This window comes from Henckelia pumila, chromosome 3 (genome assembly GCF_033568475.1).
Source record: "Henckelia pumila isolate YLH828 chromosome 3, ASM3356847v2, whole genome shotgun sequence".
Lineage (NCBI taxonomy): Eukaryota > Viridiplantae > Streptophyta > Magnoliopsida > Lamiales > Gesneriaceae > Henckelia > Henckelia pumila.
Genome location: NC_133122.1, coordinates 149,181,719 through 149,238,073, shown reverse-complemented (window position 1 = coordinate 149,238,073; position 56,355 = coordinate 149,181,719). Strand labels below are relative to the sequence as shown.

The 56,355-nt window shown below is 32.6% G+C and overlaps 4 protein-coding genes across 4 annotated transcripts; 3 read left to right on the top strand and 1 right to left on the bottom strand.

The window, feature by feature from the left end:
* The first annotated feature begins 8,554 nt into the window (after positions 1–8,554).
* On the top strand, positions 8,555–12,111 carry LOC140892026 (glycosyltransferase-like At2g41451). The gene is made up of 11 exons (XM_073300752.1): positions 8,555–8,962; positions 9,502–9,651; positions 9,915–9,967; positions 10,053–10,161; positions 10,268–10,402; positions 10,486–10,530; positions 10,636–10,823; positions 10,915–11,056; positions 11,189–11,235; positions 11,365–11,452; positions 11,574–12,111. Exons 1-11 carry the CDS (start codon positions 8,630–8,632, stop codon positions 11,775–11,777), a joined length of 1,494 nt encoding a protein of 497 aa, XP_073156853.1. The 5' UTR covers positions 8,555–8,629; the 3' UTR covers positions 11,778–12,111.
* Positions 12,112–13,416: 1,305 nt separating this feature from the next.
* On the top strand, positions 13,417–19,790 carry LOC140887417 (DNA-(apurinic or apyrimidinic site) endonuclease, chloroplastic). The gene is made up of 12 exons (XM_073294660.1): positions 13,417–13,511; positions 13,598–13,754; positions 13,880–13,965; positions 14,195–14,271; positions 14,432–14,683; positions 14,886–15,115; positions 15,390–15,500; positions 16,419–16,556; positions 16,648–16,695; positions 17,074–17,154; positions 17,471–17,630; positions 19,422–19,790. The coding sequence occupies exons 1-12, from the start codon at positions 13,417–13,419 to the stop codon at positions 19,541–19,543; spliced, it is 1,557 nt and encodes a 518-aa protein (XP_073150761.1). The 3' UTR covers positions 19,544–19,790.
* Positions 19,791–35,059: 15,269 nt separating this feature from the next.
* On the top strand, positions 35,060–37,600 carry LOC140892934 (protein IQ-DOMAIN 12). The gene is made up of 6 exons (XM_073301997.1): positions 35,060–35,598; positions 35,920–36,008; positions 36,098–36,373; positions 36,527–36,760; positions 36,844–36,966; positions 37,087–37,600. Exons 2-6 carry the CDS (start codon positions 35,934–35,936, stop codon positions 37,552–37,554), a joined length of 1,176 nt encoding a protein of 391 aa, XP_073158098.1. The 5' UTR covers positions 35,060–35,598; positions 35,920–35,933; the 3' UTR covers positions 37,555–37,600.
* Positions 37,601–38,048: 448 nt separating this feature from the next.
* On the bottom strand, positions 38,049–39,542 carry LOC140890990 (glucan endo-1,3-beta-glucosidase, acidic-like). The gene is made up of 2 exons (XM_073299187.1): positions 39,216–39,542; positions 38,049–39,101 (listed from the first exon to the last, which is right to left on the bottom strand). Exons 1-2 carry the CDS (start codon positions 39,292–39,294, stop codon positions 38,149–38,151), a joined length of 1,032 nt encoding a protein of 343 aa, XP_073155288.1. The 5' UTR covers positions 39,295–39,542; the 3' UTR covers positions 38,049–38,148.
* Between the last annotated feature and the right edge of the window lie 16,813 nt (positions 39,543–56,355).

Genomic DNA, 56,355 nt, shown 5'->3' with positions numbered 1-56,355 from the left:
AGAGAGAAAAAAATAACTGCACACACAAAGAAAATAGATGTGAGAAGTTATTTTTTGAAATGTGAATTTTATCGATGAATATTTTCTACTTTCCCATTGTTTTTTTCTGTAAAATAGTAAAGAATTATTTGAAAATTAAAAAAGACCATACAAACTTACCAAGAAATCAGTATGAGACCCACATCTTTAATATAATAATAATAAGAGATAGTAAGATATTATAAATTTCAAAAAAAAAACTTGATACGGTTGAAAATATGATATTATTATTATTATTATTTAAAGTTGAATATTGAATGTTGAATATTGAGTTGTAAAATGTTGAAAATTAGTGTGATGATGTAGATGATGATGTTTTAATTTTTGCACTAATCTTCAAATGAGATCTATAAATAGGTCTTTTCATTTGTGTATAAAATCACAATTGAATTGAGAAAGAAAAATTTGTGAAGTGTAGAGTTTGATATATTTTGAGTTTCGGAGTTTTTACTTTTTACCATAAATTTTTACTTTTTCACAACATGTTATCAGTACGATCGCTCGAAAGTTCTCTATAATTTCTGACGCTCCAAAACACAAGAAGAAGGCAAAAATATTCAACAAGTAAGAATATTCATTTTTACTGTTTATATATTTTATTGTGTATATATTAATATATAATTTCATGTTATTATATAAAAGGATGTCTATGACACCGACCTTATAATAACGTGATATGATATATATTTTGTATTTATATACTAATTATATTTGTATAATTTCACAATATTATGTAAAATGATGTTTATGACACCGATCTTATAATAATGTGATATGATATACTATACCTGACTTTATACTAACTATATTTGTATAATTTCACAATATTATATAAAAGGATGTTTACGGCACCGATCTTATAATAATGTGATATAATATACTATATCTGACTTTATACTAACTATATTTGTATAATTTCACAATATTATATAAAAGGATGTCTACGGCACCGACCTTATAATAATGTGATATGATATACATAATTATTTAATTATGATTATCATTATATGCATCGCATGATTATCACAAATTTTTATTCAACACAATCGTTTTTCTTTGCTCTCAACAGTCACTAACGGTCATAAACGGCTAGTTTTTTGCCTATAAATATATTCATTCAAACTCATTTCAATCACATCAAATTCACTTTTTCTCTCAAAATATTTTCTCCTCGTTTTTTTTTTCGAAGAAGATGAAGATGACGTTTTTAAGGCTATTTTTCATAACGATTATGATCATCATTCATGCTCACGAGTCTTGTACTCACCGGCGGTTATCCATCGCACACTTTTTATCTATTTTTAAACATACTTGTACTCGTCGTTTATCCATTATTTTGTATTATCATATTAATGAAAATTAACTAATAAAATGCATTGTTATTTTTCTAAACCACTGTGTCAAATTTGGCAAAGATTGAATTCGTTGCGCTCGATATCATTGGAAAGAATTATATGTCATGGACTCTCGATGTAGAAATGCATCTTGAATCATTGTGTCTAAGTGATACCATCAAAGAAAATAATATATCATCCTCACAAGAAAAAGCAAAGTCTATGATTTTTCTTACGTAGACATCTTGATGAAGGATTGAAATGTGAGTATCTCACAGAAAAAGACCCAATGATTTTATGAAAATGGCTGAAAGAAAGATTTGAGCATATAATGGAAGTTATACTTCCGACCGCCCGTGATGAATGGAATACGTTGAGATTCCAAGACTTTAAAAAAGTTAGTGATTAAAATTCTGCGATGTATCGAATAGTCTCGCAATTGAAATTTTGTGGGCATGTTGTTACTGAAATGGAAATGCTTGAAATAACATTTTTCAATTTTCACGCATCGAATATAACTCTACAACAACAGTATAGAGTGCGTGAATTTTTGAGATATTTTGAACTCATCGCATGTCTTCTTGTGGTGGAAAAGAACAACGAATTGTTAGTAAGAAATCATCAATCCCGACCCACTGGATCAACGGCATTTCCAGAAGCAAATGTCGTGATTAAAAATGAAAACCAAAATCAAAGGCATAGACAAGACTTTGATCGTGGACGAGGTCGAGGGCGTGGGCGTGGACGTGGACGTAAAAATGATCGCGGTCGTGGATATGAAAATAATCGAGATAGTTACTTCAATAACTCATCTCAAAAGAACGTCATGAACCACCCACCAAAAAGGTAGCATGAAAACACGAGTGAAAATGAAAATCACTCAAAAAGATCCAAGAGTGTTTGTTATAGATGTGGCACTCCAAGACATTGGTCACATATTTGTCGAACCCCTGAGCATCTATGTAAGTTTTATAAAGAATCGAAAAAGGGGAAAGAAAAATAGATCAATTTTGTTGAAAACACTAACCATTCAAGTGGTTTAACTCATTTCGATGCTGCTGATTTTTCAAATGATTTCGAGGACATTGATTAATATATTGGTGGGACTAAAATATAGCATACTGTATTTTTCATGTATTTTTGTTTTATGAAACATGTTATATTTTTCATATAATGTCATTAATTTTTTTTATTGCATATTTTCTTTTGAAGTTCAAAATGGAAAACGGTATGAGCAAAGCTAAACAAGAAAATAATCCCATGGAAGGTTGTGGAAAAACACATTTTTTGTTACCTAATGGTACAAATTTTTTGATAAATGATACTTTATATTCACCACAATCAAAAAGAAATTTGTTGAGTTTTAATGACATATATTCTCATGGGTATGATACTGAGACGATAGCTGATGGAAATCATAAATATATGTGTCTTACCACATATAAATCCGGAAAGAAATATGTGGTTGAAAAATTATCAATGCTCCCTACTGGATTGCATTATACACATATAAGGCCAATCGAATAAAATATGGTGGTTAATAGTTCTTCAATATTAACCAATTAGCATGATCTATTGGGACATCTTGGTTCAATAATGTTGCAAAAAATTATTGAAAATACACATGGTCATCCATTGAAAGACCAAAAGATCTTTCAGAATAATAAGTTTTAATGTAAAACATTTTCTCTTGGAAAACTTATTATAAGACCATCGCCAGCTAAAATCCAAACAGAATCAGTCATATTTCTTGAACGTATTCAGGGTGATATTTGTGGGTCAATTCATTCACCATGTGGACCATTTCGATATTTTATGGTATTGATCGATGTCTTTAGCAGATGGTCACATGTATGCTTATTGTCAACTCGTAATGTGGCATTTGCAAGATTAATGACTCAAATAATAAAATTGCGGAATTAATTTTCCAATTATACAATCAAAAAAATAAGACTTGATAATGCTGAAGAATTTACTTCCCAAACTTTCAATGACTATTGTATGTCAATGAGAATTACTGTTGAACATCATGTTTCTCATGTTTATACACAGAATGGATTAGCTGAATCATTGATTAAACGTCTACAATTGATTGCTAGACCAATGATTATGAGAACAAAACTCCATATTTCTATATGGGGACATGCAAGTTTACATGTTGCGACATTAATTCGCATCAAAACAAATGCATATCATAAAATTTTCCCATTGCAGCTTGCATTTGGTAAAGAACCAAATATTTCTCATCTGAGAATTTTTGGATGTATGGTGTATGTGACTATTGCACCACCTCAACGATAAACAATGGGTCCTCAAAGAAAAATTTGTATTTATATCGGTTATGATAGCCCATCAATCATTCGATATCTTGAGCCTCAGACAGGCGATGTGTTTACAACACGTTTTGCTGATTGTCATTTTAATGAAGAAATCTTCCCAATGTTAGGGGGAGAAAAGAAATACATCGAAAAAAAATCACATGGTATGTACCATCATTATTACATTTGGATCCAAGGACCAAACAATATGAGAAAGATGTACAGAAAATTGTGCACTTGCAAGGAATTGCAAATCAAATTCCAGATGCATTTGCAGACACAAAAGGGGAAGCAAAATCATATATACATATTGTAAATGCCCTTGCTCGAATTGAAATGCCAAATAAACAAATTGAAGACATTTATGATGTCATAAAACACTTGAAGCATGGAAGGTCAGTCGGTTCCAAGGATAAAAATCCTCGGAAAATAAAATGCATAGAGAAACACGATGATCACAAAATATAAAATGATGTTCCAGAAGAAACACCTGATGATGAAAATGTTCTGTCAGAACCACAAACTGACAAGAATTGTGAAATCTCTATCAATTATATTAATACTGGAAAAATATGAAACCGAAAAGATATATAAGATATTGATGAGATATTTTCTTATAATGTGGCATGTGACATCATAAATAAGAATGAAGATCATGACCAAAATCTTTTGGTGAATGTAAAACTCGGCATGATTGGGTAAAATGGAAATATGTCATCCATGTTGAATTGGATTCGCTAAATAAACGTAATGTTTTTGGACCTATTGTTCTCACACCTGAAGGTGTAAAACCTGTTGGATACAAATGAGTTTTTATTCGAAAGCGAAATGAGAAAAATGAAATAGTAAGATATAAAGCTAGACTTGTTGCACAAGGTTTTTCTCATAGGCCTGGAATTGATTATGAAAAAAACGTATTCTCATGTTATGGATGCAATTACGTTTTGATATTTGATTAGTTTGACAGTGTCTGAAAATTTGGAAATATGTCTTATGGATGTTGTTACAGCTTACTTATACGGATCACTTGATAGTAATATATACATGAAAATCCCTGAAGGATTTAAGATGCCTGAAACACAAAGTTCAAAACCCAGAGAATTTTATTATGTGAAATTGCAAAGATCATTATATGGGTTGAAACAATCCGGTCGAATGTGGTATAATCGGCTAAGTGAGCACTTGATGAAAAAGAGACATGTAAATGATCCAATATGCCCTTGTGTTTTCATCAAGAAAACAACATCCGGATGTGTAATTATTGTTGTATATGTTGATGATTTAAACATCATTGGAACGAATAAGGAAATTCAAGAAGTTATAATGTACTTGAAGGAAGAATTCGAAATGAATGATCTTGGAAAAACCAAGTACTGTCTGGGTTTGCAAATCGAACAAAAAGAATGTGGAATTTTTGTTCACCAGGCAAATTATACAGAAAAAGTCTTTAAACGTTTTAATATGGATAAATCAAATCCATTAAGTACTCCAATGGTTGTAAGATCATTAAACATAGAAAAAGATTCATTTCGTCCATGTGAAGATGATGAAATTTTTCTTGGTCCAGAAGTACCATATCTAAGTGTCATTGATGCCCTTATATATCTTGTAAATTGTACTAGACCTGATATATCTTTTGCTGTAAATTTATTGGCAAGATTCAGCTCATATCCAACAAAGAGGCACTGAAAGGAAATTAAACATATATTCCGTTATCTACGAGGAATGACAGATTTGAGACTTTTGTACTCAAAAGACACCAATCAAAGTATCATTGGTTATGCTGATACTGGATATTTATCTGATTCACATAAGGCACGATCCCAAATCGGATATGTATTTACTCGTGGAGGCACTGCAATTTCTTGGCGTTCATAGAAACAAACACTCGTAACAACTTCATCAAATCACACCGACATTATTGCGCTACATAAAGCAAGTCGTGAATGTGTTTGACTAAAATCAATGACACAACATATCCAAACTTCTTGTGGATTATCAGTAGACAAGAATTCTGTGACGCTGTATGAAGATAATGCTGCATGTATTGCTCAAATGAAAGAAAGATACATCAAAAGTGACAGAACCAAATATATCCTCCCAAAGTTCTTTGCCTACACTCAAGAGCTTGACAAAAATAAAGATATTGATATCTGTTACATTCAATCAAGTGAGAACTCATCAGATCTCTTCACAAAGGCGCTTCCTACGATAATATTCAGAAAGCATATATATAACATTGGGATGCGCAATCCACGACATATGTGAAGAATCGTTTGTGTTAACATGAGGAGGAGTTTACGTGGCTGCACTCTTTTTTTCTTACTATGGTTTTTATCCCAATGGATTTTTTCTAGTAAGGTTTTTAACGAGGCAGTAAAAACACGTAATAAAGACAATCATCATATCACGATCATCATCACAAGGGGAAGTGTTTAAAATATGATATTATTATTATTATTATTATTATTATTATTATTATTTAAAGTTGAATATTGAATGCTGAATATTGAGTTATTTAAGGTTGAATATTGAATGTTGAATATTGAGTTGTAAAATGTTGAAAATTAGTCTGTGATGATGTAGCTGATGATGTTTTAATTTTTGGACTAATCTCCAAATGAGATCTATAAATAGGTCTCTCCATTTGTGTATAAAATCACAATTGAATTGAGAGAGAAAAATTTGTGAAGTGTAGAGTTTGATATATTTTGAGTTTTAAAATTTTTACTTTTTATCATAAATTTTTACTTTTTCACAACAAATACTATATTATTGATGTAAACAAAGATGAAAGTTACTATTATTAAAATTTTTATATTAAATATTATATTAACAATTTTAAAAATAGATGCGAAAGCAGCCTACAACACTTGTCGAGGCTATTCACAGGCGAGCAAACACACATGGATTGTATATGATTCTTTTAGTGTTAACATTGGTTTCATACTTTGATTTATATTCAATTTTACATGAGGTGAATTTTGAGCTCGAACTCAAAATTAATGAAATTAAATATAAATATGAAAGTATTAAATTAAGGGCAATTTGCTCAAAAATCCCCAAATGCAAACATGTTTTGCTTTGGGGTCCCTAGTCATAAAATGTGGTACAAAACAATACAAGATATGATACAAAACCATATAAGATGTGGTACAAATTAACAAAAAATGTGGTACAAAAAAGTGGCTAAAAAGTGCAGAGCAAAACATGTTTGCATTGGGGATTTTTGAGCAATTTACACTTAAATTAACAGTCCTAGTTATCGGAGGATATTCCAATATTCCAAACAGTTGTTGGAGACGATAACTTATCTTGAGAAAATCGTAAATAGTAGATTTGAATTATGATAAATGCTGATCCAAAAAAAAAATAAATAAATAAATCAATAGCGTCGTATACCAAAACTTGCGGTCGAAGGATAAAGAAGTATATAAAATGAAAAGATAATAAATATTATTTTTATATTTTTTTGAAGCAGATAATAAATTTTATTAGATAATGAACTTTATCATATAGTTAATTTTGAATTCGACTTATTCACTAACAATATAAATAAACAAGTGCTTTATATATTAGATTAGATTGTAATTCGATTTAGTGTCATATTAACGGATCAATCAATTAGTACAAAATTTCTCATGTAGGTGCTCACGGTGGTTGTTCACTATATCATATATATATATATATATATATATATATATATATATATATATTATATTATTATAGCTTCATACCTTAGAATAACTGTTTGGTATTTTATGTGTTAGAACTGAATTACCCCTAAATCACTTTCACTCATTTTCTCCCCCCAATCCCCCAACTACATGTTATATTTGCTTCTTAATTTTTAAACTTTTATGTCCCATTTATTTTATATATATATATATTTAAAAAAATCAAATATTTAAAAATAAAATTTAAAGATACGTGTGTTACACACGCCACGCGCCAAAATATATAAATCCTTATTACACCAAAAGGGTAAGCGTTTACTGAATTACTGCATATAAATTAACCCCTCCACGGTTACCAAAATATTAACCGATTATTAATTGATTTATCAAACCAGTATTTAACCATTTTGGTTTCTTGTAACTTGTAAGTATTTTTTTCAATCGATATTGATGATAAATTAATACGCTCGTTCAAATAACTACTTTCATATTTTGATACATTATGTTTTAAAAACTTTAATATAACTTTTTATTATTAATTTTTTAAAAAATTCTTTTAGTTTAAATATATTTTTTAAATTCTTAAAATTACTAACAAGTAACAACTAAAACATCTTACACACTATTGCATGAGTTTACCCGATGGCTTTCACATCAATCACATGTACAAATTTCATGCAAATTAAGGAAGTATTTTCGATCACTAAAAAAATGATTGTTAGCTTTTGGCTTAAAAAATCATTTTTGTGTGTTTTTTAATTAACCTAGATTATGTGTTAGCTTATGTTTAACTTAATTGAAATCCAAAAGCTAGTCATGCGGTGATTATTATTCTCCAAAAGTGATTCCAATAAGAAGATCATTCTTAAAATCGCTATAATCACTTATTTACCAAACACTACCAAACTTTGATTTTTAGATTTTCACATTTGTTTCTAAACACTACCAACTTTTGATTTTTTTTAACTTTTTTATAATCTATAAATTATTCGCTTCTACAAAAGCACAATTTATTGCAAACACTCGTGGTAGTTTTTATAAGATATATAACTGAAAATTCATAATCACAATCCAAAATATTTTCAACTTTTTCCAAGATTATCTTCTTAAATTTTTTATACATACATAAATAAAATAGATACATATCATAATAATAGAAAAAAATATGGCGATAAAAGTCCTAGCTATATCCTAGTACGTAACGTCTCTTCCCCGTCGTTTCACACACACACACAGGATTCTTTTGCATGTAAATATATCCATGTATCAGAATCTGCGTTGGAATCTAACTCCCAAATGGCGGCCGGCGGGTGTCTCCGCTGCTCGCAGACACACCGCCGCCGTCTCCTTTCGACGCCCCGTAGGATTCTTCACTCTCCTCCTTTTGATCTCTCTCGCGTTGCTGGCTTTTTTACTGCACTTCACCGACCCGACTATCCGAAACTACGAGCCTCTTGCATTCGCGGGTTCGTTACCCGTAAGATCCTCGCCGTCTTCGGTGGACTGCGCCGGAGTTCTTGGACAGAGTGATAAGGTGTCGTTTCCGTATTACAGGGAGTGGAAGTTTGGTCTCGGGTCGGATCTTGGACTCAAGGTGCATGGGATTTTTTATTTTTATTTTTATTTTAAAAAAAACTTATATTTTTTGAAATGTTTGTTCTGTACGTGGTGATTGATTTGAACAGGTTTTTAACATTGTTGGTGGTTTTTTTTTTTTTTTTTGGGTTTTTGTTGGAATTTTTGGGCAAAAACTATTTAGAAACAAGAAAAATTTTGGTAGTTTTTTCCCCCGAAATATTTTGCAGTCCCTTTCTTCACAAATTTTTTACATGTACAGTTATATTATTTGTATAAGTTTAAAATAGTTTTCTCATTTTATTAAAAAATTTAAATTTAATAAATTAATTAACATTTTTCCATGAAAATATCTTTAATGGGTGAGGTTTTTCTATAAAAATACATGTATGTATGTACCCTATTATGTTCCTTACAAATTAAATGCAATTTGGAAACAAGATAATTATTGTTGGTTAATTCCTATGTTTATCACACGCAATTAATTTGCAGTTTTGTTTTGTTTGGCCTCATTAGCTAGGGTAACTTGTATTTCATAATCGAGGATTTTTATGTCAGATATGTATCATTTCAACAACTTCTGCCGGCTTAGAGCAAATTCTACCTTGGATATTCTATCACAAGGTTATTGGAGTTGCCAAATTTTTTCTGTTTGTGGAGGGGAAAGCTGCATCACCAGCTGTCTATAATGTCCTCCATTCCATCCCGGTTAGATACCGATTCCCTTCTTTCTCTCGTCTAGCTTGTTTTTGTTTTCCCACCACATCATGCTATTGTTGAGGAGTAACAATGGACATTATTATTGTTGCTATTGTCGGAACGCGGTGTTTGAGCTTTATATGTGTAGAATCATTTTATGTTACACCGGAAGTAGCACTCCTGACGTAGCATAGACTTGACTCATATATGCAGATATGGGTACAAATGCCATTTTTCATGACTTACAATGTAATGCTTCTTTTTTCTTGCAGGGGGTGAGAGTCATACGCAGAACGCGAGAATTAGAAGAGCAACAAGCTAAAAGGTAGGTGTTTTCCTCTGTAAAATGCATGTTTGCTGGACAAATAATGTGGACTACTCAGCCTATATTTTTTCTGCTGTATCCTTAGCCGAATCTGGAACGAAACTTGGCTGTCACATTTCTTTTATAAACCATGCAACTATGAGTTATTCGTCAATCAGACGCTCAATATGGAAATGGGCATTGTAATGGCAACGGTATGTCCTCCTAAACACGACCCTGCGACGTTTTGAGTATCGATCGCTGCTTGATCAGCTAGCTAGCTAGCTAATGTTGATCATGTGTATTATAATAATGTGCAAGGAAGCTGGTATGGATTGGATAATCCACGTCGACACCGATGAACTGATTCATCCTGTTGGGAGCAGCCAGTATTCTGTCCAAAGCCTGTTGCTCGACGTTCCTAAGGACGTCGACTTAGTTGTTTTTCCAAATTATGTGAGTGAGTTCTCTTCAAATGATATCAATCAAGATGATCGAATATGGTTTATATATAAGGATGTTTTTTGTTGTGCGCGCAGGAGAGTATTGTGGAAAAAGATGATATCAAAGAACCTTTCAGCGAGGTTATAATATATATAATATAATGAATGAATGAATGATTTCCTGCAATCAATTAATCCCTTTGGAAGGTGAATTTATATAATTCACATCGATATTTAACGTCTCAGGTTTCCATGTTCAAGAAGAATCAAGACCATGTTCCCAGAGACGTCTACTCTGGAAATTACATAGAGGCGTCTCATGGGAATCCCAACTATTTTCTTACTTACGGGAATGGGAAATCTGCTGCTCGTATTCAGCAACATCTGCGTCCCAATGGAGCACACAGATGGCACAATTACAACAAGATTCCCAAGTATGTGTGTTGGTTTCGTTAAGAAAAAAATCCATACAAGTCGGATTTTCAAAATTTCTGTTTTGTTCTACTCTTTCTTTCTTTCCCAAAGGGAGATCAGTTTCAACGAGGCTGCGGTTTTGCACTACACATATGCCAAGTTTTCAGACCTGACTTCGAGGCGGGATCGATGCCGCTGTAAACTTACAAGGGAAGACATTGAAAGATGCTTCATGCTAGAGTTTGATAGAGCTGTGAGTTCCTAGCTCAAATTGTGTTATCTTGCAGTAATATTTTTACAAACGAAGTTTCCATACTTAAACTCGAGGGAAAAGGAGGGATATAGATCTGGTCTTGTTTTTAATTCCTAAACTCGACGCCCGCAGGCTTTCGTGATCGCGTCCATTGCAACAGAGGAAGAAATGCTTCGCTGGTGATTAATCACTATATATCTCCCCTGCTCATACATTTCCATTATTTCAGACTTGCAGAATCAAGAAGCCTAGCTAGCTAGCTCACCAAATCTCTAAAACTCGTCCCTTACCGTTGTTTTCTTCCGCAGGTACCATGATCATGTTGTTTGGGACGATAGGGAACTCAACTCAAAACTCTTGAAAGAAGGCGTGCTGACCCGAATACACACTCCAATGGTACTTCCATTAATTGTGAAGAAGCTACAAGATAACTAGTACTTATTAATTATGTCAAATATAATGTACTTTTTTTTTTTTTTTTTGCTTCTACCTTTTCAAATCATGTATATACTTTCAGGTGATCATACAAAGCTTAAGGAAATCACAAGTTTTCAGTTCTGTCATTAAAGCAAGTTTTTCGCACTATCCATCCGCTGATACCCAAAACAACACGTATTCCAGGGCGATAAACGATCAAACCAATGCTCGGAATGCTCTTGAGTTTCCAGCTGTTCCACCGCGGGCGCCGCCCTCTTATGACATTCATGATTCATCTACGTGATATTTGATTTTTTTATTTTTATTTTTTTTATGACCCCAGAAGCCGCAATTGCTGTTTTTGGGTACGCATTAGCCATTGAGTAAACCCCGTACTAACGCAATAGTTTTTAAAAATTAAGTAAATTGCACTAGACAAGCCCCGTGCGAAGCTGGTCCAAGAAGGTGTCAATATTTGATTTTTATGATACACATGGAGGAGATGGCCCAACGATCTTGTATAGGGTTATGTTGTGGGAGATACACGGCACGGGATTTCTTTGTTACTATCCATCCTAATTGTATATTCTTTTTGATCTATTCTTGAGATGAATGGGGATGATATTTTTTGCTTTAAATGAAAATTTTGAGAACTTTGCACGGGTTTATTTCGGGCATATGGGTTCCGTTTGAACATGGATTTTAAAATTGATTTTAGTCTTTTATAAGCGAAAAAAACTTAAAGTTTGTGTTTGCATAAAATTTTTGTAAAAAAACGCTTAAACGAGCTCAATTTTTTTAAATATTAAAAATCACAAATAGTTTTGACATTTGGATAAATGTTGTTTTTATTTAAAATTTTAAATAAAAGTAAAAGCAGAAGTCAAAAAGCCACACATTATAACTCTTAATTAAGTGTTTTTTTAAAACAAATTTTTTAACCAAACACTTCACTTTTAATAAAATCATTTTTTTATAAAGTGATTTTTGAATTGTTTTTTATAACCAAACGCACTTTTTGTTGTGTTTTATACACATCGCACAAATTTATTTTAATTTAAAAAGGAAAAATATTTTTTTGGATGAAAATTATGTATTATTCATAAAATTATTAATTATTGTCGCTAAGTTATGACAATATTAAAAGTCATTAAATTGGTGAAGACAATTATAAAACATAAATTATGGACAACTAAACAGTACACATTCCAAAACAAAATGGTGTATTTCCGGTTTCTGCATATATTGTCTATTAATTTGTTTTAAAAATGCAATTTTAGTCGCACAAACTAGATAAAAAATTTAATTAACAATGATTATATTTTAATTGCAGACAGCTGTTGGGCACATAAAATTTTAAATTTTCAGATTAGATAGAAACCTTTCAACTACTTTTTTGGAACTAAACCAAATTTAATTGACTTTAATTAATTTAACATGGTTGTTATTTTGCATGCATATATTGTTTGATAACTAGATACATTTTTTTATGAAAGTGATTAAATTCTAATTATAACCATGATTAAATTCTAATTACAGACAGCTATGGCCTACGAGACATCTATAAATTTAAATTTTCAGATGAAGTAGAAACATTTCAACTCTCTTTTCGAAATTAAACAAAATATAGTTGATTTTAGTAGCGCGCGCGTGTGCGACCAGTAAAACTTGATACCGGGTTTTAGTGATTTTTGTTTTTGTTTTTGCACCACGAAAACCCAGTAGGGTTTTCGTGGTCGCACACAGATTTCATGCACCCTAAGGTGCAGGTGATTAAACGAGTGAGATATTAGTTTAAATTATGCAAATTATTTTTTTTAATAATAAAATTGGGCCTTAAGGCCGAATATATTGGGCTAAAAGATCCATTTAACTCAAATACTCAAGCATAAAGATGGTCCAAGTCCAAGTTGGCGCCACATCAACGATTCCACCGTGTCCGTATGCACCATCTATCTCCCGCCATTCCATCTACGCTCTCTTCCCCCCGAATGATTCAATCTATCAAATTAGGGTTCGGAAATTCAAATTTCTGGGGGTACGCAGTGATTCTGGTGAAATCGTATATCATCTGCATTTGATTTTCGTTTTTCGTCAATTTAATTTTGCGTTTAATTTCTATAGTTCTCCTGCAGTCAAATGTAGGAGCTCGAAATTACTTTACCCGGTTTATGTGAACTTGAAAATGGGAACTAGAAGGTGTTTACAAGTATCAGCTACAGATAATTTGGGTGATAAACCCAACGTTGATGTGTCGAAACATGAAAAGACTACCTCCAAGGTCACCTTTTTGCGATCAGAGTGCATGATAAATCAATTTGCGCCATATGTTAATGCCTCATTTTTTTTCCCGTATGATTACATTTTATTGTTTTGAGTTCTTAAATGGTTTTGGTCAAAATGTAGGCGAGTATCAGGGAAAGCGGTGTTCTTGGGGATGACTCTGTGGATATAGAGAAAATGACTTTGCAACAGATTAAATCAAGATTGAGGTAGTAGTTATTAGCTGTGTACATATTTTTTTCTTTACATGTAAGATGCATGGTGGAAGACCACATGCTGAGATATTTTTTAGTATTATAAAAAAGTCAACATATTCAACTCCACAAATTTTATTGCATTCAGGCGCTTTTACTACTTCACGTTTTCTTTCCTAGTTTTTGGCCTTCTGCTGTAGTTGTTGAGATTTTAATTATTTTGCAATTGGTTTTTTATTTGTAGGAGTATCGGGATTCCTACCAAAGGAGCTAAGCCTGAACTTTTGTCTGCCCTGAAGGGTTTCCTGGACAGTCAAGATGGTAATTCTTAGAATTTAATTTCATGTGTTGGTTGCTAAGTAAGTCGAACCCTTTTTATTTATTTATTTATTTATTTTCTATTTTATACTTATCCTCATTTTAGTATCATAGTTAGTGTTCAAACGGTCATTCAGTGCTGCAGATTATCCTTCGAATGCAGGTGGAGGTTCTTCTGATCTACAAGATCCGGTAGTCTCTGATGATATGCCAGCTGTTACTATAACTAATTCAAAGAGAAAGGCTAAAGAAATTCTGGAAAAGAATGATGCTCAGGAAACCAACAAGGATTTAGACATGTCTGCTGGTAAAAGGACAAACAGAAGAATAAAACAGGCGTCTGAAAAGAGCAACTGCATAACTCTGGAACACACAACTGGAAAAGAGCTAGTTGTTACATCAACCGAGATGAAAGGTGCTCAATTTGTCTATTTCTTTATATTGTCTACCTGGAAATGTGTTGTTATCATTATGCTGTGCCCTTTTTGCACTTCAAAGCCCTGATAGTTCCACAACAATATCAGAAAAAAAAACTTCTGTCACAGCAAAGAAGAAAGTTTTGTCAAGGACCAGTATTGTACATACTATGAATCATGTCAATTCTGATCTTTCTATAGATGAACCTTGGACTGTTCTTACTCACAAGAAGCCACAAAAAGAATGGATGGCCTACAATCCGAAAACTATGAGGCCACCTCCTATTGCTGCTGATACGGCACATATGAAGCTAATGTCTTGGAATGTCAATGGTTTAAGAGCTTTATTGAAGTTGGAAAGCTTTTCTGCTCTGCAACTTGCACAAAGAGAAACTTTTGATGTGTTGTGCTTGCAAGAGACAAAACTACAGGCAAGGTCTCGCTATTTTCGTTGTTAGAATTGAGCTGGAAACTTGGAGAAAATTACTGGCGGAACAATCACAAAATTTTATCAGGTGTGGTGTCAAGCCACGCATTTTGAGATCTATGGGGCTTGCTTACTTTGTATTAATCTTTCTTATGTTTAGAACTACTCTGACATTCAAGCCTAGTTCTTGTTGGATATGCGGATTATCGTGGCTTATTCAAGCTGAATATGGATTATTAAGCATTTTGGTATTATTTTACTTTTTACTACCTGAACAGGAGAAAGATGTTGAAGCAATCAGACTAAGTCTACTAGAAGGTTATGACAATAGTTATTGGACATGTAGTGTGTCGAAACTGGGTTATTCAGGGACGGCTATCATCTCACGGGTAAATTCTTTTGTTTTTTTCCCTATATAACTGTTCTTCATAACTATTCATATGAATCTACCGATCATGTTGGAAATTTATCCATTTCCCTTGGTTTCTTCCACTAGTGGAGATATTGAAGCTTGGTTTTACAAATATTAAACCTCCTATCATATTAATATAGCTTCCTTGGTAAGTCTTAAATTAACATTTCTTGCTTCTATGATTCACGAAATGCCACCAAATCCTTTTGAAGAGTTTTTTTATGGCCTCTTTTGTCTCGTAGGTGAATACTCAACCATGATATTATTTTCCTTTTAACACAGGACCTGATAATTTCTTGTTGTGCTTTCTTTCAAATTGATTTTTCATGAACCCTTTTGCTGGCTTTTCTTTTTTAATGCAGAATCAGTAACAACTTGTATGCTTATAATATCCGCGTGCCAGATTAATCTGCCCAAAATAACAACTGTTAGCCCACAGGATTTTGCTTTTATGTTCTTTTGCCTGATGATACAAGAATGCTCGTAAAGTTACCCTACTGTTTTGATTTTCTAATCATTTAATGGAGAATTACTTTTTTCTTATGGTTTCTGTATGTATAAATAGGTCATGAATTTTGAATTTTTTGTGCCATAAAGTAGATCATCTGAAAAATTGAGCTTGAGTCCTTTTGTTGTTCTGATTATGCTATTTTTGCTGGGCTAAGTGAGGCAGTTGATGGCTGACTTGTAGAATATAATTTTTTATATTGAGCATATTGATGAGAACCCTACAATATAATGAAATAATAATGAATAGTTACTTAAAACATTCTCCAAGACGCCTTCAATCAGTACACAAACACCACGACATTAAACCGCAATCCAGAAAGCAAGATCTTGGTTTAATGTATTAACTTTGATCAAATTATTCACGTCACTTTTTTCTCTATGGAAGATAAAACCACATTCTGTTCGGTATGGTTTGGGCTTATCTGATCATGATGGTGAAGGGCGACTCGTGACAGTGGAGTTTGATAACTTCTATTTATTGTGTGGCTATGTTCCTAATTCTGGTGATGGTCTCAAACGACTGGTACATGACATCTGCTAACTTCTTATGCACCTTTTTTCTTTTTCTTTTTTTTTCTCTTGGAGTGAAACTGATTGATATTTCTGTTCTTAAGTCGTACAGGATAACACAATGGGATCCTTCTCTCAGTAACTATATGAAAGTAAGTGTTAGTTAATTATTGAGTTATTCTTAGAACCTGCTTCTTCCTTTTCTGTGATCCTGTTATTTCCGAACTCTGTTGATATGTGTATATATATGTGTGTATGTATATGCATGTATCCTCAACTCTGGTTTTGAAACTGAATTTTGTCTACAAAGTAAATTTGGTCATGTAATCATGTACCAAAAAATCAATTCTGCTTGTGTTTAATTTATTCTCGTAATTTGTATTTAGTATCATGTTACAGTTCCTCTTCGTTTGGAAGGCGAGGAAGAGACTTTTTATTGAATAATGTTAAAAAAAATTTCCGGTGGTCTCAATGTTCGATTCATCATAGGAATACAAGTTAAATCTCAAAGTTGAATATATACTTTGCAGGATCTGGAACGGTCAAAGCCTGTTATTCTTACCGGTGACTTGAATTGTGCCCATCAAGAAATTGATATATGGAATCCAGCTGTGAGTTGATTAGACTCTTGAGTTATTTTATTTTTGAAACTAGACTCTGATTGATTCGGTCTTTTTTCCATTTTCTACCCTTATTAATGTAATAATGTATCAAGGAGGAGTCGTGCATTCTCAAAATCTTCTGAGAGTAATTGGATGAATTGGTATAGGGGTGGAGGGATTGATTTTATACTTTTCCTTGTCATAGTTCTTGTTTGCCATCAGCCATGAGCTGAGAAGTTTCTTTTATCCAATGAAGAAGGTTTCTTGTACAATATATTAGTTCAGCGGAATTGGTGATACAGACTTTTCTTATATCTTCTTTCAGGGAAACAAAAGAAGTGCAGGTTTTACAGATGAAGAGAGACAATCATTTCAAACGAATTTTCTTGATAAAGGTTTTGTTGATACCTTTCGGAATCAGCACCCTGGCACTGTTGGTTATACATATTGGGGCTACAAGCATGGTGGGCGAAAAACCAACAAAGGTATATCATTTTGTACGCCATATACTTCCATACGTTTATGCACTTGAGCTTTATTTACCTCCATAGAGAGTTACCTGTATATACTAACCTTAGGAGGGATAGGAGAGAGATTGCTTTGATCTCGAATTTATGACTAAAACTCTGAACTAAGCATTGGGTTAAGTTCAACCATGCTCTAGTTAGTTTGGGTTTGCCTTGAGGGTAAACAGCAGATAAGCCCCTTGTGTCATGCCAAAGAAGTTAAAACTTTATGTGAAAATTTTATTATTTAAAAATTTTATGGTGCACTCACTAAATACAAGGCAGTACATTTAATTACCTTCATATCATAGTGATCAACCGTAAAAATGTCCTGCATTTAACAATAACATAAATATGTTTATCTTCTGGTTTTATAGCACGATCTCTCTATAATTACATTTGAAGCTTTTGGGTGCTATAAATTAATAAGATAAGGGAGAAGTGAAATTTTTATATTTTTGTTGTGTTTAGAATGATATTCGAGTTTTGAGAACTTTGATTCTGGGTAATTTCATGTATAGGCTCATTTGAAGCACACATATCATATAGTAGGTTGAACTCTACCTAGAAGTAGAAAGTTTTATGCCATAAGTTTAAAAACACGAACGAGTTTTAAGTTTTAACTTAGCGGGAGTGCTTGTATCATATAAAACTATTGGCGTGGAGGTGTATGCTATCAATTTAAAAACATGAACGAGTTTTAACTTGTTTGTTTTGGACACGGTTTTAGTCAAGGGGTAAATTACCAATATTTTGCATTTGTTCCAATGACGTCAGAGCTTGTGAATGTATCAGACTTTTATGCGATGATAGATATAGCTTAGGTCAGTTAGCCCACCCCAATTTTTTTGCCTACCCCAATTTTTTTATTAACTGTGTATATTTTTTACTTAATGCACTAAAGCTCACCCTTTCCACGCCCCAAGCCCAACCCATCTCCTTAATTCTAGCCCAGAACTTCATTTTTGGGGGGGAAAACTGTTTTTTTTTATCTTGTAAATTTGTCAATTTGCGATTTTGGTCATCTGTGTTATCAAAATTCAGTTTTACTCAATTTTTTTTTCATTTTTTGCAATTCTAGTTCTTTTTATGGGAAGTGCTAGTGTAACACTATACACATCAACACTGCATTATTTTCATGTCATTGCAAAGTATGAAAATAAATAAAATTGCAAAAGAAAGAAAGTTAGTAGATTAAAATTGAAACATGACCAAAATCGCAAAGAGACTAAACTGTTTTTTTGATTTTTTAATAGTATAATGTAATGATTTTTTTTTGTTATATATATATATAAATTTTCAGTTGTCCAACCAATGCTGCCCAACTCGTCCCCGACAACTAAAACTCGATATCGTGTTTTAGTGATACGAAAAATTTAAAAAAAAACAATTAAAACCCGATACCGGGTTTCAGTGATCGGGGACGAGGTGGACAGGAATGGTTGGGCAGCTGAAAATTAATATATATGTATATATTACATTTTTTGTAATAATATATAATGTATTACATTATAAGCTCACCTCAGCTCTAATTCTTAGATCCGTCTCTGCTTTTATGCTTTCATATGTATATCCGATTCTCACATTTTTCCGGTTGTATCAACTCAAATACTAGAATGATTTGAACCTAATATTTATCCCAGAAGCCACTGTTTTTCACGGGATACGGTTGTCAAAGTCTTCCTGGATACCATTTCGCATCATATTCACGAATATGCTCGGCTCTTTCTACCTGTTTTTTAACTAAAAAATACATCATGTTTGAACTAGGATGGCGGCTAGACTATTTCCTTGCCTCAGAATCAATTGCCAACCAGGTATACGACTCATATATTCTCCCAGATGTTGCTGGAAGTGATCATTGTCCTATTGGCCTCATTCTCAAACTATAAGGCCGGGCGTGAACCAGCCCGATTCTTCCTCGATGGAGGATTTGAATATATTTTAGATTATAGGTTCAGGAAGATTGAAGGCCATTTTGATCCATGATCCTTTGCTCGCATTCTTGAAACGGCTAGTAACATTTGGAAACTCTTAGCTATTGAATAGGATTCTCAACTCCTTTTGTGGAATCAATTTTGGTTTGTTTGTTATTTAAATAAAACATCTAATTGGTGCAACCATCTGAAAATGAGTGATAAATTCCTCAGCCAAAACAACTGTGTTTTTGGTTTGATGCAGCCGATGTGTATGAGGGCGAAACCGTCATATTACAGTATGATTCCGCCGTAGAAATAAGAGGATCTAAAAAATAAAAATCTGGCACTTTAAGCGCATATATTATTTCAGGGTTACCTGTGCTTTGATGATGTTTCTTTTTCATTTTGCATATAAGATGACATAATTCATTTAGATTGGCCCAATCCGGTTCATAAAGTTTGTTGCTTTCGGTCATGAATGTGCTAGAATTCATACAAATGTACAGATTATAAAGAAGATACTTAAATTATGCTCTATACTTGATGATATATATGTTGTACACTCGTAGACATCTATGTGAGCAACGTTGAGATAACATCTATCTATTGGAAATACAATTTTGATATGTTTTATTACATTCGATAGTTTGACATCATCTCAGTGGTGTTCATACATGTGACAACAGCGGGTGTGCATCATATCAAAAATATATATGTATATACTTTCAACTCTTTGAAAAATGTTTGCATGACATATTTTCACATGGACTGATCTGATCTAATGGAGAGAATATTTAGTGTAAAGATTAATCAAAGCAAAGCAAGCAAAAAAATTTGTAAGCATAGTGGGTTGCATCATTTTCTTGGGGGTCATGCCCATTATCTCGTTTCAACCACAAGCAAGTCTTCAAATTTTTTTAATATAAATTATAATAAAAGTAAATAATACACCCATAATCTTTACATGCGCCTAAGCTATATGTAAGAACACAATTTTTTTTAATTATTTTTACATTTTAAATTTCTTACATATTAATGCGAGACTTAAAACTATGTACGTCCAAACTGATTTGACCCTGTAAACGCGGATTTTCTAGAAAAACATTAGTTTTGCGTCCGATTCTTCTTTTTATTTCAATTAGGTATTGACTTTTTCTTGTATATTGACTTTTTTTTTTTTTATGTTTATATATATATATATATATATATATATATTATCACGTTCAAGCGTCAAGCCTCAAACGGTGACTATACCTGTTTGAAATTTGACTTTGCTTTGATTTTAAAAAAAAATAATATTGATTTAGCTTTCCAACTAAAATATTTTAAACGTTTGAGATTCTAGGGGTTAAATATATCCGACTTTGCCGTTAAAATCATGATTGTCACAAAAACCCATTTGAAAAATTAATAGCCTTGGATTTTTAAACATTTTGCTCACTTGCTCCAAACTCAATTTAAAATATATTTAATTATAAAATAAATTTTATGCCATTTATTGTAAGAACGGAGGGAAAAGAGAAATTCGCACCAAGAAGATGACACACCCATATTTATATTTTTTAAATTAAAAATAAAAAATTAGAATAAAGAAAGTAATACATAATATAGTTAGTTCATACGTATTATTTTTAAAAAATAATATATTAAATTTAAATAATAAAATATATAAAATAATACGAATTTCATTGATATCATAAAGGATTAGAACATAGTATTATTTTAATATTGAAAGACACAAAAAATTAAATAATTTTGTTTTAATATAATTTAAAATAATTAATTTCATTTTTGTTTTAAATTTGAGATGGTAATTTGTTTTATGCTAAAAATGGTAATAAAAAATTAAAATTTAACTCATTTGTGTATTCTATTTTAAAATTCAATACGGTCCTACACAAGGAAAATAATCAATAAAAAATATGAATTTTATTTAATATAATATTTTTTTTAAATAATTTGTTTTCATTTTTATTTATAATTTATGATGCTAATTTGTTTTTGAATGGAAAATATTTTAAAATTAACTCACTTGTGTAATCTATTTGATCTTACTAATTAAATTTAACTCACTCAGTGTAATATATTTGTTTTTGGTAAAAGGTTGTTTCTTGAAAAATCATTATTGTGAATTTAAAGAACACATTTTTTCGCCCAAAAAATGATATACAGTTTGCGAAAACAATTACTATAATATACTTCAATTAAAATAGATATACAATTTAATTTTTAAAAAAATAAATTTCCAACAAATAGAAGTTATCATCTTTTGTGTGTGTGTATATATATATATATATATATATATATATATATATATAAAGCTTGTATATAGGAATTAATTTACGGCAAGTTATATATTTTTAAAGCAAATTTCAATGTTTATTGGTAAGTTAGTATATAAGAGAGTGTTTGGCTGAACTTATAAGCTCTTGAAAACAACTTATAAGTTGTTTCAGAGCTTATAAGTTCTTCCAATTTGTTTGGCAAATTTTTTGTCAAACAACTTATAAGCTGTCAAAATAAGTTATTTTAAAAAAATTAAGCCTTATTTTTTAAGAAAAGATCTTATTTTTGTTGTGAAAAAGTAAAAATTTACGGTAAAAAGTAAATACTCCAAAACTCAAAATTTATCAAATTCTACACTTTATAATATTTTTCTCTCAACTCAATTGTATTTTTCATCACAAATGAAGACCTATTTATAGATCCACATTTGAGATTAGTCCAAAAATTAATACATCATTATCTACATCATCACACACTAATTTTCCACATTTTACAACTCAATATTCAACATTCAACATTCAATATTCAATATTCAACATAATAATAATATATTTTTCAACACTCCCCCTTGTGATGATGATCGTGATATGATGACTGTCTTCATTACATGTTTTATACTGCCTCGTTAAAAACCTTACTAGGAAAAACCCAGTGGGATAAAAACCATAGTGAGAAAAAAAGAGTGCAGCCACGTAAACTCCCCCTCATGTTAACATGAGTGATTTTTCACATATTCCGTAGATTGCGCATCCTAATATTATATATATGCTTTCTGAATATTGACGTAGGAAGTGCCTTTGTGAAGAGATCTGATGAGTTCTCACTTGATTGAATGTAACAGATATCAATATTCTTATTCTTCTCAAGCTCTTGAGTATAGGCAAAGAATTTTGGGGGGATATGTTTGGTTCTGTCACTTTTGATGTATCCTTCTTTCATTTGAGCAATACATGCAGCATTATCTTCATACAGCGTCACAGGCTTCTTGTCTACTGATAATGCACAAGAAATTTGGATATGATGTGTCATTGATTTTAGCCAAACACATTCACGGCTTGCTTCATATAGCGCAATAATCTCAGCATGATTTGATGAAGTTGTTACTAGTATTTGTTTCTGTGAACGCCAAGAAATTGCGATGCCTCTACGAGTAAATACATATCCGGTTTGGGAATGTGCCTTATGTGGATCAGATAAATATCCATCATCAGCATAACCAATGATACTTTGATTGGTGTCTTTTGAGTACAAAAGTCTCAAATTTGTCGTTCCTCGTAGATAACGGAATATATGTTTAATTCCGTTCCAGTGCCTCTTTGTTGGATATGAACTGAATCTTGCCAATAAATTTACAGCAAAACATATATCAGGTCTAGTGCAGTTTGCAAGATACATAAGGGCACCAATGACACTTAGATATGGTACTTCTGGACCAAGAATAACTTCATCATCTTCACATGGACGAAATGGATCCTTTTCTATGTTTAATGATCTTACAACCATTGGAGTACTTAATGGATTTGATTTATCCATATTAAAACGTTTAAGGATCTTTTCTGTATAATTTGTCTGGTGAACAAAAATTCCACATTCTTTTTGTTTGATTTGCAAACCCAGACAATAATTGGTTTTTTCAAGATCCTTCATTTCGAATTCTTTCTTCAAGTACATCATAACTTCTTGAATTTCTTTATTCGTTCCAATGATATTTAAATCATCAACATATACAGCAATAATTACACATCCGGATGTTGTTTTCTTAATGAAAACACAAGGGCATATTGAATCATTTACATATCCCTTTTTCATCAAGTGTTCACTTAGTCGATTATACCACATTCGGCCGGATTGCTTCAACCCATATAATGATTTTTGCAATTTTACAGAATAAAATTCTCTGGGTTTTGAACTTTGTGCTTCAGACATCTTAAATCTTTCAGGGATTTTCATGTATATATCACTATCAAGTGATCCGTATAAGTAAGCTGTAACAACATCCATAAGACACATTTCCAAATTTTTAGACACGGCCAAACTAATCAAATATCGAAACGTAATTGCATCCATAACAGGAGAATACGTTTTTTCATAATCAATTTCAGGCATTTGAGAAAAACCTTATGCAACAAGTCTAGTTTTATATCTTGCTATTTCATTTTTCTCATTTCGCTTTCGAATAAAAACCCATTTGTATCCAACATGTTTTACACCTTCAGGTGTGAGGACTATAGGTCCAAAAACATTACGTTTATTTAGCGAATCCAATTCAACCTGGATGACATCTTTCCATTTGGCCCAATCATGACGAGTTTTACATTCACCAAAAGATTTTGGTTCAAGATCCTCATTTTCATTTATGATGTCACAAGCCACATTATAAGAAAATATCTCATCAATATCTTCTATATCTTTTTGATTCCATATTTTTTCAGTATTAATATAATTGATAGAGATTTCACGATTCTCGTCAATTTGTGGTTTTGACAGAACATTTTCATCATCAGGTGTTTCTTCTGGAACACCATTTTATATTTTATGATCATCGTGTTTCTCTATGCCTTTTCTTTTTCGAGGATTTTTATCCTTGGAACCGACTGGCCTTCCACGCTTCAAGCGTTTTATGACATCATGAGTGTCTTCAATTTGTTTCTTCGGAATTTCAATTCGAGCAGGGGTATTTACAGCATGTATATATAATTTTGTTACCCCTTTGGTGTCTGCAAATGCATCTGGTATTTGATTTGCAATTCTTTGCAAGTGCACAATTTGATGTACATCTTTCTCACATTGTTTGGTCCTTGGATCTAAATGTAACAATGATGGTACGTACCATGTGATTTATTTTTCGATGTGTTTCTTTTCTCCCCCTAACATTGGGAAGATTTCTTCATTAAAATGACAATCAACAAAACGTGCTATAAACACATCGCCTGTTTGAGGCTCAAGATATCGAATGATTGATGGGCTATCATAACCGATATAAATACCGATTTTTCTTTGAGAACCCATTTTTTTTTATCATTGAGGTGGTGCATAGGCACATACACCATACATCCAAAAATTCTCAGATGAGAAATATTTGGTTATTTACCAAATGCAAGCTGCAATGGGGAGAATTTATGATATGCACTTGGTCTGATGCAAATTAATGCCGCAACATGTAAAATTGCATGTCCCCATATATAAATAGGGAGTTTTGTTATCATAATAATTGGTCTAGCAATCAGTTGTAGACGTTTAATCAATGATTCAGCTAATCCATTTTGTGTATGAACATGAGCAACATGATGTTCAACAGTAATTCTCATTGACATACAATAATCATTGAAAGTTTGAGAAGTAAATTCTCGAGCATTATCAAGTCTTAATTTCTTGATTGTATAATCGGGAAATTGATTCCACAATTTTATTAGTTGAGCCATTAATCTTGAAATTGCCACATTTCGAGTTGACAATAAGCATACATATGACCATCTGCTAGAAGCATCGATCAATACCATAAAGTATCGAAATGGTCCACATGGTGGATGAATTGGCCCACAAATATCACCCTGAATACGTTCAAAAAATATGGGTGATTTTGTTTGGATTTTAGCTGGCGATGGTCTTATAATAAGTTTTCCAAGAGAACATGCTTTACATTGAAACTTATTATACTGAAAGATTTTCTGGTCTTTCAATGGATGATCATGTGTATTTTCAATAATTCTTCGCATCATTATTGAACCAGGATGTCTCAATCGATCATGCCAATTGGTTAATATTGAAGAATTATTAACCATCATATTTGATTCGATTAATCTTATATGTGTATAATGCAATCCAATAGAGAGCATTGATAATTTTTCAACCACATATTTCTTTCCTGATTTATATGTGGTAAGACACATATATTTCTGATTTCCATCAGTTATCGTCTCAGTATCATAATGAGAATATATGTCATTAAAACTCAACAAATTTCTTTTCGATTGTGGTGAATATAAAACATCATTTATCAGAAATTTTGTACCATTTGGTAACAAAAATTGTGTTTTACCACAACCTTCAATCAAGTCTACAGGACCTGATATGGTATTCACCATTGTTTTTGTTGGTTTTATTTCCAAGAAATATCTTTCACCTCGCAGAATAGTGTGCGTTGTACCACTATCCGGTATTCAAATTTCCATGATATTATTTTCATGTTTGCTCATAGTATTTTCCATATCAAACTTCACAAAAATGCAATAAAGAAAAATTAAGTACAATACAAATGCAAAATATAACATGCTTTATAATACAAGAATGCATGAAAAATACAAATTTGTTACACTCTAGTCCCACCAATCTTTTAATCAATGTCTTCGAAATCATTCAAAAAATCTGCAGCATTGAAACTAGTTGAACCAATTAAATGGTCACTATTTTCAACAAAATTGGTCTCTTTTCCTTTCCCCTTTGTCGATTCTTTATAGAGCTTACATAGATGCTCAGGGGTTCGACAAATATGTGACCAATGTCCTGGAGTGCCACATCTATAACAATCACTCTCAGATCTTTTTGAGTGATTTTTATTTTCACTCGTATTTTCATGCTGCCTTTTTGGTGGGTGGTTCGTGACGTTCTTTTGAGATGAGTTATTGAAGTAACTATCTCGATTATTTTCATATCCACGGCCACGACCACGACCACGATCGCGATCATTTTTACGTCCACGTCCTCGACCTCGTCCATGACCAAAATCTGGTCTATGCCTTTGATTTTGGTTTTCATTTTTAATTACGACATTTGCTTCTGGAAATGCCGTTGATTTAGTGGGTCGGGATTGATGATTTCTTACTAATAATTCGTTGTTCTTTTCCGCCACAAGAAGACATGCGATTAGTTCAGAATATCTCGAAAATCCACGCACTCTATACTGTTGTTGTAGAGTTATATTTGATGCGTGGAATGTGGAAAATGTTTTTCAAGCATTTCCATTTCAGTAACAACATGCCAACAAAATTTCAATTGCGAGACTATTCGATACATCGCAGAATTGTAATCACCGACTTTTTTAAAGTCTTGGAATCTCAACGTATTCCATTCATCACGGGCGGTGGGGAGTATAACTTCCCTTATATGCTCAAATCTTTATTTCAGCTCTTTCCATAAAATCATTGGGTCTTTTTTTGTGAGATACTCACATTTCAATCCTTCATCAAGATGTCTACGTAAGAAAATCATAGACTTTGCTTTTTCTTGTGAGGATGATATATTATTTTCTTTGATGGTATCGCTTAGACCCAATGACTCAAGATGCATCTCTACATCGAGAGTCCATGACATATAATTCTTTCCAGTGATATCGAGCGCAACGAATTCAATATTTGCCAAATTTAACATGATGGTACTAGAAAAATAACAATGCATTTTATTAGTTAATTTCCATTAATATGAAAATACAAAATAATGGAAGAACGAAAATTACAAGTGCGTGTACAAATAGAGAAAAAGTATGTGGTGGAAAACCGCTGGTGAGTACAAGATTCATGAGCATGATGATCATAATCGTTATGAAAAATAGCCTTAGAAATGCCATCATCTTCATCTTCAAAAAATCGAGGAGAAATTATTTTGAGAGAAAGAGTGAATTTGGTGTGATTGAAATGAGTTTGAGTGAACATATTTATAGGGCAAAACCCAGCCGTTTGTTACCGTTGGGGTAAGAAAAAATCGAGTATGTGTTGAATAAAAATTCGTGATAATCATGTGATGCATATAATGATAATCATAATTAAATATACGCAATAAAATATATATCATATCACGTTATTATAAGGTCAGTGTCCTAGATAACCTCTTATATAATAACATGAAATTATATATTGATATAGTTAGTATATATACATAATAAATATATATCATATCACGTTATTGTTTAAAAACCTTAGAGGCTTTTATACTTGTCGTATCCCTTACTGGGAGTGTGGGACGTCGTCTTAACATCCTCCCAAATTTATAACAAGTTTTTTTAAAAAAAACTAATTTTTTTTTATCATTTCTGATAATAACATGATATTATATATTAAATATATACACAACAAATAAATAAACAATAAAATAAATATTCTTACTTTTGTTACCTTTTTCTTGTGTTTTGGAGCTTGAAAAAATATGGAGGACTTTTAGAGTTTCGTGCTGATAACGTGTTGTGAAAAAGTAAAAATTTACGGTAAAAAGTAAATACTCCAAAACTCAAAATATATCAAACTCTACACTTTATAATATTTTTCTCTCAACTCAATTGTATTTTTCATCACAAATGAAGACCTATTTATAGATCCACATTTGAGATTAGTCCAAAAATTAATACATCATCATCTACATCATCACACACTAATTCTTCACATTTTACAACTCAATATTCAACATTCAACATTCAATATTCAATATTCAACATAATAATAATATATTTTTCAACAATTTTGATATTTTAATTCTCCATATTATCCTCATATATTTTATTAAATTCTCACCATTTCCTATGCTAAGGTTTTATAGATAATTTATCAAAATTTTTCTAAATTAAAATAAAAATAATTTTATTTTTTAATATATGTTTAACATTTAAAATAAATTTAATTTTTTTTGTATGTATATTACTATTTACATTACTTTCATAGTATTATATCCTTTTTGGTAATTTCGACGATAAAAAGATCTTATAATACCAAACACATCAGTACATCTTTAAGTTATTTAAAATAAGTTCATCCAAACACTTAAACAACTTATTTTTAAAATAAGACCTAACAACTTATAAACTCCTAAAACATCTTATAAGCTCTTAAAACTTATAAGCTGTTTTTAATATGCTTAGTCAAACACCCGCTAAGACCCACATCTTATAAGGGAAATTAGAAAGAAAAAAAATAGATATTTTATTCTCATGAAGGGTTCAGTCAAGAGATGTGAAAAAAAAAATATCAGATATCATAAATATTTGAATTTATCCGCGTGGGCACATGCATGTATTCACAACATTGGAATCAGGGTGTTATGAGCAAAATGTTTAAAAGGTCAATGCCATATTAGCCTATTAATTTTTTATAGGGAGGTTTTATGACAATTAAGATTTTTGCAGAGTGTCGGATGCATTTTGCTCGAGATTTTAGCATTAAAAATATAGGGGTATTGCATCAATATGTCGTTTGAAAATTTTATAAGGCATAAAATCTGCTAAAAATATTAATAGGTTAATGCAATTTTAATTTTTTTTTAAAAATTTAGCACATTTCACTCGTATGTTATAAAAACTCAGACACATTTACCACATCTGATAAAGATTTTATGCTATTTTTCGAAAACATAGGAACTACATGATATCAATTTTGTAGATGATATTTTTTTACTTTTTTTGATTTTTCAGTAGAGATGTCATGCAATTAGCCCTAAAAATATATCTCACCAAATTTTTTCATACTCGGACAAAACAACGTATTACAGGAATTTAGCTTCTCCTGACAGACCATTTTGAATCAAGATCCCAAGCTTTGAATTCTAAAATTATATTTCAGGCTTCATTTTCATCATTCAAAAAACGCTTTTGGTCCACTTAACAGCTAAAAAGCCAAACGCTTTCTGCTCGGTCGTTCTATTTCTTTTTAATATTTCCCTTCCTTTTATATATATATATAGTTTTACCATGCTGCCCACCTATCATGTCCACCACTATGCCCATCAATGATGTGTCATTATTCTATTGGATGAGATAAATATGTGATAAATTGTAAGCCCAATAGAATAATGCCACATCATTGGTGGGCATGATTGGTGGACATGATAGGTGGGCAGCATAGCATAACTCTATATATATGCTGCCCACCTCCCGTGCTCACCTCCATGTCCACCTATGAGGTGACAATCATCTAATGTATGAGATGAAATATATACAAATGGTTCATCCAATGGATGAGTGTCACCTCATAGGTGGACATGGTGGTGGGCACGGAAAATGGGCAGCATAACAAAACTGTATATATATATATATAATTTTTTATTTTTAATAGTAATAATAATAAATATTTGTGTGTCCCATTTTCTTCGGGACATAACTGTGCCTGGCCCTCAAAGCCAGAAGTTTTACCTTATAAAACAAACGTGTATATTTAAATTATTTTGTCAATGAACTAGCTGGTGATTCTTAACTACTTTTAAATTTTAGTATAATGTTTAACGTATTTAAATTGTTATGAAGACAACTTGATATTGAACCATATATATATATATATATATATATATATATATATAAACCAACAACTTCGATAAATATGACATTAATTTGCTCGGTAGGTATGTCGGGCAAAGCCCCAATGTCCACAAGGGTAAATTGTTCTGTCATACGTTATTCCATCTTCTCCTGGTTAACCAATTATTAGTGAAAAAAATATCAAAAATTTAATTCGTAATTTAAAAAATGTAATAGAACTTTTAAATAAGAAAATATAATTTCGTACGTTGATCAATCTTGATCTATCATTAGCAAAAGACCCGTCGGAACGCCCGTGCGTCTTCAGAAAAACCTCCCAACTAGTGGGTTCCCTAATCAATTGTTGATGTTGCATTATATATATTAGCATTTTATTGCACGCATTTGTGTGCTAACTTTATTTTTATAATAAAATTATATTTCAATTATAGCCGACGAACAAAATTATTGTATTATATATTAAATACAAAAATTGAGGAGAAAAAAATAATTCAATGAAAAAAAATCATAACGGAAGGAAAAAAAATTGAGATAGTGGATAAAAGCGGTTGAGTGTGTGGGTTGTTTTTTTTTTTTTAAGTGTGTGGGTGTTTTTTTTTAAATTTATTTAATTATTTAAATTAGCATACCAAGAGACTAAGAGGTTCTTGCATAATATAGTAATATATATATATATATATTTATATATATATATATATATATATATATATATATATAATATCAGTAAAAATCCAATTAATTCAAATATACCAAATATAATTTAATATCATTTGTTGATGTTTATTTTTACCAAATTCACAGTGCGCACAGCATAGGGCTTCGATCTGCCAACGTGCTTTGTCGTCCCAGTCTCCCAATACAGTAGGCTCGCTCTGCCTATTCGCCTTATAATTTTTTTTTGCAGAGCTCTTCCACTTTGCAGTTTCTCAATGAGTTAGCAATACATCCCAAATAGTCCGGTCAATAGTATTTGGCACAATTCCATGATTTCGACAGTCATGCAATGTTCGCCGGCAGATAATGCAGATAATAACAAATTTGTTGTACCAAATGTCGCGGATTTGTGAATCATACCGCTCCTCCCATTTGTAATGCGCTTCAAGTATTTAAAAAAAGATGACAAGTTTTAAAATTTATTATTTATAATTGAACTAAAAACTACAAATAATTATAGAGCTTTAATAATTTGTTATCAAATAACATACCACAAACTCATCCCAATACCACGAGTATCCAGTTTCACAAACTTGTTGCTTAATTTTTTTTTTCAATGAATGCAGCAATATTGTTTTTCTTCGGAAGGAAACTGAATGTAAGTATGTAAAGAGCAACAATCAAGACACTACAGCAGAAAAACTAATAGACAAGAGCAAAAAAATGTTGTTAAAAAAGGGTCTGAAACCGATGTTAAAAGTCATATCTATAGCGCAACACAACATGCATGCCCCTAACTAAACTAGGACATTTACTCCTAATCTTATTCTTTTTAGGGAGTGTACATAAAAATTTCTACTTATTTTGAAGTGATTCTTTCAGATATTATAAAGAAGTGAGTGAGAAATAAAAGTAGTAAGGGTTTGGAATAAAAACTCAAAGCTAATAAAAGATAAAATTTGAGTGTTTGGAGAAAAATTTAAACATACTTTTTTAGTAAAATAACAACAATATCCTTAATTATTATTGCATTTTGAATATTTTAATTGTATCACAATTAATTTATCTTGTTATAATATGAGTGCTTGTAAATTATATAATATTAAAAAATTAAAAAATGTAAAAAATAGAATGAAAAAACTTGTATAAAAGCACAAAATACGAAAAAATTACGGAAATGAAAATCGTAAAAAAAATGCAATTTTTTTAAAAATAAATGCTTGTAATAAAATATGTTGGAATTATATGAATTCCATACAAAACTTTTTAAAACTCATATATAAATAAAATTGAAAATTTTAAAAAATCTATAAGAAAATTTAAAAATTTAAAAGGGGGCGTGAGTCTAAGAAAAAAAAGGGTAATTGGATACATTACTTTATGAAATACCGAGATTGCTAAAAGTCTTTTATGAAAAAATAATGATCTACTAGCTCCTTGTGTTTTTTAATCTTGAGCACATACTCCCTGTGTTTTCAAAATTTGAGCACATAACCTTTTGTCCATACGTATTTTCAGGGGTATTTGTGCACAAAATTTAAAAACACAAGGGGTTTATAGTCATAGGAAGTTTTTAGCAATCTCATGATTTCATAGGGTAGTATATGCAATTATAAAAAAATGGTTAAAATAAGGGATAATAGCAAAAATAGTCATGTAAGTTTGCTTGTTTTGTGATTTGGTCCTATAAGTATTCAATTTTGGGTTTTGGCCCTGTAAGTTTAGTTATATTTTGGTTTTTAGTCCTTTTTTATTTAAGCAATGTTTTTTTATTTATAACCGGACTGGTAATCAAACGGATCTAACTTAAAAAAATGATCCAAATAGTTGGGATGTTTTAACTGAACGATAGAATCGAAAAACCATTTATATAATATAATATAAATCATAATATATTTTAAATTATAAAAACCTAAAAAATTTATATAAATAAAATATATATATATATTTATCGTAGTTTGAAAACTAAATAACTATATAAAATATATTCAAAAAACTTATAAACTCTAATATTAATAAATAATATTTTTAACGAGAAAAAAATTTCAAATAACCATGTATATATATATATATATATAAAAAATAAAATAATAAATTAAGGTTTTAAAATAAAAAAAACTATTTTTTCGGAAAAAAAACGAAAACTAATTTTCCGGTTCTTGACCAGTTCTGCCGGTTCAACTGTTATAATGATTTTTGGGAGTGTTTCAGATCAAACCAGTTACCGGTTCCGGATTGAACCGGTTGAACCCGTGGGTACGATCCGATTTTGAAAACATAACATTTAATTGTTGATGTCACAACAGACACATCATCATTTCTCAATGTCACTTAAATATTTTTAGCTGTCACGTCCGCATTTTCTGATATCACGTCAACACTCTATTAAGAAAAGACTAAAAACCAATTATAAGAACTAAAAACCAATTATAACTTAACTTAAAGGACCAAAATCCAAAATTAAATACTTACATGACCAAAACACAAAATAGACAAACTTTATAAGAGCATCTTGACTATATTCCCTTCCCTTAAAATAATTGAGGACAATTATGAAATACGATTGAAAGTTAGATGGAAAACGGCTTCTCGGTGAAGGACTGAAGGTGACGGAGAAAATTAAAATGGCAAGAAAAAATTGTTTTGCTGGCATCAAAACGTCAAGTTTTTGTTTTGTTTTTGTTTTTGTTTTTGTTTTTGTTTTTCGTTTTGGTAGGTTACAACATTTAATGATTGAAAGTTAGATGGATTTTTTTTTTCTAAAGACGAAGAATCCATTGAAAAATGTATTATTCAATTACAGATTATATGAGTCAAACACGCGCGAGTAACATAAAATTACAATTTTTTAAAAATAAAATTATAACATGCATGTATTTTCGGTTTAGAGGGGTTGCCATACTTATGTGTAATCGAGTCGAGTCGAAATTTTGAATATTTGAGTTTGACTCGTTTATAATCGAGTCGAACTCAAACTTTACTTAGGGAATATATTTATAGCTCACGACTTTATTCGAAATTTTATCGAACCTAAATGAACTTAAGAAATATAAATTAAAAATTAGATATTCATTAAATTCATTAAAAACATAAATTATAGAGAAAATTTAATATTTTATTTAAATTTATAATTTTATTCTAATAAATAAATTTAATAGTTTTTTATATTTTTTCTTAAGTAAAAATGTAAAATCTATAAATTTAATATCAAAATTATTATTATATTTATATAAGAGTTGACTCACGAGTCTACTAACGAACATGTTCACGAGTTAACGAGCTGAATATTGTAAAACTTGAGCTGAATTCTTTTATATTAACGAGTTTCATTAAACGAGTTCAAACGAGTTTTTATCGAATTGAACTCCTAATAAATTATGAGCGACCTGATTCATTTACTCAGCCCACTCATATATTGATAGAGTCATTTGTACTCACATTCCTATACATTTATGTATTTGACACTCAACTTTTTAATAAGTGTAAAAATTATAACATGTAAGAGAGGTGAATGACCAAAGGAAAAAGTGAATAGGGGAGGTGAATGCAAATTATTCTATATTGATATTGCATGCGTTATTTTACATGTCGAATATTAGCGATAAATTCTCTAATAATAATAATAATAATAATAATAATAATAATAATAATAAATAAATAAATAAATAATGAACATAAAAATTTTAATAAAATAATGTAAATTGGAATGTAAATCGTGGATTAGTTATAACTCATTTGACATCAAGATCTCATAGTTCAAGACTCGGTTGTAACAATTTTTTCCCACAATTCCAAAAAGAAAAAAAATAAAGAAAGAAGGGAAATGTAAATCTGGACCGGTTATAAAATAATTCAATTAAAGGTTGGATATTGGCGGAGCCAGCCTAGTGTTAAATCAAATTCCCTTTAATTAGATGTATTAGCAAATTTTGCATCATTAACCCCATACCAAAATATAAATGTGGGTCAATATTAAAAGGCAGTAGAATCGACACAACAATTTCAAGATCGAAATTAGTTCAATATTGAAATTCGTGTGTGTATATATATAGTTTTGTCATCCAAAACACTAGTATGCAGAATAATTGAATTGACGTTCAACATTTTTCTAATTTCTTTTTTTAAAGATGTTTGCGCGAACAACTTAAAAATATTTAATGCTGACATAACATTCCACCAGATCTTTGCGCAAATATCTCAAAAAAACTTTTAAAGAAAACAAGTTGGACTGACACCTAAGTTATCCTGCACAATGCAATGCAGAGTAACAAATTATACACGTATATATGAGTTTTGATATCATGGACAAATTTTTTCTCCCAAAAATAGCATTCAAGAAGAAATTTAAGTTGACGGATTAGTTGGCTATAATTTATTAATTTGGGCTTTGAAAACGATATGTTAAAAAAGAAACAGAAAAGAAAGAAACCTGATTCAATAATTCTGATTCATGCGAAACAGACATTTGAAGTGATGAGTGGCAGGTGCTTGAGAAAATGACAGTTAGAAAAGATGCAAAAATCCAATCTCATTTGATGTTAAAAGCATTTCTTCATGTCACCCCAAAACAGTACTTGAAATAACTTCATGATTGAAATAGTTGTTTGAAAAATTTTTAATTCGTAGCCTAAAGTTGCTTTCGATCTCACTTTCTTATCAGCACATGTATTGCTTTTCAAAGCACAAAAATCAAAGCAACTACTTGTACTTGGAACTTTTTCTTTGAAGGGGTTATAAAAAATATGTCCTTTTGTGTTGTCATCATTCAAGAATGAAATCCAAGAAAATGCACGAGTTTTTGGTATAAATTGGGTTGTTGGCTTTCTCCTGCATGCCTCACATGAATTCCTGGAAGGTATCGTTGCATTCTCATTAATGGTTTTCCGCTTGAGGTGTCTTCATCTCTCATTACTCATTAGTCGAGAAAGAGAGATTTAATGTAATTTGAAGGACGAATTTTAGTGTTTCGAGAGAATCGTATACACATGGGCCGCTCCTTTTAGCTGGCACTCTGCTCTTTTCATAAGCTGAGATTGATGAATGATCTCTAAATTTCGTTTTCTTGATATTGACAGCTGAATTTTTCTTGATGATTATATGAAATGAAGTTCTTTGATGGCTTAAACCCGCGGGATAATCGGTCACCTACTCATTTTTTGTTCTTTCACTGATTTAGGAGATTGGTTTGATATGGGAAAGGGAAAAGGTTGGTTTACTTGTGTGAGAAGATTTTTCGTTCCCGAGTCAAAACCAAAATCAGATAAGGTAGAAATTCTATGATCATAATCTGTTCTGTTCTTCATTTTCATAAATTTTTGTTTTTGATGATGGTCCTGTGAATGTGAATTGGTTAGAGATCAAAGAAATGGAGTTGGTTTTTAGGAATTTTCAAGTTCATGCAGTGCCCTGAGCTGGAACAACCTCAAAAATTGCTAAGCGAAGCTGCAGAAGAGCAGCGAAAACGTGCATTTGTTGTGGCCATTGCAACAGCAGCTGCAGCAGAAGCTGCTGTTGCTGCTGCCAATGCCGCAGCCGAGGTTGTCCGTCTCACGAATATATCGTACGAAATCGAACGGAAAAAGCAGTACTTGGCAACCGTCAAAATTCAAAGTGCTTATAGAGGTCATCTTGTGAGTTTCTTTAAATTCACAGAAAATTTTACGCCATAAATTTTGCATTCACTAATCATTATGTAACAGAGAAAAATTGGTAGGTCTTTTGCAAAAAGTTAAAAGTATCGATAAATTTGATCCGATTATTAGATTGATTTGGATGTTCTGCAGGCTAGAAAAGCATTGAGTGCATTAAAAGGGATAGTGAAACTTCAAGCAGTGGTTCGAGGCGAGCTAGTAAGACGCAGAATTGTAAAGAACTTAGCATCCATGTATCTTGCCTCAAAGTCGCAGTCGGAAAAACCACATCATTATAGAGCTCCAACTCTTCTTGATTACCTAAATTACAGTGAAAAGAGACGTAATCTCATGGGAAAGGAAGGAATCAAATCAGAAGAACAAAGAGTAAATGAGGAAAATTCTGTTTTGCGTGATTCTTTTGGCCTAAAATCCAACTTAAAGTGTAACCTTTATTCTGTTCTTGGCAGCTTCATTGTGATACTCACAGGAGTTGGGATTTAACCTTGGTTTCGAAAGATGGATTCTACTTGAGAAAGCAAGAATCTGTTGCTAAAAGGGACCGAATGAAGCATTTTTCGTTCTCTCATCAGGTAATCTTGATTCTTTTATCTGCCTATCTGGTGCTGAATAACAAGTATCTTTATTCATAAACAAAGTGTGTTCACTTTTTCGCTTATTATTTCAAGAGAGTGATTAGTTTTCTTATTTAGGAGAGGGAAAATTACCAAAACTTGCAAGGATCAATGACCCCCAAAGAAAATAGAAAAAGCTGCTGGTTTGATCAAGAATTTGAGGAACATCAGCATGAAGAAACAGAAAGGTTGAAGCATTTGCCACTTTCAAATCTTAGGCTGCGAACTACACAGAAACAAGAACTAATGGAAGAATTAACTTCGCCCTTTTCGTTACCAAGAAGATCGTTTTGCCACATGAAACAGAAATCAATCAGAGAAGATGGATCTTTACCCAATTCTCCAGTTTTTCCAGCATACATGGCCACCACAGAATCTGCTAAGGCCAAGTCTAGATCACTGAGCACACCAAGGCAACGGCTGAGATTATGTGACGCGTACTTAGGCCAACATTCTCCGTACAAGATCAAGATTTGTTCATCAAGTTCATTCAATGGTCAAACAACTAACACCTATAAGAAGAGCATCATGGTTCATCAAGATTAAGAAGGAAAATGATTCAGTCTTCATTATGTTAAACCTTTGAATATACGCCCACGGTTTAGTACATGCCGTCCGCAAGGCACTACCCTGCGGGTGACATGTAACCCCATGATTGGTAAAAAATAATGGGTCCCACATGGGACCCACTGATTTTAACCAATCATGAGCCGCCACGTCACCCGCTGGACACTACCCTGCGGGTAGCGTCGACTCAACCATACGCCCACATCCTAGCTTCGATTATAATTTCTCGTGTCAATATGTGCATTTACCCAAATTTTTGCCTTTTTTTTTTTGCTCTGGTTTGCTGTTTTCTATTTACATTTTGGCCAATGAATCTTATAGAGAGCCCTCTTTTCTTTCTAGTGTCCCAGTTTTATATATTTTGTTTGTAACTGAAGTAATTATCGCCAACTGAAATTCATCATATTACAGAGTGGGTTCACGACCACAGAAAACTCGGAAACATAGTGAAGAAACCAGAAAAATACACCATGTTCAGTAGAATTTCTTGTTTACCAACGTTTTATTGTAATAAATTAGTTGAACTTGAACTTGAAGTCCTTATTCTACGGATACAATTTGTATTCAACAGAACTAGTTAAAAGTGATAGGATACTTGCTTTGTCCATTCGGTTGGAAGACCCCGAAATGCTTTTCAATCTCAGGATTCTTCTGATTTTCATCAAATGCAGAAAAAATGTATGTTTCTATTGCCCTTCCAGGTCTTTTAGGCGTTCCATTCTTGACCCGTTGAATCAAATTCGTGTTATAAAGTCTTGCGTTTTCAACAGTCGCCGCAGTTCCTCCAGCCGTAGGCCAACCACTCTCAGATACCACAATCTCAACTGATGGGGCTCCATACTTTTCAAGTGCTGCGTAAGTAGCATCTAAGATCGCGTAGAAAAGATTCTGATACCGTATTCCACCAGGAACAACGATTCCATCAGACGTAAAAAGCGCGTAAGGCAGGCTAATAGATCCTTGATTGTCAACATATGAAAAGTAAGGGTATATATTCACTAGCAAAGGGGCTCGGTTGTTTGCTAGAAAACTTACTACCGGCGCAAGATATGACCGAACATCATCTCTAAACACTCCATCCGCCGGAGGGTAAGCGTTTCCAAGAACTCCCGTGTCAATAGCAGTGGACACTCTTATCTGGTTTCCAAGTCCAGCACTAGAAATCGCATTAAAAATGTTCCTCAAAGCCGGAAGAACGAATCCGACATACTGAGAGGTGTCACCTCTTATAGGACTGACTTCATTTCCAACAGCAATGTACCTGAACCTGACATTAGGATAGTTTCTTACATTGTTTTGCACCCACGTGTTCGCGTTCGCTTGGCTAGCTGCAACGTTCTGCAAGTCGGTGTTGGGAACGCCTAATATGACCTCTATGTTAGAGCCTCCGAGAGCCTGGAGAGTTGGCTGGTGGGGGTCGTAAATCCGTATTCTTCTGATATTGTTCCTATTGTACAGGGACACGACGTCCGGAGGAGAAGGCAGCCCAGTCCCGAGCCTTCCGTAGCAAAGTCCGGTCTGCGCCACTGCATTATTATAGCCAACAAAACAACTCAGTATGTGCACTAATATTACATTTTCATGCAAAATAAACAGGTTACTTATACAAGACGAACATTAATCGAAACAGAAAAAAGGACCTGTTAAGTCCATGCTAGCTATCATCACAAGTCCAAAAAGGACCATTTCAAGAAAGAAATAACTCTGTTTGTTAGCCATTGAGAAACAAAATTAACGCACAAAACTTTGTATGATGAAGTATAACACCACATATCACATCCCCTTTTATAGCTGTTTTTAGCGTAGAAAACGGGCAGGATTAGATTGGAAATTCAGCTCATTACTGGCTCAACATTCTGTGGAAAATTTGGCAGAAACAAAATTCCAAGAAGACAAGGAATTGATTACACCTATATTAATATTGTACTGTCCTATTTGAAATTTTCCAATTTATGTTCAGAAGTCATTCTGAACCTTCTATTTTTTATTTTTATTTTAGTTTTTAAGATTAAGATCTCTTGCAAAGTCTAACTTCAAGAGTTGTCGTGTCCAATTTTTCGGATGAATTCTTAAGTGTTGTAACTTTTGTGTACGTGCAAGATAAGATGATCTTATCAGCTTGCTTGACTTGTCTTAGGCTGCTAAATAGTAGAGTAGTAGACTCTTTTAATAATTCCAAGGTATGATATATGAGTCCAAACTATGATTGGCTGCAATCTCATTGTAAAATATCAAAATAGTTAAAAAAATAAAATAAAAATAGAGAGTTGATTTCTATGTTTAATTCGTTAGAAAGAAGTTCAATTTTAACTTCATAATTGCTGTAGGGCGAAGGGGGCAATGGCTCCCGCGATTTTTTTTTTAAAATTGATTAGTATATAGTATTTTTTTGTTTTTTTTTGTATATATATTATTTGGCCCCCCTAAAATGTCATCTATTGTCATTTGGTCTAGTGGTTGGCCTTCCGAACTTAATCCCCTGGTTCAGGTTTGATTCTCCTCTAGGCCAACTTTCACTTTTTATTTTTAATATATATATATATATATATATATATATATATATATATATATATATGAGTCCGAAACTATGATTGACACGCAATCTCATTGTAAAATATCAAAATAGCTGATAATCTGAAAAAAAATAAAATAAAAATAAAGAGTTGATTTCTATGTTTAATTCGTTAGAAAGAAGTTCAATTTTAACTTCATAAGTTTAGATATGTGTTTTTTTTAATACTTATGTCAATGTGGAATTCATGCTTTATTAGGGGCGAATTTGCTGTAGGGCGAAGGGGGCAATGGCCCCTGCAAAATTTTTTTAAAAATTGATTAGTATATAGTATTTTTTTGTTTTTTTTGTATATATATTATTTGGCCCCCTAAAATGTCATCCATTGTCATTTGGTCTAATGGTTGGCCTCCGAACTTAATCCCCTGGTTCAGGTTTGATTCTCCTCTAGGCCAACTTTCACTTTTTATTTTTATTATATATTCTCACTTTAGCACATTAAGATAGTGTTTGAGATAGCTTTTAAAAAACATTTCTCGGATTTTTTCTTCTTCTTAAACACTATCTAAAACCCTCTTACCATTTTTTTTAATATAAAAAGTTAGCACCTTTTATTTTAAACTATCTTATAATTTTTTTATTTTTTGTTATTTAAAAAGTTACCATCATTTATTTAAAACAATAAAATATGATTGATTTTTAATTTTTTAATTTCTTATTTTACTCAACTTCAATACACATCTTGCTCGATTTTTCACAAATTTGAAGTGATTTTAAGGTTTGAAATTTTGGGATTTTTGATATCTGATAATATCATTGTTTTTAAACCAAGTTTGGTAAATTTTTTGTTTTTATCAACATCAAAATTTGGTTTCGTAACTTTTTTAATCTATTTCGTTATTTTTTTGTTCTATGATGTTTTTTTAATAATTTCCTTATATCGTCTTTTTTTGAATCTTATTAAATTACTTGCAAGTTGCGATAGTTTTTTTCTAATTGAAAAACTTACTCATCGACTTGGAAAAAAAACAAAGTCATGTCCACTTGTGTCTGCAAAATAAAAAAAATTCAATAAAAGCTTAATTTATTGAATGAATGATTACATATTACTTTTTTATTGTTATTATTTTTCTAATATATTTAATGAAACATCTCTATGAATTGAGATTGTGTCTCTTGCTTAACATGTTTTTATTGGTTACAAATGAAAAAAAACCAATTATAAAATATAAAAGACAACAAACACTGATATGTACAATGATAGATTTTGATATATAATCGATAATATCTTTTTAAGGAACATTTGACTTTTCTCTTTTGGGAAAAAAATAATATTAAATTTATGTTATAAATATATTATTATTATAGATGATTATTTTATTAAAGATATGCGATCAAGATAAATATGCAAAGATAATATTTGTACAGATTTGTATCTTGGTATATTTCCCTATAAATAAGGGTGATTGAGTTCAATGAAAAAATTATATTCATGTTATTGAAAGTTATACAAACATATAATAATTATTTTCATTATTTTGTATCCAGACGCGACCCTCCAAACATGAAGTCTTGGATCGGCCCCTGGCTTTATGTGTTCGAATATATGAAAATTATCATTGAAATCATACCGTAAATGATTACAGTTAAAATGCAATAGTTTTAGCAACATGATACTATAAAATGATCAATAATAAAATTAAAGTACCACAAAATAACTAAAAAAATAAAGAAAAAAATAACGTGATTTATATTAATTCGTAATGATTATATTTTGAATTATATGCAGAAAATACGATAAAATTATTTTGTATACGAAAGAAGGGTTATAATCATATTAATATTTTTATAATATGATAGGATCGAAAACGATGTGTAGAGGGGTGTGAATATACACTTTTAAAATATTTTAAGCTACAATAGCTCGGTTCTTGAAATATTGAGCACCGATGAATTAGATCGAGTTTGGTTTAAAAAACAAGCGAAAAATACTCGAAATAATCCTTCGTAGAAACTGATTTATCATTTTGTAAATCATTTTAAAAGGTTTAAGTTGATAGATGAAAACAGTTTGGTTGAAGCATTTTATCAAACACTTTGTATGCTATGAAGAACACATAAAATACTTCAATAATGGATCTTAAAAATCAGTAGCATAAGTAAAATAAATGCGATAAATAGACCAAGATTTGTTATGGATGTTCGGAGATTTCAACAACTCCTAAGTCACCCTTTCTTCATCCTCGAAAAGATATCACTAGAAGACTTTGATTTATACAACACATTTGTACAAACTCACTCCGGTTTAGGACTTACCCACTACCCAAACAAGGACTCCTAGCCACTTAAATGATTGTAGGCCGCAACCTCACAATCCACATAATGTTTACGTCTTTATGTCAAGACTACAAATACAATCTTTAACGTTTTTGTGTTAAGACTCTCACTTAACTAATATATGAATACAACTCTCGAATATGTGAGTGAGTTGGGTTCTCTTCAACTGATATATAAAGATTTCGGACAAGAAAGAATGTTCTATAAACTTGGTTTGGTGTGAAAAACTTGGCAATGAACGCCCATCTTTCTTCTTGTTCTTCACACCTTGGGCTTTGCTCTCAATCTAGTTGATTTCTTCAAGTAAGGCTGTCCATACTTTTAATATCCTTCAAAAGCTTGTGTTAGATTTTCAAGATGTTGTATTTATAGGCTACAAGAATGAAATAGCCGTTGGACACAGAAATAGAGCCGTTAGAATATTTTTGTACTGTTTCTGGAGCGCTAAAATGAATTTCACTAAACTGATCTTAGTAAACTGAATTTTGGATGCGAAACTGAACTTGGAGTACTGTAGCAGTTTGGGTGTTGTAGCAGTTTTGACACTGTAGTAGTTGAGCAAACTTCGATTTGGTAGCAGTTGAAAAAACCTCAGTTTGGAAGCAGTTGAGCGCACCTTCAGTTTAGTAGATAGACTGATCTTGGAAAGCTTCAGTTTGGGTAGGTAAACTACTCTTGGTAAACTTTAGTTTAGGAGCGAGACCGATCGAATAGCTTGGAGATCAACCAATCGAATAGCTCCGCATGATCCGTTGATATATGGGTAAAGTGATGAATACTAAATTTTAGCCCTCGAACTCAGCCTTTCAACGCCAGCAGAATCAATCAATTTGGAGTTCATATGCAAAAGTTATGTTTGAAATACCAGAGCTGCTCAAAATCAGTTGAGCACAAAATCAGTCTAGTGCTTATGATCAATCTGGTGCTATATCTTCTGATTCGTTGATTTTTAGACAAAGTAACAAACGTAAAAGTTGTAGCATTTTTTCTTAGCTTTCCACAGAATCAAGAATCACTCCATTTAGAGTTTATATGAGAGAGATATTCTTGATATACCAGACTATGCAAGAAATTCTGCTTTGCAGAATTTCAGTTCCAAACTAGAAATTTCAATATAGTTTAACAGCCTCTTAGGATCCGATTCAGTCTTCGACTTGTGAATATGATTTGTATATCATTGTCTTATCTTTCCAACTCAGGGTGAATCATTCCATTAGGATAATCTAGCTGCAAGATATGGCCAAAATACCAGAACTGCTCGAGGTAAACTGATTCTATTTTTCTGCGAAACTGATCAGATTCTATTTAGTATTGCGACGTCTGTTTGATCTAGATAACATCCGTTTTTGCTCAACTGACATGAAATATAATATGTTCCAAATTGCGTTTTCTCTACATTTGTCTTGGTGGCTAACCATTTGGATCATTAAGCTGTAAGATATCATTGAAACACTGGAGCTCGCCAGAAAATCAGTTTGGCTAATTTCGAGTTTAGGCTTCCATCTTGAGTCTAACAACTTTACACTAGAGTAAATATGTTAGAAACACAATAAAAAGCTTTGTTATCATCAAAATTAGGATTTCTTGTGTTCCAAAACCCAACAGTCTATGAGCATTTGTTTAAAAATGTTGGGGGTTTCGAGCTTTCACATGAAATTATAATTAGCTCTTTTGAGATTTCACAAGAGATTGTCCAATAATACAATTTACCTCGTTTCATTTCATCAATAGTTAATGTCGGGAAAATTATAATTTTGGTTCCATATATTTATTCTAGCTTTTACAATTTTATCCTCAATATTGATACATTTCAGTTTTATTAGTCATATACTCATATATATTTTGATTTTGACGTACAAATTTAGTCATTTTTCTATTGGAATGTTGATATGACACTCGGAGTCGTATCAACATCACGTGTAAACATCGTTAAAATTATTTTAAAAAAATAAAGAAAGGATAATATAAGACCAAAAGTATGGTTTAGTTATGTGAGGTATATAAAAATTTCAAGAAAAATATTCGTTTTACCCATCAAAATACATTATTAAAATCGAGAACATACCAATTTTAAACTAAAATTACAATAAACTAGGTCTTTTGTGAGAAAGTCTGTCAGTCTCATGAGTCAACACATATTTACAATAAAAATTAAAATAATATTTTTGACATAAAAAATAATATTTTTAATGGATGATCCAAAAAGATATATGTCTCATAAAACTTACCTATGAGATTGTCAAGAGTTTATGAGAATAACAATTTTTCCAAAAAAAAAATCACGTATTAAAGAGTTTAATGATACGTGAAGAAAAAAATGTAAACGAATGATAAAAGTTAGATAAAGACTTGGAAAAAAAAAAGTTGGCATGGAATGAGACTCGAAATAGGGCAAAGTTAGTCATGGAGAATAGGGAGAAAAGGATATTACTGACTGACTCTTAATAGTCAAGTTTTGAAAGAGAAAAGTTCAAAAACCAAATTAATGAATGTGATAATAAATAGTGTCTACATTAATAAAACGAACAAAAATAAAAAAATTATATACTGACTGACTCTTAATAGTCAAGTTTTGAAAGAGAAAAGTTCAAAAACCAAATTAATGAATGTGATAATAAATAGTGTCTACATTAATAAAACGAACAATAATAAAAAAATTATAATTTTTTTATTAAAAATAACAAATTTACTCAACAAATACATTAATTTAATCAACGAACAGTACTAAAAAATATATTTATTCCCGAGAAAGGATCCCTGTGCAATTTTTTTCCCAAGACACTTTGATAAAGACAACTTCATAATTTTGGTGATGAACAGAGGTAGATTGATTGTTGAACAAAGAAGATCAATCAGAACAAAACCAAGAACAATCTACATTGATCTTATTGTTAAAATAAAATCGACATATCGATCTGGATATATTAAGTCATCTGATTACACAAGCCCGGAACAAATACATCTTCTTAAACACTACGTCTTAATCAGATAAAGTAGATGAGAACAAATCTAACAAACAGAACAGATCAAAAGCCACACAGTGAGCCAGCTAGAAGACAAAGAAAGTTGTTGGAGATATAAACGTTAGCCTCCGTACCCGACACTGATTCAAATTCTCCACTACATTTTGAAAGGTACAAGGACACGTGTCATCTTATGGTTCAATGTCGAATGAAACAAAAGACAAACATTCTACCGGCTATTTTTTAAATGTTGTAGAAGGAGCTGCTATAAATAGTGGATGCTACTCAGAGATAAACAACTTTTGCCAATCTTTGCTCTCGACATTCTAAAAGTTTAAAGTCTTCATTTGCGAAATCTCAAGTAGTCATACAAGTAGCAGATCAAAGTTTAAGATCAATGCTTACATCAGAACAATTGATTAAGATCACTTTGTGATAATTAGATCAACTTGTTGAAGCACATCTCACTTAGAATGTACACTTGTTACTCAGACAGATTGTGATCTATATTAAGAAGTTGATACTATGAATTATTTTCAAGGGTTGATTGGATCGGATTTGTACAAGTTGTTGCGTAAATCAAACTCTTCTAAAAAAATCCTTCTGAAAACAGAAGAAGGGGAGACGTAGAAGTTTTAGCTTCGAACTTCCATAAAAATCTTGCAATCCTTATCTTCATTTACTGCATTTAACTATTTGATCTGTCTTTAAGATTTTACAGTTCAATTTTGCGAGGAAGATTTTTTCCGCCAAACCAGATCAGTTCTTTCGAGCAAAATCATGTTTAAGCAAAAATACTTCACTTTAGGTTGTTAAATCAGTTCAATGTTTCAAAATATTTTTGAGTGTATATTTACCCCCATCTACACACACCAATAATCCTAACAAGTGGTATCAGAGAGGGTTTATTTTCTTAAACTTGAACCACTCTTGATAAGCCATGACTTCATTTGATTAAACTTGAAACATAGAGGACCAAAATCGCAAAATGACAAACATACATGACTAAATTTGCAATTTTCCCATCTAATTGCTATTACATATTAGAAATAAATAAATTGTGAAAATGTTAATTTGGTTAATATTTCAGAACTTTAGTTTTTAATTTTGATAATATCTTTCTTAGTTGTGATTAATTAATTTTATTTATAAAATTTATACATGGTAGTGATAATAATGGAGAAAAAATGAAAGCTTACTCTTCATCACTGTTATAACAAATCAAATTAGGTCAAACAAATTAAATGCATATATTTCTTCCCCAAATAATGATTAATCGTATTCTTTCCCTAAATCTTCAAGAATAGAAGCTGACAAGCTATTTTAACAAGCTATTTCTAGACTTTGCCAAATCTATTCAAGTTGGACGGATTAATTATTTGTAATTATTTCTAATCAAACTCAAATGCATTAAATAATCATAAAAATTCAGTTTTCCACCTAGAACCACACAATGAAATCGAATACTATTTCTAGTTGATTTAACCTTGTGTTAACTTTTGGAGTGAAGCAAAAATCAATTTCTAATCTTTCGAATTAGAATCAATCAACAAATCAAGCAAATAATTGGCCAAATCATTTACAAGAATAATATAAAAAATCCAACAATTAATAATTGAAATAAGTCAAAAATCCTAAACATAAATCAACGTGTTTAACATAAATCAATCTCGGGCTAATCTCGCGGCCTTAGTCGAATAGAAAAACTATTCCATAAACAAAAGCATAACTCAAGAAATAGTTTTGATCATCAAAAAGAAGAAGAATTAAGAAGAAAAAGATGAAGCGTTCTTCAAAAGCCTTCGTTCTCCCTAGCCCTAGCCACCGTGTTCTTCAATCAAAATCTACATGCCACAAAATATTATGGAATCTGCTACTTAAACGCCCCTAGAATCCTTGTTCTTTGAAATTTCTTTTTTTTTTTTTAAAAAAAAAATCCGCCAAAAGATATTTTCTTTATCTCGATCGCGCCTGAGAGGGTAAAAGTCACCACTCGAGTGCATAAGTTTCTGTTTTGTGCTTTGAAATCTCGTCAGACGCGCTCGAGCGGGTAAAAATTATCGCTCGAGCGCATAAATTTTTGTCCAGCTCCTGATTTTCTTCAGTGGCGTGCTCGAGCCGGCAAAATTCACCGATCGAGCGCATTGTTCTCTATCTTGGATCTTCAAATCAACTTTTACGTGCTCGATCCGGTAAAAATCTTTGCTCGAGCACATAAATTTCTGCCAAAATTTTGAGATTTCTTCCTTAAACCTACAATTAAACCATGGAAGATGAGAAGTAGACTGCATGCATGAATAATATAAAAATCAAACATGGATGGTCCTAATGACGTGAAAATGCATGCAAAAAAGACTCAAAAATACTACAAAATGATAATAGAAAAGACACTTATCACATGACAATGTCAATATTAGCACCATGTTGAAGTCGTATAAGCATCACATATGTGTCGCATAAGCATCACATCAAAAAAGACCAAAATTACAAAAATAACAAATATAATTGACAAAAATTACAATTTTATAAAAGACCAAAATCTCCAAGCTTTTTCGTATTATCAATTGCATGCACAATGGAAAATAAAGATGGATTACTATTTAAAGAGGTAGATTGTAAGTATCGTAAATAAAACATTTTTTTTACATAATTAATAAATGTATGCATGTAGTATGTACACATATTAGTCAATAATTAAAAATAAAGGGAAACATCAATTTGATTATATATGTTTGTTTTTTTGTGATTTTATAATATTTTATGTCGTCAAACTTTTAGTCTTATTCTTATATCTTCCAGGGACGGAGCCACTCCAAAGGCTGGGGTGGGCTCCAGCCCTAGCTAATTTTTTTTTTTAAATGCTCTTAATATGTGTGTGTATTTTGATGTAGCCTGGTTTAATTTTTAGTGTGGGTTGAACTAATTTTTTTGTCATTGAATTAGTTCTTTAGCCCATTATAATTGAAACATTTTCTCCATCTTTCTTGGGCTTCATCCTTCCCTCCACTCTTTCATTTTTCACTGATTCAATTAATTATTTGAAACTCTTGTTTAAATTAGGTAACTTTTATATCAAATTCATTAATTTAATTTAGTTTCATTGATATATAATTGAACTGAATAATTGCTATTGTGCCTTGAAAATTTTCAATGTGCTCATTTAATACATGACGTACATAAAGTATGAATAAGTTTTTTGATAGATATCAAGTAATATGACAATATGGATATGAACTCGAGAGTTTTTTATTCTAATAATGATGATGAATATTTGTCATAAATAATTTTAATTTTCAATATTTTTTACTTAAGAGGTAATAATTCAGTTTTTTATTAGATTGCATTATGTAGCTATTTTTTGTTGGTTACAGAAAAATGATTAGTTTTCACCTCAATTAAGTTTTGAGCATAGTAAAACGGAAATTTTTTCTGATTATGATATACATTTTCTCGTGATCAGATAATGGATCAATTAAGTTATTTAATGTTGATAATGTATAAATTCTTGTATAGAAATTCTATCCTAGTGATTTCAATGCTAAAGGTACAATAAATATTGTGTACAATGATATTTACAACAATTATATCGTGAGATTTTTCTATTTTATCGCATTATTTTGTATTCAATTTATCGTGAGATTTTGATATATTTAATTTATGTATTGTGTCGTAAGATTTGGTGTACAAAAGTCGTTGTACATGTAGTATTGCTCATATTTATATTATTTAAAAGTCAATTGAAACATTATAAGTTCGATATGAAATGTTTCAGAATTTTTACTGTTTTTTAATTATTATATTTTAATTTTTAAATATTTAATTTATATTATTTTATTCTATTTTCGAATCAAGTAGCCCAGAGTCTAAAATATTTTTGGCTACGTCCATGATATCTTCTATTTTTATTTTTAGTCATTTTTAATCGAATTTGCTGACTTGACACCGACAATATTAGCACCATGTTGAAGTCATATAAGTATCGCATATGTGTTAAATAAGCATTACGTCTGAAAAAGACCAAAATTACAAAAACAACAAATATAATTGACAAAAACTGAAATTTGAGAGTATAGAAGACCAAAATCTCCAAAGGATAAATATTCAAAAATAATATTGTAGTTTTTGCTTTAAACATATCGTAAGATGGTATATATGAAAGTTATTGATTGGAAACTGTAGAAATCGATGGAATAATATTGTTTTAATATATTTCCAAGAATGAATACAAGACTAGTTTATGTACAACTAGAAAACCTAAGAGATAAAAGAAAAATACAAAATACAAAATATACAGAAGATAATATAGAATATATTCCAATATATAGAATATATTCCAATAGGCCCCCTCAAGATGGTGAGCTCATAGAGACACCAATCTTGGAACATAGGAGACGCAGACGAGCACTGAGAAGCGGCTTTGTCAGAGCATCAACCAGCTGATCAGACGACGATACATGAGAAACTCGAATTTGTTTACTCTGAACCAGCTCGTGAACAAAGTGATAATCCAGGGCAATATGTTTCATGCGAGAATGAAAAACAGGATTAATACAAAGATAAGTGGCCCCAATGTTGTCACAGTAGATGGAGACTGGAGAGAGGCCAGCAGCAACCCCAAGTTCAAAAAGAAGTGATCGAACCCATTGTATTTCAGCAGCTGTAGATGCAATGACACGATATTCGGCCTCAGTAGACGAGCGAGCAACAGTCCCCTGTTTTTTGGAGCCCCACGAAATGGGAGTTGAACCTAAGAACACAATATAGGCACCAGTGGAGGTGCGATCATCAGGATCATCAGCCCAATCCGCATCACAGTAGGCATGCAAGGTCGAAGAAGAATGCCTTTGAAGAAGAAGACCATAGGAGCGTGTACCATTTAAGTAGCGCATGAGACGTTTGACTGCATCCCAGTGCAGGGAAGAAGGAGAGTGCATGAACTGAGATAATTTGTTAACAGCAAAGGCAATGTCAGGCCGAGTAAAAGACAGATATTGCAGACTCCCTAACGTTTGACGATAAAGGGTGGCATCAGCAGGGGAAGAGCCATCCTGCAGGTGCAGAGCTGCAGTCGTGGCAAGCGGAGTTTGAACTGGTTTGGAGTCAGTCATGTTCGTCCGGGTGAGAACATCAAGAAGATATTTTTTCTGCGATAGACAAAGGCCCCTGCATATGAAGCAACCTCCACACCTAAAAAATACGATAAGGAACCCAGATCTTTGACATAAAAACGACGGTTTAGGCGATCGATGAAGCCCTGGAGAGCACCAGAATTATTTTCTGTGAGAATGAGATCATCAACATATACAAGGAGATACATATTAATATCGCCAGAACGATAAATAAATAGAGACATGTCAGCGAGAGAGCAAGTAAAGCCAACACTGATGACAAACTGACGAAGCGCAGTATACCAAGCGAGCGGTGCCTGTTTGAAACCATAGATTGCCTTGTTCAGTTTACAAACATAGGAGGGTAGTGAATCATCAACAAAACCAGACGGTTGAGCCATATAGACACAGTCATCCAATTGACCTTGCAGGAAAGCATTATTCACTTCCATTTGACGAAGAGACAACCCATTAGATACAGCCAGAGAAAAAAAAATGCGAACAGTAGTGGGCTTTGCCACAGGACTGAAAGTATCAGAGTAATCAAGACCTGGACGCTGATGAAATTCCTTCGCAACATGGCGAGCCTTGTAGCGATCAACAGAGCCATCCGATTTCCGTTTAAGTCGAAACACCCATTTGCAGCCAACCACATTTTGAGAGACGTCAGAGGGAACAAGATCCCATGTGTGATTACGAAGAAAAGCATCAAACTCCTCAGACATGGCTGCACGCCAGCGAGGGTCCTTGAGAGCGGAAGTATGTGTGGTTGGTTCAGATGTAGTGAAGTCAGGAACAACGATGAGGCCAAAACGAGGGTTGGGTTTGAAGATATTGTTTCTGGAGCGAGTAACCATAGGATGGGTGCTGGATGGTTGGGTAGGGGGGACGGCCGTTTGGTTGGGTGGAGGTGGAGGTGGATTTTTTTCTCGTGATAGGTGGCGGGTTCAGGGGTGGTGTAGCAGAGGTGCAGGTGTTTGGCACAGGACACGGCTCAAGTGGACAAGGTAGTGAAGGAGCAGCATCCAGGGAATCCTCCATCGGCACATCAGACGGCACTCCCAGAGATGAACCTGCACCAGAACCACCACTGGCAAAGGGAAATTCAGACTCGACAAAGACAACATGACGCGAGACGAAGATTTTGCCAGATGATAACTCAAAAGACAGGTAGACACTCTGTGTGAGGGAGTAACCAAGGAAGACACAAGGTAATGAGCGTTGGGTAAGCTAGTGGGAAGAATATGGGCGAAGCCAGGGGTAGCAAAGGAAACCAAAGATACGAAGTTTAGAGAGATTTGGGGGGACACCGAGCAGGTGTTCGAAGGACGACTTGTAGGACAAATTGCGTTTAGGAAGTCTATTGATGAGGTAAACTGCTGTGGCAAAGGCAAAAGGCCAAAACTTGGTAGGGACAGACGCATGATGGAGAAGCGCTAGACCAGTTTCAACAACATGACGATGACAACGTTCAGCGAAGCCATTGTGTTCAGGAGTATGGAGAGGGGTGGTCAGATGAGAAATCCCATGCAGACTAAGAAAGTCTTTGAGAGTAAGGAATTCACCACCATTATCAGTGTATAGGGTGAGAATGAGACGACCAAAAAGTTTTTCCACAAGTTACTTGAAACACCGAAAAACAAGGAGAACGTCCGACTTATGTTTTAAAGGATAAAGCCAAATATATTTGCTGTAGTGATCAACAAAGATAACATAATATTTATAGCCATCACTAGAAAGAACAGGGGAGGTCCAGACATCAGAAAAAATAGTTCAAGAGGAAATTGAGAGGATAATGAAGAATCATGAAAAGGTAATTTATGACTTTTATTGCACTGGCAAGAGTTACAATTAAAACGACACAACGGAGAATTAAAGGATGACAATGACTTAGAAACTACTAATTGACGTAGGACTCGATCAGATGGATGACCTAGTCGATGATGCCAGACGGGCTGAGACACAAAAGAGGAGGTAAATGCCAGTGGTGAAGACGGTATGGGCGCAGACCAGGAGTAGACACCATCTTTAAGTGGACCCTGATGGAGAATTGCCCCGGTGCGACGGTCCTTCACCTAAAAAGAAGAGGAAGAGAAAACAACCAGGACGTCATTAGATTTACACAGTTGTGAAACTGATAAAAGATTCTTCTGAATTGAGGGCACACACAAGGCATGAGGAAATTGAAGAGAAGCAGGAGTAATGGGTGGTGAGAGACAACCTGTGTGGGTGATGGGAAGACCAGTGCCGTCACCAACAATTACACCATCAGAACCCACATAAGGGTCATGCATTGAGAAATTGGCAAGATCAGATGCCACATGATGAGTGGCGCCGGAGTCAAGAATCCAGTGAGACGGAGAAGACGGTGCAAGTGAGTAAGCCGCTGGGGAAGCAGAAGGACCAGAGGCGGAATAAGACTGCCCAGAAGCTGCCGTAGAAGCTGGTAGATACTAAAAATCCGGGCAGCGTTTGGCAGAATGCCCCTGACGACCGTAGAGCTGACAACGCCCAAGATAGGGTCGAGGGACACGCTGTCCGTTTGCTGACGGAGACGATTGCTGCGGCTACCGCAAAGCCCAGCTGCCAGGGTGGCGGATGGGTTTGGTGGTGCGCGACGGGGGAGTTAGTCGCGATGGGCGGTGAACGGCGGAAGCCCCCAGTTGATCTGGCAGACGGATCGGCGGTGACCAAAAGTGTGATCTGGGTGTCCCTGCGAGCAGCGAGATGAGCTTCATGATTTAGGAGTTTATCATGTAACTCCTCAAACGATATTGCAGAATCACGGGCTTGAATAGCATGAACAAGTTCTTTATAATCATCATCCAGACCATGAAGAACTTTGATGGTGAGATCCTCGATGTCGACAGGTGCATTCATGAGAGCCAGTTCATCAGCTTTGGATTTGATGAACTGCATGAATTCGGTGATGGAGTGGTTGCCCTTGATTGGATTGCGAAGTTGCGGCTTTAACTGGGTTATGCGGCCACGGGAGGGCTTGCCATAAGTGAGGGCAAGGGTGTTCCAAGCATCGGCGGATGTGGTGGCAGTAGCAATAAACGGAATCAATGACGGAGATAGTGATCCAATGATAATATTCAATATCAGTTGATCCTGGCGGATGCAAGCGGTGTACGCAGGATTCAGCGTTGAAGTGGTATCGGTTGTAACTAATTTGGTCGGACAGAGATGAGAACCATCAACAAATCCAAGCAGATCATGACCAGTAAGGAGGGTCGTGAACTGCAGATGCCATGAGAGAAAGTTGGAGGAGGTGAGCTTCAAAGGCGCATGAGCAGCAGCATTGAAGGAGATCGGAGTGGCAGGGGCAGCAGCTGGAGTGGCGGCGGCGGCCATGGAAAAATGGCAGCGGCGGCTCGGCGAAGAGGGAGGTCGGCGGCGGCTAGGGTTAAGGATATTTTAGTGGCGTATGCCAAAGGCTCGTGATACCATGTAGAAACCGATGGAATAATATTATTTTAATATATTTCCAAGATTGAATACAAGACTAGTTTATATACAACTAAAAAACCTAAGAGATAAAAGAAAAATAAAAAAAAATATATACAGAAGTTAATATAGAATATATTCCAAGATATAGAATATATTCCAATAGAAACATGAATATTAGAAAGAAATTTCAATTTTTATAGGATAAAAAAATTATTCAAAGATGTTAATGCGTTTAATAATAAAGATAGAGTGAAAAAAGAATAAATAAAATAATAGTAGATATTAAAACTAGACTTTGAGATAGATGAAAAAGAAAATGTGATCTTTATGTGTGAAACGTAATATTATCATTACTAGTATAATCGCACACACGCGTTGCGTGTGTATAAAATCATATAATATATTTAATATTATATATTATGTATAAATATTATTTTTACGATAATATTTAAATTTATTTTTTTATTTATAAAATAATATAAAAATAAATTTAAAATTTATTTATCAATTTTTGACAGATGAAAAGATGATGTCTAAAGAGGAGATTCTTCTGTTTAGAAATCTGTGAGAGTCTACAAAAGTCTATCAACTCCATAAAAGTCTATTATTAAAAAAAAGGTGAATTGTCCAAAAATCCCTAAACTCAAACATAAATGTGTGGACAGTCCCTGTGTCATAAAAACTTCATTTGAACTCTCTGACATCATAGTTTCATGTGTAATCAGCCCGCTTGGTACACGTGATGAGATTATTAAAGAGAATGGATAAATAAAAAATATGAGAGGATATATAATACTACCATCTAATAATAACATTGTTTGGTGCATTTTATTAAACTTGGGATTACAATTACTCATATACATAGAAAGACAAATATGCCCTTGACTATCACCAAATTTACAATCAATTACCGTGATTTATCTCTTCTTCATTTCATACGCACGGTTCCCCATTCATCTCTTCTTCATCTCTTCTTCATCTCTTCTCCAGATCCATTTTCCAACTCAGTGAAGCCAACCAAAACGGTGAGTACATCTGAAACTTACGTATATATATACGAACATAGGTTCTTTGTGCGAGCAGACCATTGATTTCGCAATTTTGTTTCTGGAATATGTTTTTTCAGGCGTTTTTTGATCGTGGCTTCGACGACCCATGCACAATATTGCTCGACGAATTTATGGGTGATACCAGAGGAAAGCTTAGGGTGCCTCTCAATTGCCACTCCCGACCAATGGTAATTTTTCTAACTCGTTTCAAATGTAATTCAATATACAGTGGTTTTTGGGTACTTATTAAATTGTAACTAAATCCACATCTGGTCATCTAAAAAAGATGTATTGAGGTCATAAACCAAATGTATGCGTAATTGTAATTTACAATTTGAATGATTTGTGTCTCCAATTATTTTACCTAAATAATTTTAGGCATGATATATGTTTGATTAAAGTCCCTTTATACAATGCATTTTACACAAACGTGCTTGTTATTTATTCAATGGATAGATTTAGATGGTATTTATACTTGTGATTATCTTCTATTTTTCTAGGAATTTAATTTTAATAGGTTGTTTTCTTCACATTGTTGTGTGATGTATATTCTAAAAAATGCAGCGAAAGTATTACGTAGTTTTCGTTGGAAGGAATCCTGGGATATACAATACATGGTACGACGCAAACACCGAAGTTTGTCGATATCCCGGGGCTTGTTACAAAGGGTACATTACCAGGATAGAAGCTGAGGAAGCCTTTGCAGACTATTTGAGGAAAGACTCTGCTGGTCCAACAAGTTCGACACATACGACTTCCACTCCAAGGCCAAGCTGCAACATAAACAATGAGAGTAAGGGTTTAAAGTACTTTGGACCTTTACTAGAAGCCGTGTCAGACTTAGCTTCTGAAACTCGCAAGCTTGCAAATACAGTGGAGAAGAATGCCGAGAAGATCTCCATGTTATTGAAGCAAATGGAGATGTCTGAGTCGTAAACATTATCAGTGGTTTCGTTACTAATGGCTTTTATGTGTGTGTTTCTTTTGAAGTATGAAGAACAGACTAAGGTTGTATGAGATATGTATCTAGCTATTGTGTTTAATTTGAATGTGAGTAGATGTTGTAATGGAAGTGCGTTGTTGTACTTTACAGAGCTAACTGACTTTGGTCTTACTCTGCTAACACCAAATTATAAATTATTCAGTGTGCTTCATAGTTGATTCAATGTTGTGATTCTTCATTACTCTTTGGGATGGGAGGATGTTATTTTACAGATTGAGGAACACTTGATGCCTTCAAATTAAACACTGTTTGAAGAACGGCTATGATAGTGACATCGTTTGATTGTGGTGTGTACTTCTACTTTCAATTTTTTTTAATTACGACTACCTGGTTACATTATCCTCATTTCTTCAAG

Excerpts from the sequence above, each read along its gene's own strand:
- LOC140892026 (XM_073300752.1), top strand. The coding sequence starts at position 8,630 with ATGTATCAGAATCTGCGTTGGAATCTAACTCCCAAATGGCGGCCGGCG. Across the intron at positions 10,403-10,485 it reads TAGTTGTTTTTCCAAATTAT|GAGAGTATTGTGGAAAAAGA; the intron begins GTGAGTGAGTTC and ends TTGTGCGCGCAG. Across the intron at positions 10,531-10,635 it reads TCAAAGAACCTTTCAGCGAG|GTTTCCATGTTCAAGAAGAA; the intron begins GTTATAATATAT and ends TTAACGTCTCAG.
- LOC140890990 (XM_073299187.1), bottom strand. The coding sequence starts at position 39,294 with ATGGCTAACAAACAGAGTTATTTCTTTCTTGAAATGGTCCTTTTTGGA. Across the intron at positions 39,102-39,215 it reads AGCTAGCATGGACTTAACAG|TGGCGCAGACCGGACTTTGC; the intron begins GTCCTTTTTTCT and ends ATAATAATGCAG.
- LOC140887417 (XM_073294660.1), top strand. The coding sequence starts at position 13,417 with ATGCACCATCTATCTCCCGCCATTCCATCTACGCTCTCTTCCCCCCGA. Across the intron at positions 14,684-14,885 it reads TACATCAACCGAGATGAAAG|ATGAACCTTGGACTGTTCTT; the intron begins GTGCTCAATTTG and ends ATCTTTCTATAG. Across the intron at positions 16,696-17,073 it reads CTCTCAGTAACTATATGAAA|GATCTGGAACGGTCAAAGCC; the intron begins GTAAGTGTTAGT and ends TATACTTTGCAG.
- LOC140892934 (XM_073301997.1), top strand. The coding sequence starts at position 35,934 with ATGGGAAAGGGAAAAGGTTGGTTTACTTGTGTGAGAAGATTTTTCGTT. Across the intron at positions 36,009-36,097 it reads CAAAACCAAAATCAGATAAG|AGATCAAAGAAATGGAGTTG; the intron begins GTAGAAATTCTA and ends TGAATTGGTTAG. Across the intron at positions 36,761-36,843 it reads TCAAATCAGAAGAACAAAGA|CTTCATTGTGATACTCACAG; the intron begins GTAAATGAGGAA and ends TGTTCTTGGCAG.